Source organism: Erpetoichthys calabaricus, chromosome 14 (genome assembly GCF_900747795.2).
Source record: "Erpetoichthys calabaricus chromosome 14, fErpCal1.3, whole genome shotgun sequence".
In the NCBI taxonomy this organism is placed as follows: Eukaryota; Metazoa; Chordata; class Cladistia; order Polypteriformes; family Polypteridae; genus Erpetoichthys; species Erpetoichthys calabaricus.
In genome coordinates this window covers 25,117,540-25,178,487 of record NC_041407.2, presented here as the reverse complement: position 1 = coordinate 25,178,487, position 60,948 = coordinate 25,117,540, and the positions used below count along the sequence as shown (strand labels likewise).

General features: G+C 43.6%; 1 protein-coding gene across 1 annotated transcript; it reads left to right on the top strand.

Annotated features, from left to right (window-relative positions):
* Positions 1 to 16,930: 16,930 nt before the first annotated feature.
* Positions 16,931 to 43,221, top strand: cacng5b (calcium channel, voltage-dependent, gamma subunit 5b). The gene is made up of 6 exons (XM_028819636.2): positions 16,931 to 17,481; positions 35,307 to 35,542; positions 36,486 to 36,572; positions 37,250 to 37,390; positions 38,592 to 38,737; positions 41,624 to 43,221. The coding sequence occupies exons 1-6, from the start codon at positions 17,375 to 17,377 to the stop codon at positions 41,879 to 41,881; spliced, it is 975 nt and encodes a 324-aa protein (XP_028675469.1). The 5' UTR covers positions 16,931 to 17,374; the 3' UTR covers positions 41,882 to 43,221.
* Positions 43,222 to 60,948: the final 17,727 nt, after the last annotated feature.

Here is a 60,948-nt window from a genome sequence, read left to right as displayed (position 1 = left end):
TCTAGTCTTTTTTAAAAAAGAAATTTATTTGAAAATAACCAAAAACAGCAAAAATGACCCAAACAGGAAAAGAGACAAAAGGTTTGCCTAAAGAGACCAAACACAGCCAACAAATCTTAACCACAATTTGTAGCAACCATAATACCAGGAGAGAATCAAAAAATCCAGAAACCAGAAAATCAGTACTCACCAAACGACAATCAATGACCCACTCTTCAAGCTCAAATATAAAGGCAGAGGGCGGTCCTTCAGTGGTGACATCACTGTGACCACGCCCCTTGGGGTTCCACCCATAAAAGATCAGGAATATGAGAGAACAATACAAAATATATAGAAACTAAATAATAAGAAAAATATGAGCAAAATGTAAATAATTGATGAAACTACATAACAATAATACATCAGAAATAATAAACGTGACAAAAGAAATGAAAATAAACATCAGCCAGGGAGCACACCCTCTCTCAAGGGCCATTCAAAATATTTTAGACCCAACAGCTCTTTCCACTTATCAACATGTCCATTCATTAATGAGAAGCGTCCAAGGATTCCCTGATATCTGTGCCCGTACAATGAGGGAGGTGCCTCCACAGGACAGTAACAACCATGGGGTTGGCACAGGTCTCCCTAGAATGTGACAAACAGTGCCAAGAAAGATGGACATGTACCAAGCCTGCTAGGGTTTGGCATCAAGATTGTCTCCTTTGAATAAACTCCATACAGCACATGGCCAAGCAGGACACTCTTAGGTGGCATATGGGAAGAAACTGGTCCTGGCACACCTGCTTCTATAAACACAATTATCCCCTTTCTGCCTGGGCCATTGTGTGCCAGCCAAACCACAGGATATGTACAGATATAGTGTGGCTCCCTAATCAAGCACTGGAATCCTGCAGTGCCACTCAATAGGTCCTTTGTTTCTGTACCCTAATGCCACACAGAAGTATCCCAATGTGCCCGTCAGAGACTGACATCTTCGTTTTATGCTGCAGAGATATAATTTGCCAGCCAAATGAAGTACATACCGTATATGGTAGAAACATATTGCAGAGTCCTAAAATGAAAGGCCATTTTACTTTCTATAAAAGAGCTATAATATGCCAGCCTATTTAAAAGGGCATTGTAGTGCCATACAATACAATTCTGGAGTGCCAAACTAATCAAGAAACTAATATTCAAGCTAACCCCAAGAGATATGTGCCAGCAAAGCTCAACAAAAGGTGTCCCGCTGCCTTACAGTACAGTTCTGATGTGCCAGTTTAATTTCTTTTTAGTTTATACAGTGAATACTGTATATAAATTTCCTTACCCAGCTGATTCAAGCCCATGTATTCTAATGCCAAATAGAGTCCTGTTGTGCCAGCCTAATCGCAGACTGGTATTTTAGTTTGATATTCCAAGTTATTTCCAGCCAGCCTAATCAAGCATATCTATGCTAGTGCCATATACAGAAAAGCCCTAATGTGCCATCTTTAACGCAATCTGGTATTTTCTCTATTTCCATGAGTGACATTTTGGCCCTCCTAATCAAGTATGTGTAACCTCAATCAAATATTGGTATATTTAGGATTCATGCAGCACAAATATTCTTAGGAAGACTAAAAAAGCACATCTGTCCCAGTGCCAAACAACAGAGCTGCATGTGCCATTCTAACTGTAGACTGCATTGGACGTCTTCTACAAGACGAATTTTATCTGCCAGTCTAATACAAACATGCCTACTCTAGTGCCAAAAAGAAGATTCCTGATGTGGTAGACTAATCATAAACTGGTAGTTTGGCTGTCTATTTATATGCCAGTCATACAGTAAGATGATGTGCCAGCCTGATTGCAGACTGTGTTTGACTTTATGCAAAACAGATAAACCCGAGGAAGCCTAAATGAGAACAATGTTGTGCCAACTGAGTCACACACAGGTATTTTCATTTGCTACAACAGAAGTGTTAGGTGGCAGTCTAATGAAATAGACATGTGCTCATCTAAGGCTGAGAATATATTCCTAACAGATATGCTACATGCCAGGCCAATCGAACCAATATACCCCCTCATCGTACAGAAGAGTCTCAATGTGCCCGCCTAATCACAGACAGACATTTTAGCTTACTACCAAACAGGCACCATGTGCCAGGCAAATCGGGCACACATGTCTGCTCCTGTCATACTGTCAAGTCCTCATATGCCCCTCAATCACAGATTTGTTAGTTTAATGCATATCTGATATCATGCCAAGCAACAATGTTTAGGTATGCCAGCCTCGTTTAATACATACCACACTGGTGCCATTTCTGGGAAGTCCAAGACACACGCAGCAGTGCCAGACCTAATTTCACACATGTATCGGAAAGCTCTGGTGTGACATTTGACTAAATGGTTCAGAAAGAACCTTCCAACAATTTCTAAATGATCTGATGAGCATTTCTGAGCTACTTCAATGCCAAAATATCACACCACTAAATAATTCTGAGCAGTAAAGATAAGCTGTGTAATCGGTGCTGGCAAGCCTGGCACTTTCTGGCTTGTAGTGTGTTACCGATTATTTGCATATTACTTGGGTAATGTGCAGAAATTGGCTATAAATGATTGTCACTGCTATTTACATATTTGGCTGATGCCTTTGTCCAAAGTGACTAGTTTCATTTCTTTTGTTTTTCTAAGTGGAGCAGAGGCAGGTGAAGTGACTTGCTCATGGTCACACAGTGACAATTTGAACCCGCAACCTTAAGGTTTGAAAGCCAAGGCCTTAACGGTACCCCCAGAACTGCAGTAAAGTTTCACATGGCACATGGGTAGCCTGACCAGGCGTCCCATTTTTTATTTTTCCTGGGCAGTCCCATTTTTATGCATCGCGTCTCTCCTGTCCCGAAATTTAACACAAATGTCCCGTTTTCAGCCGACCAATACGCGATGGCGGGCCACCACACAGATGTTCACGAGGAGTACGAATCTCAACGGAGGACAACCGGATCTTCGCTTTAAGGTACATTTCTAGAAGACGCACGAAGCTCCAAGGGGGTAAGAAGCCGATCTTTCATTTCATTTGCGCCCAACACACTCGCTGTGTCAATGAGTTGTGTCCCGTTTAGGTTCCATGAAAATCTGGTCAGCCTGTGCAGGGGAGTCAAAATGGTTGAAAGGGATGAAACACCACGCACCAGCTCCAAAGGGTATCCTGCAGCTCCTCGTGCCCTAATTATGGACAGGGTCCAGTCACCTTGAAATTGAAAAGCGGACCCGAAAATGGACGGATGGCTAAAATGATAACGTTATTTATTTTCAGAACTGGGTGCGTTTCGGTTTTAGGTGTTCATTGATTGAAAGAAATGTGACGTTTCCGCGGCAGAAGATGCACCTTCTGAGGTGTAACACTACAAAACGCATCCTAATCCAACCATCCTAAAAAGGCGGTGCGGCGTAATTTCTCCCACTATACCCCCAACCCCCTCCCCCCTCAACCATAAGAATTTAGTGAAACGAACAAAAGAAGCTTCTCTGGGCGTCTTCTGGCTGCTTGACAAAATAAGGGAGGACGAAAGGGGTCTTCTTGTTTCCCTGTAAGCTACGGAAGAGACAAGGCAGGGAGCTGTTCGCGGTACTGAAGGCGCCCCCCTTCTCCGCTCGTTCTGGGACACTTGGCAGCGCGCCAGAGCCCGTCACGTGCGCAGGCTCCACCACGTGACCGATGTGCATCCACCACCCGCTCCCGCTCCGCTTGTCGCTCAGTCCTCCCATCTTTCTCAGTTTCTCCGTCCGCGTGGGATCCCCCGACAGAGTTCAGGTGCACCGCGGCCGAAGCTCAGCTCCACTCTGCTCCCGTGAGTCATGCGATACGGAAAAGCAGGAAAGACGCTCTCGCACCGTGCGGACAACGGGCGCTGAAAACCTACACCCGCCGTCCTAAGGAGAGTAAGTGGACATTCAAATGGAGGCGCGACGAAACTTGTTTTGAAGGGAACTGTTCGCGTAATCGGACTAGCCGGCATGACCTGAATTATGTGTGTTTCTGTGTCGTTTGCAGTGAGATGCATCCGAACGCGTGACAGATAGTGCGTGTTTGTGTGTGATGTGGGTGGGCGGTTTGTATTACTAACGCAGGTCGTGGCGAAATACTGTGCTGTCAAAATAACGGCATATGGGTGATGGTGCCCCACTTTGTGAACGCCTAGCTGACTACTTTATACATTTTTATGCAACGTGATTCGTCTTATGGTGCCTGTTTCCACTTTTATTAGTGCAAAAGGAGATTGAAGGCAATTCTCTCTATATATAATAAATAATATATAAATAAATAAAAACACGGATCCGCACCTGCAAGTGGCGTGCTTGGAATTGGCTACCGTGCCCCGTCTTTAGATTATGGCGTGAGCGGAGTTGTGCGGTGCCAGAAGGAACAGCCACCGATCTCATTTACCTCAGAAGATAGCAGACTAGGGATTTAGGATGGCTGGGATGAACGACCCACCGAGTCATGTATACCCCCAGTTTCCCCCGATTGAGCGGACCAAACCGTGTTAAAGGTGTGTTGTGCATCCGCGCGGGTGTGTGGGTGGTAGACACAAATTGACAGCACGGAAATTCGTTTTTATCCCGGACACATTTCGACTCTTCCTCGGTGTGCTTTTGTCGATAACGACGTGAGCATTTGATAGAAAGGGATGCGCTGGACGATCGCGCAACTCGGCTGTCAATAATTCAACATGCCTACTGACAGGAGTGGGTAGAGTACTCCCCGTGAGCGGTTTGCTGGAGAATCGCGCAAAAGGGAAAAAGAAAGATCGCAACATTTTCACGGAAGCTCCACGTTGGCGGTCGGGTCATTTAAGATGTGGCTGAGCGTCGGAAATAATTGCACATGTCTAAACTATTCAAAATTCTGCTTCCTTAATGGCATTTTAAGGTTCTTTACCTGGTTTGTTTGGTTTGGGAAGGGTTAATTTCTTCTCAAGTTGGCTGTTTGTGCTTTGAAAAACTAATATGTAGAAAAAAATGAAATCTTTAATGTATGTATGGTGGGCTACCTAGCAGGACACTAACAAATTAAGAAGCCCTGGACTTAGCCTGTGTGATTGTGTGCGGGAATAGTCCTTTTAAAATCAGGGCCCACTGACATTTCACAAATATATATATTCATGGTTATTTATTGAATGGATCCTGGTACTATCTAAATAAATAAATGCTTCTTTCTGGAAATGTAGACAGATCTTTTGGGAACCAAAATGGTTTCCCTGTGGCATCGCTGTGAGCCCCTTAATTTTTTAAGAGTGTAGTGTGTGAGTCTTTGTGATCAGATTCCATCTGATGCCGATCCTCTGAAAGACGGTGTCCCATCCAGGACTGGTTCCCATCTTGCACCTAGCACTGCTGAGATATGTGAGACCGTGAACTGGCTAATAAACAAAGAAGAAGATGATTTCTTGATGATGTACAGCATAGTGAGCCACTTATGTTATCCATCCATCTTCTAAATCTGCTTTGTCCTAAACAGGCTTGTTGTTTACAGTAATGCCAAAGATTATTACAGTTTGCCCCATACGCTCTTGAAAAAAATGGATTCCTTAAAGACTGTTTACTGGGTTATGTGGTTCTTCTTTGCATATGATGTTGGTTCTTCAGGTTCCACATTATGGGGACAAAAACAGAAATGTTCATCGGGTAGTATAGGCGACCTAACAGGATACTAACAACAAGAAAATCTGAATTTAGCCTGTGTGAGGTAGCAAAAGTCCTTTTTTAAAAATTTACAAAGGAGCCTATATCTGAATAAACTAAGGTTCTTTCTGAAACATTCACATAGATAGTTCCCCTATGAAGAACCATGGTACCTTCACTTTTAGGAGTCACTCTCAAAAATGCTTGTTCTTTAATGGCACTATATGGTTCTTTACTGGGTTGTGTGGTTCCACAAATTGCTTGCGCAATTTCATTCTGGGTAGCGTTCTCTGCATATGAAGTTGGATCTTTGTGCTTTGAAACACAAAAAGTACCACAAGATCAATCATCCTGACATGCAGTGGGCGCTCAAGTCCCAAGATGAAGAAACCTGAAATCTTGAATGTATTGGTAGGCTGCCTAGCAAGACAATAACAGATTAAGAAAGCCTAACCTTAGCTGGTGTTTTTGTGTGCAGCGAGAGTCCTTTTAAAATCAGGACCCCATTGGGATTTACCATCTATTCATTATTCTTTACAGTATGCAGTCTATTAATGATCTAAAATAAAGGTTCTTTCTGGAACCGTCCCATGGATGGGTCTTCTGGTTTGGTTCCCCCATGGCATCACTTCATTTTTACGAGTCAATCTGAACTGGTTCTTTAATGGCATTTCATGACTCTTTACTGGGTTGTGTGGTTCCTTGTTGAACCAGTGCTTGACAAAGCACCATTTCAGGGTTCTTTGTTTTTTTGTGCTTTGAAAAACTTCCTAATACTGTATGTAGAAGAAATCTGAACTTTTGAATGTATGGTAAGCTACTTAGCAGATCACTTAACAAATTTAAGAAAATCTGAGTTTAGCCTGTGTTATTGTGGGCACCAAGAGTCCTTTAAAATCCTGGTCCCTTGGTATTTCACAAATCTGTTACCATCTATGGTTATTTATAGTATGAAGCCTGTTACAGATCGAAATAAAGAAAGGTTCTTTCTGGAACCTCCATGTGGATGAGTCTTTTGGGAACTAAAAATGGTCCTGTCATCTTCATTTATAGAGAGGGATGAAATATTGCATTCTTATTATCTACCCATTTTCTGAACTCACTTTAACCCAAACAGATTTGGGACCATCAGACTGGAGGACCAGGCCTGAGCAGGTTGCCAGTTTATCCCAGGACAAAACCACACAGTGGACCAGTTTTTGAATCTCCATCTGAAGGCGCAAACCTTTAGCTTGGATTCAAACTAAAACCCCAGACTAAAGACACATGAACAAGTAGAGAAAGTTGAAAGTCCACGCTGGCAGAGCCCATGCCAGTCTGCATCTGTGTGTTCAGAGCTTCGTAGCATTGACCTCTGCGCTGTGCTCATATTCTTGTTATTGTCGGGATGTGGAAAGGTATCTAAAGCAGGTGGGTGGTCTATTATTTATCGCAACGTCTGTTGCTTGCTTCCTCAGCAGAACTCTGCGTCAGTTATGTGAATCACTCTAGCAATCCTTTGAATTTGAAATAATTGCGCCTGCACAATGGAATCCTCGCGCTTATCATACGAAGCGATTTTCACTGGAGCTGTCTGGGCGCTCTTTAAATGTCTCTTTGCATGTAAGCGGATCCACCAAAGGGAAAAAAAATCACAAATTTACTTTCTTTAGCCCTGCAGCCGGAATTATTGAACCAGGGACCACCCCCGCTTAATCTTCGTTATTTATTTATCTGGTGTGTACAATGCTATATACTGTATACGCTGCCGTTCTTTATTATATTCTGTAAGTGCCTTGAGCATGGGAAAGGCGCTATATAAATAAAATGTATTATTATTATTATTATTGTCAGTTGCCCAGCGCCTGATGCCATTCTGCGCACACCACTGTTCAGGCGGCGCACGCGCCTCTCTTTCTGTGTTTCTCCTCATCATATGACCAACACAACCGAGACAGCATTGCTTTTTTTATCCATTTGCACAGCTGCTAAAGCAGTAGCCGTCGACGATGTGTGGCTGCAACGACAGGACTTACAATATAATTTGCACGCTCTAATAATTTAGGAAAATGGATGTCCCGTGCGCTCAGTGAAAGAGAGGGGCGTGTGTTTTCCATACTAGAAGCACCACATGGCGAGTGTGTAATGAATGGCGTGCCCTGCCTCCGGGCTTTGAGAATTAAAGTACCACGAGATCAATCATCCCGACATGCGGTGGGCGCTCAAGTCCCAAGATGAAATACTTGAAAGAGTATCGACTTGAGGTTTTTGCTCAGGGCTCGGGGATTACTTGCCAAGTGCTATACCTCAGATGCGGGGAGGTGGATGAATTCTTAGCGAGGGAGAGCGATGGGACAGGTGACGCTTGAGTGAAATTTAGTGTCCAGCACCAGCCCTTCTGATTTGCAAGATCCAGGGCTGGTCCTCATCGTGCGCCTTCTACTGCCTTGGACCCCCAAACTCTTAAAAATAAAGGCTCAAAGCAGATCTTCAGAACGATGCTGTGTTGAAGTCTGGGCCTGGAGGGCCGCAGTGGCTGCAGGTTTTCATTCTGACCCTTTTTCCTAATCAGTGATCAGTTTTCACTGCTAATTAACTTCTTTTCTCTTCATAGCCCTGATTATAAGGATTCAGTCCCCTGAATTTATTCCTTTCTTCATTAAATGGCACCCGAAATGAAATGAAATGTGAAACCAGCTAACAGATGACCAGCTAAACCAATTTCACTCCAACCAGTCTCTTAATGAGCAGCTGATTCTTGCTGCTAATTAAACTCGTTATTTAATTCCATGGCCTGTTGCTGCTCTCATTCTGACACAGCAGACATTTCCAAAACTGTTGATTTTCCTGTTTTTTCTAAGAACACCGTCAAGATGTTTTGGCGACTTGAGCAATCAACCTTACTGAGACCTTCACCTTTCTTTATTTTCAGATATTGTGTGATGGGCACAGGTGAGCTGGTCATGTGGCACCTTGTTTTGAGTCTCATTATGTCGGGCTGCTAAATTAAGGAACAAGAAACAACTAAAGGGGCTGAGTCAAGTTATTTAAAACTAAGGCAAAAAAGGTTAATTAGCAGCAAAAACTAATGAAGAAGATGGTTAGAATGAAAACCTGCAGCCACTGCGGCCCTCCAGGACCAGAGTTCGACACCTGTGCCATAGAAGAACCATTTTAGGTTTGCAAAAGAGCCATCAAGATTCACAGAATTTTGATCTTTAACATGTTCCATGAATAGGTGATTTGTGAAATACCAGTGGGTTCCCGATTTTTCAAAGGACTCTCGCTGCCTACACTAACACAGGAGGAGTTCCCGGCTTTCTTCATCTGTTGTACCTTTCTAGGTAGCACAGTCAAGATTTCCACCTTTTCAAAGTCCAATCAACCTCACACAAGAACCCTTTCCCAAACTTTGATCAACTGGGAACCCCACAACCCGGTAACGTGACATTTTATTTTTGTTTAAGAGCGCAGACCCTCAACCGGACAGTCTGCTTAGAAAAATGGATGGAAGCTCGCTTGACTGCACCCACCACCGCTTTTCCGTCATTTTGACACAGGAGTCTTGTCAGAACGACACCTTTTCTTAAACCCCAGAATTAAACACTGAAATATTTTTAAATCGATGACATTTCTTTAACAGCTCTGAACTGGATGTTCTCGAGAAAGTCTCACGCTGGTTAGGTGTGAACGTTAATACAAAAGGTGGTGGACGACTGGCATTTCAAGGCTTTGTAATGGCGTTCTAAAAAAAGGCCGCTATATAAAATAAGGATTAGTTGATGTTTTACTGGGTGATCTGTACTCCACTGTGGAGGTTGTCACGTTACATTATACGTCAGTGATAACACCTGGTGCCATTATGGTCAAGATTAAGATTATCTGATTCAAGTCCAGTAAACCAAGTGACAATAACCTGCAATCCAGCGGAGCTACAGGGGTCTGCAGCTGGACCCATCTCGATTTGTTAACTGATTGAGTAAGCAAATGACGGTGCAAATGACCCCTTGAATGGAATTGGGATTTTTAAAAAAAATGTTTATTATTTCTTTATTGTATTTGTAATTATTATAAACTAGACAAAGAGCCCGTTTCGAAGTATAAGCACCACAAACCTGATATAGGTGTATTGAATGAATGCATAATTGAATCAGAATGCGTAATTAGGCCTCGAGCTGTAGTCGAAATCGCCTTTCAGGCCTCTAGAGCTTTAATCGGAGTCGGCCGTAAATCCGCCGCCTGCCGCGATGTTGGGGTTGGATGTTGGTTGAAGTCGCCTTTCTCTTTGAATTTTCGCGGCCGTAAATCCGCCGCCTGCCGCAATGTCGGTCTCGTAAGGTTTTTCAGGCAGCTGCGCAGAAGGCGACTGCGCATTCGGCTTCGGACGGATGTGAGTGAGTGAGTGAGTGAGGAGACTGGCAAATTATGTATTACGATAAAGCATAAAAAAAGAGTCGGGATAAAAAAATATGTTTATACTGTAGGGCGGCACACTGACCGGATGGTGATGCAGTTGTCTAATGCAAGTCAGTGTTTGAATTGCAATTCCATGTGTGGCATTGCGGTGGCACGTTCTGCAGTGTGGCGTGGTGATTAAAGCTTTACACTTCATACCCTGAGGTTGTGGGTTCAAATCGCACTGTTGACACTGTGTGACCCTGAGCAAGTCTCGTCACCTGCCTGTGCTCAGGTTGCAGGATGTATCCAGTTGTATCCAAGGATAAAGTGGTCGGCTAGATGATAGTAACATTCCACTGCCCCAAAGACGTGCGTACGTGAGCTCGATTTGTCCATTCCCAAATCCCCGAGCTGTATGCACACACTCTTCCGCTGCTTCACTTCCGGCTGATATCAAAACGGACGAGCTATGGCACTGTTCACCCGATTGCTTCAAGATGTGCCCAGGCGATGTAAGTCAGATTATTTAAACACTGTCCCAAAAGAAGAAGGGCTTTAAACTATATGTTTCAAGCTACATCCACAATTACCAAGGTAAAATCCGGGTATATTAAAACTTGTGTCTGTTACGAACTTGCAAGGGAAAAATATGTGATTACATTAGGCTTCTTTAAAAAAAAAAAACAGGATTTCAATAATTAGTCATTAAACTTTATTCAGGGTTAGGTGAATATGCAACGGCGTTGGGCAAGTTAGATTAGCCAGGGATGAGTCACCAAAATAATGAGGTGGCATTACATTATCGGTAGCAGGAGCGCCTATAAAAATGGCAGCCCTGCACAGTTGCACCCGCTTTTCCAACTTGGCAAAAGGCAAGCAGGATAGCGAACCACCTAACAGAGCCATATAAAGAGCAGAAAATCGATCCAGTATGGAGCTCGTCGCCGATGCTACAAAACATAACACGAGTCTGCTGGACTTTTTACCTTGTCTCTGTCTGGGCCAGCAAAATGGTGAAGACCAAACTGCTGCTTCATTGTAAGGGTCTCCAATTGTTTCCTCAGCTAGAGGATCTCCTCTTTGAGAAACATGTTTTCATCAAGCCCTAGAAGGACAACTGCTGGATCCGGAACTGAAGCATAGTCAGGGTTCTTGAAGATTTGATCATCCTCCTCCTCCTCGCATGCTGTGTCATCCTCCGTCGGTCGTTTTCTCCTCTCCCAACCTCCTGGGGCATCATGTATAAATGGAGAGTATGCACAAAAATGTTGCTTTAAGCCTATAAAACCTAAACTTGGCGTAAAGCCACGCACATTTTCACACTTGCTCCAACCCTGGCGTATACAAGTTCTGCGCTCGGTTTTGCAAACTGGCGGCACCCAGCGTCAAAGCAGTGCTACTGTTCCTGTGTAGTTTCCCTTTCTTTTTTAGATCCACATCCCTGGTGTGGCTTTATAAATACACTGAAACTAACTGCATATTGTTTATTAATTTAATGCATCTGATTGTAATTAACCTGTAACAATTTAATGGTCCACAGAATGGTCAAACTATTCTAAATACCATAACTGCTTTAGCGTTGTTACTCACACTGCACCTTCTTCTTCTTCTTTCAGCTGCTCCTGTTAGGTGTTGGCACAGCGGATCATCTTTTTCCATATTACTCTCACTGCACCACTCAGAGTATTTATATCACTTTTATATTACTGTATCTGAATGTGAATCACAGCTGTACAGCAGCTGATCAGAAAGAGAATTATCGGTATACAGCATCAAGCACACACTGCCTCTGCCATGCTGTCTATTAAACTGCTCTCATATGACAAACGCTTCAAAGCCTTCCCTGTACGGACCTCACGGTTCAGAAACAGTTTCATCCCAAGAACTCTAAATGCACTCAATCAGTCCATCAAGTGCTCCTAGTAGAACTGTTTACTTATAAGTACAATTACTTCACTGTAAACTTGTGATACAGTTATAATATTGCACAACCTGAGCCACTTTATAAAGCGCGTATTTACATATTGATGACAATATCATTTTATAGATGAAATGCAGTAAAATATGTTTATTATATTATACAGATAAAACTTTAACTTCATTTGAATAATCTATATTGTTAATAATTAAACATGTGAGGACACGGTGCTGCAGCACTAGTGAGGAGCTGGTTCTCCGTTCACAGATTATTCCTGCCTCGCACTGTACTCTTGATGGTGCTGGCACGACACTGGAAGGATAGACAGATAGAATAATTAAATACGTACTATGAAGATATTTCAATGTTCCTTAAAAGTTTTGAAGAATCGGCGTTCTAAGCTTACAGATGGCTTAACGTCTAGTACAGAGCTGATTGTGTGGCGATTGGGTATTTGGAGAAAGAAAAGTAAGGACAGGAATTGGAAGTTAGTACGTTTGAAAGAGACAGTACTGCTACAATAAAGTATTTCATCGAAGGTTGTGCACGGTGCAGCAAACTTCTTGCGTGAGACAGGAACAATCACTGCGCCACCGTGTTCCCATGTTTAATAACATGCTTTAACTCCTATCATCATGAAAATTATATCATGTATACATCTCAGTATTTTAATTATTCAGAGAGCTGTAATATTACGAATGTAATGGATTCTGTGTCCTGTCGGAGAAAGAGAAAGCCCGTTTAAGAAGCACATAGTGATTCACACACATAGAGCACATAGAAGATCAAATACAAAACAAAGCATTTAACGTGCTACTTTAGTTACAATTGGATTGAGAAACTAGTAAATTAAACAACTTTAAGAAGATGTTTATGATGTTCTACTTTAATGACAAAATAAACTACGTGATTAAAGTGGAAATTTCGAGATTAAAGTTAACATTTCATGCTTTTTTCCCACTGTGTGCCTGTTTTTTTTTTCTCTGTACCCTATAAGCTTTCATGTGACACTCACACGGTGGGCTACGACTTGCCTTTTCACGACAACTTTGATATGTGACTTCTTTTTTATTTCGGCACTGTGCGACTTTGTGAACTTGAGCTTTCGAGTTTCTCCGACACTGTCACTCAATCAACTTCCTTTTGTTGATTATACCACTGTTTAAAGCAATAAGTAGTAAATTTTTCCTTTGCCTCCACTTGGTATTCGCTGAAATCCTTCTATTTCCCCCCATGCTTTTGGCATTGTATTTTCACAGAACGCTGAACTTAAGGGCTATTTATATTGATTTGCATATTCAAAGAGGCGTAATTCTGGGAGGAGTTGGGGCGGGACAGCAGGCGCGTGCACATTCGTTACTTTTCACACTTTTCTTTATGGAGTGGAAAAACGTGGAAGTTGGTGAACACACAGATTTATGCAACTGGAATTTTTTGTGCGTACGTACATTTCCGCTTTTGTCCTTAAGCCATGTTTTAGTGTGAATTCTACACACACCGTTATAAATGAGGCCCCTGGTCTTGAAAGTGGAACGAAGAAATTGTTTCACTCAAACAACACAGGAACCTCTCCCTTCTTCGACTTGCTCACGAAAATCCTCTCTTTTAAAAATGCTGGCTTCAAACTTAGGTATGGGGACTAACCGTAAAGTTCTACGATCCATTTAGTTTGGGTTTCCGCATCGGAGGGAAATGTATGAAAACTAAGTACCTTGTTGTACTTAATGGAGGCCTGTCATAAAGGTACACAACAATGTTCAGCTGTAGAGCTATCTGTACACTGAAACCTAAAGTTCCATTTCTCGTACATTCTCGCCACTAAACAAAAATCACGACTGCAGTATGGACAACGGAAGTAACTGAGCCCGCCGAGATTTCACTGGAAGTACGTCAGCACTACATGTGCCTATAGCCAATTGAATTAAGCAGCTACCATAATATGTTAATATTGAGACATCCCAGCCATTTACATTTTACATCGATTTGCTTAGCAGACGCTTTTATCCAAAACGACTCCTAGAACAGGTCAACATAATCGAATAATCATCAGTCTGGGAGAGCTGTTCTGGATCAACTTCAACAGGACAAAGTTACAGAATTGACCATCACAAGTGCAACGCTTTAAACCAACGCCAAAATAGCTCGTCGTTAAAGAGCCCGTCAAAGCTCTCATCCGTTAGACAGATATTCACGGAGCAGGAGTCTTCAGATGCTTTTTAAACATACCGATCACTATCACCTTCGCGTTTGGTTGCATTGATGAAAGTGTTAAGTGCGTATTATTAACAAAAAATGTGTATTTATATAGTGGAAACCGCCACTGGCTTCACTGACTCAGTACCGTGATTCCAGACAGCGATTAGCGTTAACACAAGGAGGGGCTGCGCTGCGCTGCGCTGCGCATAGAGCGCTATATTAAATTCAAATTGAGTGAGTGATGAAGGAGCGTGTACTGTACCTGATCTGATTGATTAAGACGCGCTTCTTGTTAACTTGTAGCGTACTTGCTGTCATGCAATCTTTAATATCATTAAAGTTTAACTAAAATAAAAGATTGACAGATGGAGAATTTGAACTGTGGAGGTCTCAGAAGGGATTTGAACCTATAGTGTTCTGGGTGTACACTCTTAAAAATAAAGGTGCTAGAGCAGTTCTTTAGGGCGATGCCGTACAGGATCTGTTTTTGGTTCTCAAAAGACCCATGTACGTGAAGATTCCAGAAAGAATCTTGATTTATTTAGATCCGTTACACACATGTTCAATACAGTAAATAAGCATGAATAGATGGTAACAGATTTGTGAAATTCTAACGGGGTCCTGATTTTAAAAGGACTCATGCTGCCTACAGTAACACAGGCTAAGTTTTGGTTTTCTTAATATGTTATTGTCCTGCTTGGTAGCCTTCCATACGCTAAAGATTTCAGGTTTTTTTTTTTTTTTTTTTACACATTTGGACGTTTTTCAAAGCACAAAGGACCAACTTCATATGCAAAGAACCCTCACCTAAATTAAATGGTGCTTGTTCAAACAATAGTTCTAAGAGGAACAACATAAAAAGAACCATAAAATGCCGAAAAAAACGATTGTTTTTAAGAGTGTAGCGCAGTGCTTCTCCTGTACACTGTGCCTAAACAGAGATGGGGGCTGACAGAGGGGCACAGCGAGCTGTTTTGAAGCGCGTATGCGTTGCTAGGATCTGCAGGTATCAGGGTCGCGCCCACTCTGTGATTGCAGCGGATGGACTTACACGCAAGGGGTCGACCTTAAAGTTTCACGCGCGTATTTGGGCTATATCGTATACGATAGAGAAAAAGATCAGGGGCTTACCGATATTGTTCATGCCTAGGATAGACTAAAATAGCAGGGGCTTAAGACTCTGAAGTAACCCGCTCCACTGATTTCGGCAATCCCCCTTTAAAAAAGAGCGATCCTTCCGCTGAAAAGTGAGACTATTTATGAGCTCCCATGCAACGCCCCCCATTTGCACCCATACGCTATATCCATCCTTCCATTCATTTCCTGCCGCATCTCTGGGTCAGGGTGGCGGGGGCAGTATAGTCTAGGCAACAATGTGTGTATGTACAGTATGGAATTATTATTCAAACTCCCAGCTACTTACGCAGTGTGATCCTGAGCAAGTCACTTCACCTGTCTGTGCTTCAATTAGAAAAATAAAAGAATAGGACCAATTGTATCTCAGATGTTATAATTCGCATTGGATTAAGACGTCAGCGAAATAATAATGAATTACACACACACACACACACATATATATATATATCTTTTTATATATATTTATATATATATATATGTATATATATATATATATATATTAGGGCGGCACGGTGGCGCAGTGGGTAGCGCTGCTGCCTCGCAGTTGGGAGATCTGGGGACCTGGGTTCGATTCCCGGGTCCACCCTGCGTGGAGTTTGCATGTTCTCCCCGTGTCTGCGTGGGTTTCCTCCGGGCGCTCCGGTTTCCTCCCACAGTCCAAAGACATGCAGGTTAGGTGGATTGGCGATTCTAAATTGGCCCTAGTGTGTGTTTGGTGTGTGGGTGTGTTTGTGTGTGTCCTGCGGTGGGTTGGCACCCTGCCCAGGATTGGTTCCTGCCTTGTGCCCTGTGTTGGCTGGGATTGGCTCCAGCAGACCCCTGTGACCCTGTGTTCGGATTCAGCGGGTTGGAAAATGGATGGATGGATGGATATATATATTAAGACGTGTATTATATATATATTAATATTATATATATTATATATTATTATATATATATATTAAGACGTCAGCGAAATAATAATGAATTACACACACACATATCTATCTATCTATCTATCTATCTATCTATCTATCTATCTATCTATATATATATATATGGTTTATTGAGCTACAGGAAGATTTTTTATGCCTTACTAATCGATCATGTTTGCGATTTAGTCTCATTGGGGAATACTCTTATAAAATCCAAGGAAACTATTCTGGAACTTTATGTTCAGATGCGAAACAAAGCACGGTGTTCTTTCATCGGTGTAGCCAGTTGTCGTCGGGGATGGACCACCGTTTCAAAAAAAAAAAAAACGACGGTTGTCGTGCCGTTATATGAGGAAATCCACATATTACCTTATATTGTGAGATTTAATATTGCCTGTGAATTACCACTGCTGTTAGCTATTAAGACGAAATTCCCACACTAGGTGGGCGAAAGGCAAAGCGGAAGGTGATAGTAACATCCTGGCCAATGTGATTGGAGATCCGGCGCCTCAGGCAACTTCATGAATTCATTATTCATTGTCTTTCTTTCTTTTTTTATTTACGTCTTTCTCGCCGACATTCCTTGTTTGCGGTCAGACTCCCCGGACCCTCCTCATTCTCTTGATCTATCTATCACACCTAATCCGCACTTCCCTTGCTGCTTTCTTCGCCCCCCACCTCACCGATACTCCGTCTACACCCCCCACCCCCCCCCCCCCCCCCCCCCCTTAGTCTGCCTCTGCTGCTCCTCGCGCCTCGGACAGTCAGTCACCTTAAGCGTGGGGTCGCTCAATTACACCAGCGGCCACGCAGACGTGGGTGTCGCGAGCACATTTTATTTCTTTCCGAGTCTTTTACTAGAAGCGCTAGGAGACGGCGAGACGTGTGTGACAGAGGCTTCTCGTGGGGATCAAACGCTGCGCTGCTGAGAAGTATAAGCAGCTAAGAGCCGCCGGTCGACCGCCACCGAAGGAGGAGGATGATGATGAGGAGGACGAGGCGGTGAAGCGCGTTCCGCTAAATCCCACCTGCCCAGGGTCTTCACTGTCTGGAGTTGCTTGGACTTGGCGCCTCGCTGCTCACCTGTAGGAATCTCTTGTGACGTCCAGAGCAGCCCCCCGGGGGCGCCGGCGCACCCACTGCGGCTGCACACTCTTTCTTCTCCGGCCACTTCGTGCGCTTCCACATGCAGACGTGCGGCTGCCTGTCCTTCTCCATGGAGCACGAGAGTTCAGCGCCAGACCATGACCCGCAGCGCATCAAGACGCAGCTCCGCGTCGACTACCGGACAAGGTACGCCCTGCCATTGCTGTCGCGACCCTCTCCACAGCCACAGGTTGTCCGCTCTCCTCCGGTCTGTGGGGAATTGTAACGGTATAGTGGAGGCAGACTCTCCCGATTAAACGCGTTGCCTGTTTTAAACGAGAAGACTTCTCTAGTGGGACGGGTGGTCCTTTAAACCGCACAGATCTTTTACATTTATTTTTTTTAATTCTTTTTGATTTTGAACAACATTAGCAGAATTTCAACAATCAAGCATCTTTTAAGAGAAATACCCAGTAGGCATCGTTTGCGGCACTGCCACCCTTATGCAGGATAGGAAGATTCCCGCCGAGGAGAGCTCGAAGTTCTTCAACCTTTAGGTGTCCTTTAGATGAATCCGTGGTGGTCCGGCCGGCATATAAACGAGCTGAAGCAGAAGGTGTCATCTGTGATTCCTTGTGGATCGTCCCCTACACCTCGCGTATGGCTGTTAAGCTAATACCGGTTTAGCTACAGTGAGTGCGCAAGGCGCTATATTCTCCCTTATTGTCTTTAAAACGATCTGTTCGCGGTGGAACGTGAATCTGCTTTTAGGTTATGACAGAGCTTGCGCTGCTACAAATTTAGTGTTTCTTTGTTCCTTTTGTCATTACTCAAGATGTCACCATACCAGCTCATGATTTTTAGAAATTTATCGAAATTATTCATTTATAGCATAATTATGAAATGTTCCGTATTTAATTTACAGATTTTTTTTTTTATTTCCTTACTTTGAAACGTGTACCGCACATTCCTGAAGCTTTAATTTCACGCAAACTTTGTAAAAGTACAGCGCCGTCCTAAAAGATTCGAGGCTGAAGAACGACACCAGTGTGTCCCTAATTGTCGCACAGTCATCTGAGGGGTTAATCTGAAGCGCACTGCCGTCATTCTGCACATCGCCGTAAACGGAGCTCCAGATGTTCTTTACTAAAGCCACCTCGCGTTCCCCCGATCTCAGTTGCTTTTCAGAATTTTTTGGACGCCCCGACCACCCTTGCAGCTGCACCTCATTGCCACAGCGCGGTCTTCAATAGGCTATTCTTAGCCGCGCCATAGAGCAGCGTTGCCTCCTAGCAACGGCGTGATTCAGCCGCACTGAATTCAGGCTTCTCACAATAGGTGTTTTATCATTACAAAATATAAAGAAGTAAAAAGAAGCCGTATTGCTTGAGATATGTTATATAAAAGTGGTGGTGGTGGGGGGGATTCAAAGAACAGGTAGTAACTGCACCATCAAGATGTCTTCACTGCCAGGAAGTCAGTCAGCCCCCTTACCTTCTGAGGCAGATCTGCCGTTAGTACTTCCAGTCAGGTCATGCTGACACATTTTTTTGGAGGAGACGTGACCAGCTTCTCAATAAAATGACTATTCTGTGAATGAAGACCCTCTGTCGTTGAGCTGGCACATGCAGCAGCAGCGGCAGCAGCTGCTGTCATTAACATTTTCCACCCGCATTTGCATCTAAACAGCAGCTCATTTAGCTTTGTCACACTCGCATCTATTGGGAGAAATCAACAGCGGATCGAACGGAAGCCAAGGTCACCGAGACCTGCTGGGGAGAGCAAGCAAGTTGTCGTCTGGGTTTCATGGATCTTCACTCGGCAGCAGTCAATAAGAGGTTAGAGGCTCATTTTCCAGGCCATATATCCGTTCAGGCAGGACTATTGGACTGACCTGATGAGACAATTGGCTATGTAACCGTGGTGGATATGGGAAAAAACATCAACTTGACATCCCCCTCAACTTATGTTCTTATCAAAACATACACATTAATTGTGCAGATGATGAACCTGAAGTTTTGATCTGCACTTTACACCATTGGTCTCTGGTGCTGTCAGATCTCCACTGGAGTCTGACGGGTCTCAGAATTTGTTCTTTTATAGCTTCCAGCACCCATACCACCTGAACTTCAGAACACGTAATCCACCTGAAGCTAAGGTTGTATGGACTTCCATCCATCCATCCATTTTCCAACCAGCTGAATCCGAACACAGGGTCACAGGGGTCTGCTGGAGCCAATCTCAGCCAACACAGGGCACAAGGCAGGAGCCAATCCCGGGCAGGGTGCCAACCCACCGCAGGACACACACAAACACACCCACACACCAAGCACACACTAGGGCCAATTTAGAATTGCCAATCCACCTAACCAGCATGTCTTAGGACTGTGGGAGGAAACCAGAGCGCCCGGAGGAAACCCACGCAGACACGGGGAGAACATGCAAACTCCACGCAGGGAGGACCCGGGAAGCAAACCCAAGTCCCCAGGTCTCCCAACTGCGAGGCAGCAGCGCTACCCACTGCACCACCATGCCGCCTTGTATGGACTTGCAGTGTGTTAATATTGAATTGCAATGAAGATGATCTGCCATGGTTTCATGTCACAAGGAAGAACTTGTACACAGAGATAGACAGAGATCAATAATCAGCTGGATGCCAACCCCCAATCTGCCCTTGCATTCCACCCACTCCCTCTACTACCCACATGACATTCCCAACTGCCAGCATAGCACCCACACCACCTGAACTTCAGAACTCATAATCCACCTGAAGCTAAGGATGTACGGACTTGCCGCGTTTTAATCTTGAATTATAATAAAGATGACTTTCCTGATTTCATGTCACTAGCAAGAACTCCATTGGAGGTATTAACTTGTACACAGTGATGACCAGAGATCAATAATTGGTGCTGGACCTTGGTCTGAATTATCTATCCATCCATCCATCCTCTTCCGCTTATCCGAGATCAGGTCCAAATTAGCCTACCACAATTGGCTGGACACCAACCCATCCTTGCATTCCACTCACTCCCACTACCACCCATGTGCCATTCGCCAACTGCCAGTAGCCGCACCACCTGAACTTCAGGTCATCCAGCATCATGCGCATCACAGTGGGGTTAATGATTACCCAGGGCCCACTGGGTGTGGAGGTCCTCGATGCCTGGAATGAAAATGACATGTGGCAGACATGAATTGAGAGGAAGGGCCCAGCGTTCTGTGCTACACCCCTGTCCAGCATGTTTGAGCCCATCTAGTATTTGGACGGGAGACCATCTACAGTAGGAATGGCTTGGGTTTCTGCTGCATGAGGTGCTGGTGACGCCACCAGGGGACGTTAACCCTGTGGTCTGTGTGTAGATCCCCATGCCAGAGTGCAGTGACAGTGACACCATGCTGTAACAACTGGCTCCATCCTTCAGATGAGACGTAAAACCGAGGTGCAGACTCTGTCTGGTCATAGGAGATCCTTCATAAATTGCCCATCATAGCCTTGACCATACTGGCCCCCTAATCATCCCTTGTCCCTTATTAGCTAACTACCCCTCTCACTTACTAATGTATGGTGAGCATACTGGTAAAAGAATGGCTGCCGTTGCATCATCCAGGTGGTTGAAGTGGCCCCCCACTGTCCATGCAAAGCGCTTTGAGGGGGTTACTAAAGCTCTGTATACATGCTATTAATGAATTCTCCTTCATTATGTCTCCCCTTGTTGGATCTCATTGAGTACAGCTTTACCTCATGCAGCCAGATCTTGACAAAACTCCGCATCCCGCTTGTTAAGTCCATGGACTGTGATTCCTTATCCCCATGGAGACTGCTTATGTCACAATTCTGTGTTTTGCGTCTTTTGCCCATGGAATCTGATTTACGCTGATTTATTGGCTTGCATTTTGACCAAACTGGCTTTGATTCTCTCAGATTGGTTCACGTCTCTTGTATCTTAGTGTCCTAAAGCTTTACCAAACTCAGATTTTATCAGAGTGTTTGGTAGGTTCACCTCACTGGGAGCTGATTATGTCAGAATGTGTTGTCCAACTGAGCCTAAAGCTGTTAGATCTTGTTGTGTAGTATTGTGGATGCAGAGTCTCACTGCTTTCTTGGTCACCCATTCTATCAAATGTCAGCGTCTTGCTTCATTACCTGTTTGGTTTGTTTCTGTTACATCTTGTTTTTTTTTTGGTTTTTAATTCATGGATTCTGATTCCACAATTTTTGGAATTTTTGTGAAAGCCTGATTAAGTCAGATTTCAGTGTCCTGCACCTTTACCCCTGAAGCTGGTGATGGCATATCTTAGTACCCTGTACATTTATCCAATAGATTTGGATTGAATCAGATCTCACCATTCTGTAGGCTTGTCTCATAGGAGGCTGACCTGATCAGATGTCACTGTTCTGCAGAGTTTGCTCCTGGTCGATCTTCCATAATAATTCTATCGAGTCAGATCTCAGTGCTCATTAGATTTACTTCTTTGAACATTGGCTGTCCCACTGCTTAACCCAGTCAGATGTTACTATCCTGTAGCCTTATATGTTCAGTGAGACCCACCTCCTTAACTCTTTGAGGGCTGAATATTTTTTCCAAAAAACTAAATTTTCTGAAAATCACACAAAGCAACGGTTTCACACATAAATCAACATAAAACGTCTGTTGCTATGTGCTGTGGTTGCTGTTGGCGCATGTTTGGCATCTCTGGAGGCAGTGGCTGTGCGGAGGCACCTCGATGGCCTGTAGGAATGCACGGTGGGCTGGCTGCCTTAGCACAACTGGTGGGAGGCCTCTTTGTTTGTACCTCTTGTCATCATAAGTGGTGGTCCTCCCAGGCGAACGCAGCTACACAAACGTGTTCAACACCACGAAAAACTGGGGACCAATCGGCTGATGCTGGTACCTCCCGTTCGTATTCGATGTCCATCTCCTGATCACTTGCATCAAACTCCAAGTTTTACCAGTCAGAGTCCGATTCAGCGATAATATGTAAAATGTCCATGGCATATTTAGTCTTTCTCCAGATGTCGATGCCATTTTAGAGGTTGTTTGCTCTTCGGTACTCACGCATGGAATCGCGGTTAAATCAACAAAGCTACTTAATTTTCCTTCTAGCAAAGAGAGTCATACTTAAAGGTAAGGGTGAGTTTTGTTGCAGTTTACAGCTGATTACCATCCTCTACCCCTGAATTTCGACAAAAGTCGACATCAGACCTGAAAGAGTTAAAGATTGATCCTGTTGTACTTCAGTGTTCTGCATCTTTATACTGTAAAGGACACATAATACATTCATATCTTTGGGTCCAGCATCTTTACCAAACAAAACATGAACTTGTCAGACATGTGTATTCAGTAGATTTGCATCATTGGAGCTCAGATCTATAGAGTTTATTTGCCCTGCAGCTTTAACCATGGAGCCTAACTCTGTTAAATCTTAGTGTCCTGCTGATTTACCTTATGGATTCTGATTCTGTTTGATATCAGTGTTTTGCAGGTTTACACGCCTAGAGCCTGATTCTGTTGCATTGTAATGTCTTGCATCTTACCTACATTATTACAACTTGGCGTCCCAAAACTTTACTCACAGTCCCAACTCTGCCAGATCTGAAAATCCCTAGATTTTGTTTGGTCTCAGTGTTCAGGAGATTTACCTTAGCAGGAACTGACTCTGTCAAATTTCATTGTTCTGCAGTTTTCCCCATGGAGTGTAACAATGTCTGGTCCTGAGAATTAGCATGCAGATTGTAACCTTGTCAGTGTTAAATAAATCTAATTACTAGGAGATGTTCGTCTGTTATTTTTTAGAGTCTTTACCCATATGGCCTGACCCTGTCAGATCTCAGTGTCCTGTAATCTTTATCTTTTGTTTCTGATTTTACAGAACTCAGTGTCTGTTTGGTTTATCGGCTCTGTGACTGCCTGTGTCATATTTTATTCTTCGGCTACTTTAGCCAGGGAGCCTAACCCTGCTAGATTTCAGTGTTTTGAGACTTAACATACAATTCTGACAAACCTTGGTGCTCAGCAGATCTGCCTGCTTAGAGTCCCTTTTCTGATATGGTATTTTAGTATTGTTACCCATGCAGGCTAACCCTGTTAGATCTAAGCGTTCTGTAAACTGAATCCTTTGAATTCAGATTCTACAGAATGTTTGTGTTTATCTAATTTGAGACTGACTGTCTTACATTTGGCTGTTCTACAATTTTACCCATCAAGCCTATCCCTGGTAGATTTAACTGTCCAAAGGTATAACATGCAGGTTGTAATTCTGTCAGACCTCTGTGTTAAATTGATATGTTTACTTAGAGACCTTTTCTGGTAAGTTTCACATTCTTTAGTCGTGCTGCCTAACCTGTTAGATCTTGGGGAGCTGAAATCTAACCCTTGTCAAATGTCACTGGAGACTGACTTTATTTTATTTTGTGGTTTTTCAGGTTTGCCTGTCTAGCCCAGGGGTGGGCAGATTCAGTCCTGGAGGGCCGCAGTGGTTGCAGGTTTTTGTTCCAACCCAGTTGCTTAATTAAAAACCAATCCTTGTCAATTATTTAATTGCATGGCTTGCTAGTGCTTTAAATCTGCCATGTCAGGTCATTCTCATATCCTAGATTTATTTTCCTTTCTAAGGATATCATCCAAATGATTTGAAGTCTAAAACAGATGAGTAATTCTCAGTGCTTCACTTTTTTCTCTTCACTTTCTTTCCAAGTATTTAATTAAACCAAATAGTGCGTGATAAATACACACAGGTGTAAATGAAAACAAGCTAAATGGAGAAATGCTGGTCTCTTTTGTCATTTGCATGGTATTGCTAATTAGGAGCAATTAAAAACCAAGAATACAGCTGTTTAAGACTAAAATAAGCAATAAGGGTTCAAAATCTTAACGAGCGAGACAACTAAAGTGAAGCTGAAGTGTTACTTGAGCAATAAGGGCTTCTTATTAAGCAATTGGGTTGGAGCAAAAACCTGCAGCCACTGCGGCCCTCCAGGACTGAATCTGCCCACCCCTGGTCTAGCCTAACCTCATCAGATCATACTGTCCTGTGAAATACATTGCAGATTCTAATTGTGTCACTACTCAATTGATCTGCCTACTTAGACCCTTTTTGACTATATTTTAGTGTTTGTATCTAGACAGCCCTAGTAGTCCTGTCAATTGAAGTGTCCCATAGCTTTATTCTGTGGTTTCAAATTCTGTTTGACATAGTGTTCATTTGCTTTGCCTAATTGCAGACTGTCTGTGATATACTGTATTGCTTTGCATGTTTACTCATTGAGCCTAACCGTGTCAGATCTTAGTATCTTGAGACTTTACGTGCAAATTGTAATTCTGTCAGGTGGTGGTGCTCAAAAGATCTGACTACTTAGAGGCCATTCTCTGTGATATGGTATTTCAGCAGTTTTAACCATGCAGGCTAACCCTGTCAGATTTGAGTCTCCAGTTATCTTTATCTTTGGAATTCAAATTTCACAGCATTTTGTGTTTATCTCATTTGACCTGATTGTGTCATATTTAATTGTTCTACAGTTTTACCCATCAAACCCAACCCAGCTAGATGTCAGGGTAACGAGGCTTAACATACAGACTGTAATTCTGTTGGATCTTCATGCTTAGTATATTTACCTATTTAAAGATCTTTTATATTATACAGTATTTTAAAATCTTTCAGTTCTATTTTAGTGTCTTTAGCCATGCAGGCTAACTCTGTCAGATCTCCAAGTGTCCTGTAATCCATATTTTTTGGATTCAGATTTTATAGAATTTAGTGTTTGTTTGATTTATCATCTTTTGAAACTGAGAGTGTCATACTTAAGTTTACCCAAGGAGACTAACCCTGCTAGATCCCACTGTCTTGAAATTTCACTTACAAATTGTAATTCTGTCAGACTTTGATGCTCAATAGATCATCCTACTTAGAGGTCCTTCTTGGTTATATGGTATTTTAGTATTGTAAACCATGCAGGCTAACCCTGTTAGATCTCAGTGTCCTTTTATCCTTCTTGTTTAGATTTAGATTTTGCAGAATTTTGTTCTTATCTAATTTAATGCTGACTGTGTCATATTTTATTGTTGTACAAGATTACGCATGGAACCTAACCCTGTTATTCAAACACATCAGAGATTTAACATACAAACTGTAAATCTGTCAGATTGGTGTTAAATTGTGAATTTCCCCTTGGGATTAATAAAATATCTATCTATCCCCCCACCTCGCACCCTCCACAATGCTGGAAAAAATACTGCTCAATTTCGAGGAATTAAACACTATTTCCGCATTATATAAAATCTTATTAGAGTCCCTACCTTTCAAAGATCCAAGAGGACATTGGGAAGAAGATCTCTTAATCAATATATCAGAAAAGGAGTGGAAGGTAGCAAAGCAGAGAATTCACTTGAGTTCTATATGTGCAAAGCTCATCTGTCTCGCTTAAAACTGTCTAAAATGTTTCCAGGCCAGGATCCAACCTGCGAACGCTGCAACCAAGCTCCTGCCTCACTGGGTCACATGTTCTGGGCCTGCACCAAACTTACATCATTTTGGATAAAAATTTTTAAGTGCCTTTCAGACAGCCTTGGGGTCACAATCCCTCCTAACCCATTAACAGCTGTGTTCGGTGTTCTTCCAGATGGACTTGAATTGGAGAAGAATAAGCAAACGGTGATTGCATTCACTACACTTTTGGCACGCAGACTTATTTTGTTAAATTGGAAGAATCCTAATTCTCCTCTTATAAGTCAGTGGGAAACCGATGTTTTATATTATTTGAAATTGGAAAAAATCAAATTCTCAGTTAGAGGATCTGTACAGAATTTTTTAAAACCTGCCAGGATCTCATCAGTAATATTTTAGTATAAGAGAAATAACTATTACTGCATTTAATTCCCTTCTCCATCTCTTATTTACATATATATTTACTTCTCCCTTTCTTTTGTTTAATGTTGCCTTATTAAAAAGCCCTAAGCAATTTTCCTTTAGCAAAGCTCTCCTTCTCAGGGGTGGGGTTTGATTAGTCTTCAATTTTGTTGGGTTATAAATTGATCTGTTTGTATGGAATGATTACAATGAAAATTAATAAAATAAAAATATAAAAAAATCTATCTATCTATCTATCTATCTATCTATCTATCTATCTATCTATCTATCTATCTATCTATCTATCTATCTATCTATCTATCTATCTATCTATCTATCTTAAATTGATCAGCCTACTTACAGACCCTTTACTATTACTGTTATATAACATTTTAATATTGCTACTCATGCAAGCTACCCCTGTAAGATATAAGTGTCCTGTAATCTTTATCTGTGGGATTCAGATTTTACAGAACTTTCTCATTTGAGACGGACTGCGTCATATTTTATGGCTTCTCAAGATTACCCATGGAACCTAACCCTGTTAGTCAACCGCGTCAGAGATTCAACATACAAATTGTAAATCTGTCAGAGTGGTGTTAAATTGATCAGCCCACTTAGAGGCCCCTTACTGTTATATAGAATTTTGGTATTGTTAACCATGCAAGCTACGTGTCCTCTAATCTTTACCTGTGGTATTCAGATTTTACAGAACTGTCTTATTTGAGACTGACTGCGTCATATTTTATTGTTCTACAATTGTATCCATTAAGCCTAACCCTGCCAGATGTCAGGATCACAAGGTTTAACTTAGAGATTGAACTTCTGTCAGACTTTGATGCTCAATAGATCTACCTTCTTAAAGATGTTCCCTGTTATACAATATTCTAATACATTTTCGTTCTGTTTTGTATCTTGTAGCCATGCAGGCTAACCCTGTCAGATTTCCAGTGTCCTGTAATCCTTATCTTTTGAATTCTGATTTTACAGAATTTACTGTTTATTTGGTTTGTTTACTTTGAGATGGACTGTGTTATATTTTATTTTTCTACAATTTTACCCATCTAGCGTAAACCTGCTGATGTCAGTGCTCTGAGGTTCAGCATGCAGACTGCAATTCAGACTGCAATTCTATCGGCTCTTCAAGCTAAACAGATCTCTTTTACCTAACGGTCTTTTCTAATAAACGCTTTTTTAATAACCTTTAGTTCTATTTTAGTGTTTTTATCAATGTGGGCTAACCTTGTCAGATCTCCAGTGTCCTATAATCCTTACCTTTTGGATTCAGATTTTATCAAACGTATTGCTTGTTTGATTTATCTGCTTTGAGACTGACTGTGTCATATTTTATTGTACAATTTCACCCATAAAGTCTAACCCTGCTTGTAGATTCCGGTTGATCATTATGCTTTAGCTGCCTGGAGGTTTTCCCTATTACATGGTGTTGTATTGTGTTTTACTTGTTTTAATGGGTTTACCCTTTGGATTTGGATTCCTCCTTTGTATTTTGTCCTTGAGCCTTAGTGTATGGATTCTGACATTGAAATCTGATTTAACCGTGCCATATTGCAGTGTCTATGAGGCGTAATCTTTCCATGTCTCATCACATCTCAGTGTTCTGGTATATCTTGCTTGCCTAGTTTTGCTATTTGAGATTCAGATTAGACTTCAGTGTAAACCAAAATGCTGAACCCGAGGGGTCAGCACACAAGTTGGTGCACTAAGGAACATTAGCCTCCCATGCCTCTTTTGGAAGATGTCGGGTACACATGAAACTTGACGTCTACTTAGCTCTGGCATATTTGTCAAAGACAAGAAGATGACCTTTCTCTTCCCGGGGCGCTGGCATCCAGACATGTAGGTCACAGCCGTGATACGCTGCAATCCACCAAGGCCGTGCACACCAAAGCATGAGGAATTCCCGTCCACTGGCAGCCAAATGTATGTCCACGACTGAAGTGACGACTTTAGAGACCAGGAGATAAAATGATATGAGGCATGGCTTTCCAGGCATGAGGTGCTTTGAATATCTGGGGACCATCTAAGGAAGATGTGACTAAAGTCTAATTTCTCCTTAAATATCCCTTTTATGTTAACTGTCAGTAGGCACTAACAAAGGACCAGAACACAAAGCATTACTACAGATGTCTAGTCACAATTCAATGAGAACCCCCCCAAAAAAACAGAAACCAACTCCACATTTCACTTGTGTGCAACAGCAGATGGGACAAACCCAATGAAACACGCCCAATAAATCACACACAATTTATCAGGGTTGTTTTACAGGGCAAAATGTCCACTGCAGTTGAGAGCCACAGGTTCTGAGGGACACTTCAAAGTAAAGTGAGGCAACACTTAGGGGAGTCTTTCAAAATCCATTCATGGAGTTGATTAAAGAAGATTGGAGGGTGGCTTTGAAGAATGCATACTGAGGTGTGCTGCAGGGTGCAAATTCAGACCACGTGACATAACTGATGATGTTTGTAGCTGCTAAGTGTCCCATTTAAGGGTGAGCCTTGAAGTCACCACTACTGACCCATGAAGAATGGCTAAACATGGCCTGCAGAGACCATCTGAGACTGTCCAAGATAAGCTGCAGTGAGATGGCACTCACGTGGTCATTTTCATGGAGGAGATAAGACTGGGCATAGAAGGTTTCCAAAGTTGCTGTTCTGTTCTAATGATCTACCTGGAGCTAGTAGGTGTGACTGGGAGAGCCTTCAGATACAATGGGACCTTATTTCATGAAGACCCCCAATTAATTGGTGGTAATAAACAAACTGATCCTTCAGACCTCATCAAATTCCCTTAAAGGTCATCTTCATGGAGAAGATGACAGTGGATATCACAAGCCCTCCAAGTTACCACGTGGAGCAGGTAAATGCAAATGGATCCTGTCTGTGCTGGTATCTTCAAAGCTCATTTGATTCTGTTTGAGGTCGACTTCATGAAGGAGAGAAGACTGAACGCATGAAGCTTTCCAAGCTGCTGCTCTGATGATTCACCTGGAGTGAGTAGTTGTAAACAAGAGAGCCTTTTGATGGCGACTCCCATATAAATAGTGGTAGTGAACAATGAACCCTTCAAAACTCATTTGATCTTTGTGAAGAACATAAGACTGGACATAAGGCATCTTCCATTGTAACAATCTGTCCAGAGATGGTAGACATGGACAGGAGAACCTTCAGAAATAACAGAACCAATTTCGTGATGACCCTCATATCAATGGTGGTATTTAACAATAGGAGTCCTCAAACCTGAGGTCCTCTTCATTGAGGAAATAAAACTAGTTGTCGAAGCTGTTGTTCTGATGATCTGTCTTGACCTGGCACATGTGGCCAGGAAAGCCTTCAGATACAAGTAGACCCATTTTATAATTACCCCCCCCCCCCCCCCCCATATCAATGGTGCTAGTGAACAAGTGGAGGCTTCAAGCATCATTTAATTCTGTTTGACGCCACCTTCATGGAGGAGATGAGACTAGACAGAAGAAGCCATCTAAGTCAGTGTTGTGATGACTTATATTGAGCTAGCTGACTGATGTGGATGGCGAGCCTTCATTTGTGTTCTTATCCTGTCTGTCAGAGCCTCCATAAAGTGAAGTATCAAATCTCATTTCATTTCCCTTCCATCTAGGAGATAGGGCAGGACACAAGAATCTCTCCAAGCTGCTGTTCTGATGATCTGCCTGCAGCTAGTAGGTGTGGACAAGACAGCCTTTTGAAGGCAACCCCATCAATGGATCCTTCAAAGCTCATTTCATTCTATTTGAGGTCATCTTCATGAAGAAGATAAGACTAAACATAGGAAGCCTTCCAAGTTACCATTGTGATGATCTGCTTGGAGCTGGTAGCCATTGACAGCTGACCCTTCAGGGACAATATAGCTCTTTTTAGGCTGAGCCCCAAATATCTGGTGGTAGTGAATAAGTGGACCCTTCAAAGTTCATTTCATTCAATTTGAGATCATCTTCTTGGAGAAGACAACAGAGGACATCACAAACCTTTCAAGTTCTCTCATGGGGCTAGTAGGTGTGGATGGGTTCCTTTTACATGAGATACAACCTTAACTTTGGTGATCTTCTTCAAAGCACATGATGCCACATCAGTTGAATCCCATTCAACATAAACGATCAACCATGGGAAGGTTTCAGCACTGATCTGCCCCAGCTTGTGCTGACCACTCCAAAAAGTGGCTAGGAGTAGGCATAAGAGGCCTTTAGAGACCATTTTAAACATCACAAAACAGGATATTGTAGGTTTTAAAGTCAATCCTGAAGATCAGCAGTTTGCTTGCATGCCCCTCCAGATGTGAGCCACCATGATGTCCACGTAAGTCCAGTCTTCTCTGACCATTCATTCTCATTGTTAGTGTATACTGTAAATCCAGCTGGGGAGAGAATTGGAGGTCTTCGCATGCGAATTTCACAGCTGCCACAGTTAGTAACAAGCTGTTAGTTCAAGTGGCATATCCGGTGTGACAGATAGAGAATCTTCTGGAAGCTCATGACACACAGCACTGAGTGCTGCCAAGTGGACGGTCATCAGGTTGAAGGATCGAAGGAGGCAGTCGGCCTCACAACCTGGGTGAGTCACTTGTCTCCTTCTGACAGCAGCAAGGACCAAAGGGAAGGTGTGTGTCACTTGGCTGTGACCCCTCGGAGGAGCCGTGGTGATAGTCCAGGTGGTAGAGTTGACCACCTGAATGGCTGATTAGCACCCCAGCTGGTCTCCATTTTGAGTCTGAGGTTACCGAATAGTCACCAGGATGAAGCACATTCTAAAACTTGACCTAATGGTTGCATGTCATTCAAGCATTTGGTCTAGGGGTTACTCAGAGGTGTAACATGCTAATACTGCATCTAGTGGTCACTAATCAGTGGGATGGACTACAGGAGGACAAGTTACTGAACAACAGGACAACAAAAGTGACATTCAAAATGACAGGACCCTCAGGTACTGGACCTGGTGGTCATGCTACTGAGAAAGACTATAGGCATTGAAATGGAGTTGGTGGACAGTGCCCATAATATAATGCTATTATAGTTCTGGACTAGGCAGCCATGGAAATGTGAGGACACACCAGTGCTGGACGCAGTAAGAAGGACAACAGGGCACCACTACAGTGGGCAGACATAGCTGGTCATTCACCTTTGACCTGCACCTGACGATTAATGATTTGTAATTTTATGAGTGTACTTACTGGTCACTACACTGGGAGAAAAGTCACTGAATACTGTAGTGCTGGATTTGGTGGTCATTTCATTCTGATAAAGGCTATAGCATAAAAGACTACGAGGACTAAGTGGTCACGCTGCTGTGAGGAATGTTTAAGCACACTGCAGCCCTAAAACTAGTGGTCAGTCAGCTGTCAAAAAGGTTACAAGTCACTTAAGTAGTGGACTTAGTGGTCAGTGAATTATGAGAAGAGCTATAGGATGCTGGACATGCTGGCCACCTATCTCCGTGTTGCTAAATGACATGGTACTAAACCGAGTGGCAAATTATCTGTAATAAAGGTTGCTGGACATCCTAGTACTGGACTTAGTGGTCATTCATTGGGGAGGAACCTTATCAGGCAGCTTAAAATAGGACCTTGAAGAAAGTAAGCTGTTAGAAAGTGTAGAGCTCTGGACTGGAGGTCATTGCATGATTGAATTTCAATGTCCCCGTGATAACAATGACCCTGTAATCATTCTATAAAACAGTGACAGAGGTTATAGGACACTCTGCTACTCGATTGTCAATCCATCCATCCATTAGCAAGTCCACTGGTCACAGAAGGCCATTGCCTTTCCTGGCAGCATCAGGCACAAGGCAGGATGCAACTTCAGATCCATCACAGAGCACTCATACCCACACACCCCTATATAACCTGACAAAGAAACCAGGAGAACATGCAGACTCCAAGCAGACAGGCTTGAATCCAGATCTTTGGGGGCCTTGAGGTATCTGCTGCAACACTGTGGCGCTGTACCATGAAACTCCTTTTCCGAAGCAACTGGGGACTACTCGCGTGATGTGTGAAGAACTTCTGAACTCCCAGGAGACGGTGGCTTGAGATTAAAGATGAAGACATCGGGAGGGCATCTTGTCGCTTCGCAAACGATTTCTGCTGATGAAAGCCGTGCTTCCTCAGACACATTTTAATAAGCGCCAGTGTTGCTAACAGGGCGGCATTACCAAGCAAAACGTAAAGCGGCAACGGGCCGATCCGGCACTTTCTAGCTTTAATCACTCAGTCAATTTGTTTCCATTTGCAAGAGCCCTTAAATAATTCATGGCAGTTGAGCTTAGCCGGCGTCTTAAACAGCACGGAGCCGTTTGTGAGGCCGTTGTGAATATGCATGAAGTCTTCAAAGGCGCCGCATTATTTCTGTCACCTGCTTGTACAGTTCCGTGAATTTCAGGTGAAAACAGCTAAAGGGGTGACATTGTCCTGCTGAGGTCTGCGGCCACACTAACAGTATGAGGGGTCCTTAGGGACAAACTGACGGGTAGCAGGGCAGACTTAGTGGAGGGGATGCTGTGGCTGCCCACTCTGACACTCGCAGGCAGCCTGGATGTTGCGGACCCTCGGGAGAGTCCAGAAGGAGAAACTCAAGCCATCTCCATCTCTGTTGTGTGTGGTGTGACTCACAGCTCTTTACTGGCTTGGCATTTCCTTCTAAGTGGGCTTTAATGCGCTGAGTTATTATTTCACTTTCAGAGGAACTGTAATTTGCAGTACTAATAGAGCCATGGCTGCGTTTTTCATTTATTTTATTTTTTTTGTATCCTGCCGCACTTTAACAGAGGAGTCATTCACGCTGCCTTCCACATGGAGACCATGCAGTCAGAGTGACGCAAGCGCCGACTTCCTCCTCCTCCTTGTCCTCCTCCTCCTCTGTGCCGGGGAGGGTGGCGTAAATGAACTGAGAGAGTACAAAGAATACAAACACTTGAACATTCGGGCTGTACGGCCCCTTGTGAGCACAGCAGGGGTCTGGGCTATGATTCAGGGACCCTGTGAGCAATTCATTATGGAGAGATGGGCTAAAGTTAGGGAGAGGAGTTATGACTCCTAGTGCACTTTACTGGACATGAAGCCCACTTTAATATATCCTGGTAGACACTAGATTAATAAAATTTGGAAGAATCCCTGGAAGGAAGTATTGAAGGACTGATATTATAATAGAAGGAGAGTGGAGGACACTCTCTTAAGACTACCCCCAAAATAGTCCTTGGCAGTGTCAAGATGGTGAAAATGGGTCTTAAACCAGACCTCCACTCGCCCTGTCCAGGACTCAAAAGCATGCTTCACCCTAGGCGGCCTGACCCCAAACTTAACAGACAACCGTTCATGGAGTTGATTAAAGAGCAATTGGGGGACATCTTTGAAGAATCCAGACTGTGTGCTCCAGGGTGTATAGTCAGACCACTGGACATAAGCTACACAATTTGGGGTCACCCTGATGTAGCTACTACTGTAAGGTGCAACAGGGATCCCTGTGTCAATGGGTGCAGTGAATGAATGGAGCCTTCATCTTTATAGAAGAGATAAGACATAAGGCATACAATGTTGTCCAAGCTGCTGTTCTGATGATCTGTCCTGAGCTAGCAGTTGCGGATGGGAGAACCTTCAGATACAATACGACTCTTTTCATGGTGACACCCATGAAAATGTTGGTAGTGAACCCTTCAGACCTCTACTTGAATTCAGATAACAGTGGACATCACAAGCCTTTCAAGTTACCATGTAGGGCTGATAGGTGTGGATGGGGACAACCTCATATGAGATATGAGTCTGTCTTTGTTAGGAGTCCATAAAATGGAGCCTTCAAAGCTCATTTGATTCTGTTTGAGGTCAACTTCATGGAAAAGATTAGACTGGGCACAAGAAGCCTTTTAAGCTACCACCGTGATGGCCTACATGGAGGTTGTAGTGGATGGGGATCCTTCACATGAGCTATTATCCTCTTTGTGGTAGCCTCCATAAAAATGGAGTCTTCAAAGCTCATTTGATTCTGTTTAGACGTCATCTTGATGGAAGAAATGAGACTGGACACAAGAAGCTGTCCAAGCTGCTGTTTTGATGATCTGCCTGGAGTTAGCAGGTGTAAAGAGGAGAGCCTTTTCATGATGACCCCCTTATGAATAATGGTAGTAAACAATGGAGCATTCACAGCTCAGTTGATTTCATTTGATGTTCATCTTCATGAAGAAGATAAGACTTTGATATAAGAAGTTTTCTAAGGTACCATTGTGATGATCTTCCTGGAGTTGATAGATGTTAACAGGCGAGCCTTCGGATACAACAGGACCCATCTGGATATGATCCTCCACCAATGGTGGCAGTTAACAAATGTAGCCTGGAGACGTCAATCAATTCTGCTTGAGGTCATCTTTATGGAAGAGATAAGACAAAAGGCATAGAAAGTTGTCCAACTTGCTGTTCTGATGATCTGTCTGAAGCTGGCAAATATGGACAGGAGAGTCTTCATGTATTATTAGAACTGTTTTGTAATTACTCCCATATCGATGGTGCTAGTGAACGAGTGGACCCTTCAGTCAGTCATCATCCAAGCCGCTATATCCTAACACAGTGTCATGGGAGGTCTGCTGGAGCCAATCCCAGCCAACACAGGGAGCAAGGCAGGAACAAATTCCTGGGCAGGGCGCCAGCCCACCGTAGGGCGTGGACCCTTCAATATCATTTAAGTTTGTTTGAAGTCACCTTCATGGAGAAACCTCTATGGAGCTGGTAAGTGTGGTGCAGGATGAAAAATATCTCAACCAGTACTCACCTGGTCTGAAACCCAAAAGCAGGCTTCACCCCAGGCAGTCTGACCCCAAACACAAAAGGCAGGCTTCAAGGCCTTCTGGGTTTTATAGGGCTCAGACCGTAAGGGATGGGGTCAGTTGCCCTCACCTGGTGTCTTCTCAGCACTGTGGAGGCAGAAGTAGATGATATAGTTAGAGGCAGCATCCACTCTTGTCCTAGAATGGTATTCCATACCTTTGATGAGCCAGGAAGGTGATGCTCTGATGAGTATGTGTGATGATATATTAAAAATTCTATTTTTGGCATGTGGCCTAACCAATCCAATACTCCATGCAGGGGCACTGTTAAAGAAAAATGACATAAAGACCAGCAGATCCTGTTGTCTGACTCTTTCCTTATTGCTCTCTTATTTCTCTTCTGTTCAGTTCTTTCTTCTGGCGACCCCCAACTTCAATGCTGAGCGCCATGAGTGCCTGTGGCAGAAAAGCGCTCACTTTGTTGAGCAGCATCTTCGCAGTGTGTGGTCTCGGACTTTTGGGCGTCGCGGTCAGCACGGACTACTGGCTCTACCTGGAAGAAGGCATCATCCTGCCCCAGAACCAGAGCACAGAGATTAAGATGTCTCTGCACTCAGGCCTCTGGAGGGTCTGCTTCCTGGCAGGTGAGGATCCGTTTTGTACACTTGAGTGCCTTTCCCAGTACAGTATGGGCTCATGCAGTGCCAAGGGGGCATCCCCAGTGCTAGACTTTCCCAGAAGTAGACTCTCCCTATACAAGATTTTTCCAACAGTATTCTCATATCAGGACCATTCTAGGGATGTTACCAGTTTAAGACTCTCATCAGTACCCGACTGCCAGTCCTTTCCTCTGATATATCAAAAATCGGATCCTTATGTACCCTTGTAATATGTGAACTGGGACCGTATTGCTTTTGGCCCCTTTACACTGGGAGTGGGCTTCTAAAGAGAGATCCTGCTGATGGCAATCCAGGAGTGTGCCAGTGTCTCTTCTTACAGAGGACCTTCACTTTGACCTTCCCTGCACAGGACTGTCCTGGGACTGGTCCATAACAGTGGTGTCCCCAAATACGGGACCCACCCTTTGCTTCCTTACTGGCATTCCCACTAAAGGATCTTCCCTTTGGTGTTTCTAATATTGCTTCCTAATCATGGTATTCCAGTTCAGAACCTGCTTGGTACTTCTCCAATTTAGGACCCTCCTCCCCACTGGCATTTCCACTTTGACCTTATAAGTTATAGATAGAAGGTCTATATTATCCTCATCATGAGTCATTGTCATTGCCGTACCCCAAGATACATGACTTTTCCACTTCCTCCATAGTTCAGGACCCTCAATTTTTTGTTCCCAGTACAGGTTCCAAATACCAGTGTCCCAGTATTGGTTCCTAATACTCCAGCGACTTCCCACTACCTCTTCAGTTTAGGAAGGTCCCATTGACATTCCCAGTAAAGATCTCTCACTTTGGTGGCCCAGGACACAACCCACACTATACTGTATGTCTCCAGTTTAGGATTCTCCCGCATGTCCCAGTACAGGATCCCCATTCAACACTGCCCATCTAAGTATGCTTGACTCTTCCCCAGGTGAGGAGCGTGGACGTTGCTTCACCATTGAGTATGTGATGCCCATGAGTGTGCAGATGACATCTGAATCGACCATCAGTGTCCTCAGTGAGTGTTTCTCAGTTCTGTTCTCATCTTGGGTGGGTCATCTCACTTGGGCACTTCCACAGTTGGTGGTACTGTACTTTTTCTTGTAATATGTTGGTGTGACAGTTCCATGATGAGTTACTGAGTCATTCCCCCATACACAAGCACGAAGCTCACATGGAGTGGTGGCTCTGAGGCTAAGGATCTGCGCTGGTATCCCGAAGGTTGCCGGTTCGAATCCCCGTCAGTGCCAAAAGAGATCCTACTCTGCTGGGCCCTTGAGCAAGGCCCTTAACCTGTAATTGCTCCAGGGGGCGCTGTACAATGACTGACCCTGTGCTCTGACCCCAAGGGGTATGCGAAAAAAACTAACAAACACTGTTGTAAGTCACTCTGGATAAGAGCGTCTGCTAAATAATGTAAATGTAAATGTAAATAAAAAGTGATTTCATTCCAAACTCATTCACTGCCCAAGCTGGAGGCACTGAACCTTCTAATGAACCTACTAATTCCACAAACTGGCACACCTCTCAAGTCAATCAAAGCTACATTTCATGAAAACTCCAGTCATAATACTCCTGAATACATCACAAGACCAAAAGACACCCCAGACCGGGCAGGAGTCATACAATGGCACTGCCACAGCCTAGCAGATTATCTCATGCAACTAACCTCAGCTATGCTCCCATCTTTTGCAGAAATGATCCGCTCTGCGACTCCTTTCCCCCTCGTCAGCCTCTTCTTCATGTTCATTGGGTTTGTGCTCAACAACATCGGCCACATTCGCCCTCATAGGACAATCCTGGCTTTTGTTTCGGGAATCTTCTTCATCTTGTCAGGTGAGCCTCTCAGGGTATCATTTTCACCTTTTTGTTTGTGGGCATGACTGGCATCTCTAACGTTGGCAGTCACTTGGGTTACTTGTGTCATCAGGCCAGAGATTCTTTTTCTTCATGTTCTTGGGGTCTTTTAAAATGTCATATGACTTTGACTTAATAGTGCCTTCTGTCTAGCCACTTTACCATAAACACCTGATTGATGGAGTGCCTCTGAGATGGTCATCCTTCCAACAGATTCTCCCATCTCAGCACATCACTTCTAAAAATCTGTTCGAGTGACCATTGGGTTCTCGGTTACCTCACTCAGTTGGGTCAGAACAGCCAACTCTAGAAAGAGTCCTGGCTAACCTTCTTCACAATAATTGAAACCACTGTGCTCTTGGGGGCACTCAGAGTTTTAGAAATGGTTTTGTCCCCTTTGCCCTGGTCAATGTCTCACCACAATTTGATCGTGGAGGTCTACAGAGAGTTCCTTGGACTTCATAGCTTAGTTTTTGCAGTGTGAGGTGCGTGCCTTCCTAAATGATGTCCAGTCAATTCAGTTTGCCACAGGTGGACTCCAAACAAGTTCTAGAAACATCTCAAGGTCAATCAAAGCAAATAGGATACACAATCTGAAAAGGGTCTGAAAACTTCAAGGAATGAGAGTTTTCAGTTTTTGATTTTTAATTAATTTGCAAACCTTTCTGAAAACATATTTTTACTTTGTTATTATGCGTTATTGAGTGTAGATTGATGGGCAAATATGGAAAATGTATTCATCCACCTTAATAAAAGGATAAGAGTCTGTGCATCTGTCTGTGTGTCCGTCCTGTTGCCATGTCTCTGTCCTTCCAAATGATGGCGCATCACAAACATTTTAAGTAATAAAATGCATTGCATTTAACATTCCAATAGATGGTGCCCCACAAGCAAGAACACTGCATTTCCACATCCCATTACAAATGGCGTATAACAGAGACATATGCATTGCATGGTGCACTGAAAACATTAATGCTGAGGCCTTCATTGATTACTGAGATTTCAACCTGTCTTAGATGGGTAGCACAGCTACTTTAAAATGTAATCAGAAACACAATACAGTGTGCAGAAAGTGAGACCACTGTATATGTTGTGCATTCTGATGGGAAGTCCACACATGGTGACCTCATCTCCGTGCCTTGATTGTCCACTCACCTCGTCTTTCTTTGTCTCCCTTCAGGCCTGTCGCTGGTGGTCGGGCTGGTTCTGTACATATCGAGCATCAACGACGAGATGCTGAACAGAACCAAAGACAACGAAGCCTACTTCAGCTACAAGTACGGCTGGTCCTTTGCCTTTGCAGCGATCTCCTTCTTACTCACAGAGGTAATCTCCTTTAGTATGCGGTGGGCCACACTGGGTGGGCTGGGATCTCAAGGGGGCGTCGCCTGAATGTTAGTCCCTTCACCCACAGGGCCCCTCTGGGAGTCAGCCTATTGATTTCAGTACCCCAACAGAAGGGGAGCCACTGAGCTGGGAGTTGACCTTGGAGCCCCCATGCTTTTCATATCTAGAAGTCTCCAGATTTCAGCCCTTCTGTCCAGCCCAGCACTGAGCCATTTAGGTACTGCTGTGGCAGTCAAAGGCTTTGTGCTGGGAAATCACCACTGGAATTCTTTGTCACTGTGCTGGGAATTGATCTACTGATGGCACTTTTATGGGAATGAACCACTAACTTCGGTACCTTTACCCATTTGAATACACTGGGAGTACATGACTGAACGTTTGACATGAGTAGTATACTGGTTTTAACCTCCATTCCCACTTAGCCACTTTGGGAGGGAACTGGGATTTGAACTGGAGGGCCTAACAATTCCAGTTCAGTTTACCCACCGAGCCACTGTGGAAGTCAGCCTATTGATTTCAGTCCTTGATCCCTGGGTTTTGCCACTGAACTGGGAATAAGGGTCGTTGCTAGCTTTAGCACTAATACCCCCTTCTGGAAAAGTAGGGGGGGGGGTTCCCCCTTGGAATTTTCATGTAGTGGAAGAGCAAGGGGGGAGAGTCTCTTAAAGATCAGGGGGGGATCACCCGAAATCCCTCCCCAGTAAAGCCACTGATTACCTTCTTGCCCACCCTTTTAATGAAGTTAGTAGCCTACTGGTTTTAGTCTTTTTTACCCAACTGGGCCATTTTGCATCACTGAGCTGGGATTCTGAATTGCCCAACACTCACTGAGCCATTAGGGGAGTGAAGTACTAAGTTGGGAATCGAGGAGGAGGTCTACTGATGTCAATACCCCTTCATGCAATGGGATGCACGGTGAAGAAGTCATTGAAATGGGATTTGAAATTTGTAGGCCACTGGTTTTAGGTTGTGTTCCTAAAGAGCCTCTCTGGGATTGGGGCACTGAGCTGGGATTTGAGCTTACTGAGTTCAGTCGCTTTACCCACTGGGCCAGTTTGGCGAGCCAGTTGGTCTACATCCATAATCCGCTGGCATATATCTGAGATTTTAACTGGCAGTCCTGCTGATTTCAGTCTGCCCCTTCACTGTGTGCCACTGAGCTGGAATTTGAGCTACCGATTGCAATCCCAATACTCACTGAGCCATTTTGAGAGCGAACTACTAATTTGGGAATTGAAGCGGAGGTCTGCTGATTTCAGTACCCCTTTCTTTACAAACTTGAATAAGCAAAATGAATAAGCCACTGAACTGGGATTTGAAATTAGCAGCCCACTGTGTTTAGCCTCCATTCCCACTAAGCTACCTTGGTGGTGCATATGACACTGAGCTGGGATTTGAACCTGATGATCTCAGTCCATTTAACCAATGGGCCACATGGGCAGTGACCCGAGTGGTTCCAGTGCTTTATTCGATGAGCTGGGATTTCAAACTACTAATTTAAGTACCTGCTTGGTCACCACTAAATGGAGGCCTACTGCTTCCAGTTACTTATCCACCGAGCCACATTATTAAGTGAGTTCCTGAGTACGGGGTGTGAACCGGGAGCCTACTGATTTCAGTGTTCGCTTGCCCACCCTCTGAATGAAATTAGTAGCCCACTGGTTTTAGTGGTCTTACCCCATGGGCCCCTGTGAGTCACTGAGTTGGGATTGTGATTTACCCAGCACTCACTGGGAGTGAACTGGAGTCCTTCTGATTTTAGTCCCGCTATCCACTGAGCCACTGACTAATATGCCAATACTTACTGAGCCATTTTGGGAGTGAACCACTAGCTTGGGAATTAAACTGGTCTCACTGCTGATTTCAGTGCCCCTTTAAACACTAGAATACCCCGTGACTAAGCCATTGAACTGGGATTTGCAACTAGCAGCTCGCTGTTTTTAGCCCCCATTTCTACTGGGCAACACTGGTGTGTATGTATTGGGGGTTAACTGAGCCTGGATTTGAACATGGAGCCTATTAACTTCAGTCCTCTTAACCACTGAGCCCATCTGGGTGTCAACCTATTGTTTCAACTGCTCAGGTGGGATTTCAAACTGGGAGCCTACGCCCGTCCGTGCCCACTAGACCACCACTAACTCAGAAACTGAACTGGAGGCCTAGTGACTTCAGTTCCTTAGCCACTGACCACTATGAGTTACTGAGCTGGGATTTTGAACTGGGGGCCAGTAAGTTTCTAAACTTAGACTAGCCCCCCCCAAAATTAAGCCAGCATCACTTCAGAACAGGTCATCCCCCTGAAGCTAAGCATGTTCAGGCCTGGCTAGTACTTAGATGGGAGACCATCTAGGAAAAGCTTGAGTTGCTGCTGGTGTGGCCATCAGGGGACATTCATCCTGTGGTCCGTGTGGATCCCAGTACTCCAGTAGAGTGATGGGGACACTGTGCTTTAAATATGGCGCCATCATTCTGATGAGATGTAAACCAAGGTCCTGACTGGCTCTTATCATAAAAGATCCCTGGGCTCCTTTTGAGAAGGTAAGAGTGTCTCCCCAATGTCCTGACTAAATTGCACACCACGCCCTGGTCAACCCCATCTCTAACTGCCTAACTATCTCTCTCTCACCCCTTCACCCCCTAATGTGTGGTGAGCGAACTGGCACAAGAATGGCCACCGGCGCATCATCCAGGTGGATGTTTTACATTGGTGGTGGTTGAAGTGGCCCCCCACTGTCTATGTAAGGCGCTATATAACTGACATTAATTATTATTAAACCCTTGACTTCTCTGTCCTTTCTCCTCTCCTTTCTCCTTGTCTCTATGCCTGCCTCACTTTAAATTTGCTTCCATTACTCTCATTCCCAGAGCGCAGGGGTGATGTCCGTCTACCTGTTTATGAAGCGCTACACAGCGGAGGAGATCTACAGACCCCACCCAGCCTTCTACCGGCCGCGGCTCAGCAACTGTTCTGACTACTCTGGTCAGTTCCTTCACCCAGAGGCCTGGCTCAGGGGCCGCAGCCCCTCGGACATCTCCAGCGACGCTTCCCTGCAGATGAACTCCAACTATCCGGCTCTGCTGAAGTGTCCCGAATACGACCAGATGTCATCGTCCCCGTGCTGAGGGGTTGGGTGTCCTATAATGAGCTCCCCCTTCCCTGTCTGCCAATGGGTTGCATTTTTTTTATCCATATTTCAAACTGGGTAAAATAGAGAGGGCAGCTTTCACGGCCCTCAAGGCTTTCCGCTTCCTGCAGTCCCCCGTAGTCTGTGCGTTGCCATCATTTGTCCGCCTGCCCTGTGTACGGGTTCAGGGTCTCGTCTGGTGTCTGAGGTTATAGAAGGAGAGAGCACCTTCAACTTTTGTCTGTCCCACAGTTTCTTAGAGCCCTCACTGCCATTCCAATCAAAGCTCGGCACCCTGCCCTGCAGTCCTGGTGTCCTACCTGCCCCCAAAATCTGGGCAAACCTGGCTGCTTGAGGGGCGCAGTGCCCAGGCAAGAGCCGAGCTGACCTTGTGTCAAAGCACTTGAATGTATTTGTGCATCCACTGAGTGGAGTCGTGTGTGTGTGTGTGTGTCTGTGTGTGCCAATCACTTCTGAAGTGTGTGTGACTTTAAAGAATGCGTGTGACTTGTGTGCTTGCATTTGACAATTTTCATGCAACTGTACTTGTGTGTGTCCTTTTGTGTGGGCATCAGCATTGACGGTGTGATCACACGTATGGTGGTTGTATAGCTGTGTGCATGGGTGGGCCCCAAAGTTACCAAGCCTTGTGTGCCATGATTGATAGCCACCCAACCCTTCCTGGGTCTCTGCTCTTTCAGCAGGCTGTCACACTACAGGACTTTTCTACATTTGTTAAAGTTGTGTTCCAGGCCTGTTACCTTCAAGCCACAGTGAAGAACCCACCATTGGTGGGCACCACATTTAAGCACAAATTGGACCAGCAGAAAGCATTCCCAGTCTCCAAAAGTCCGGCACGTCTGACTCTGCCATCCAGCACATAAGAGCGGGCACCGTCTAACTCATGGGCGGTTGAGGGCCTAGCTCTTTGTAATGTAGTTAACATTTCAGCACTCATCATTTGTATGGAACCAAATGCAATATAATAACTGACGTCTGGGGAGACATCTCCTCCTCCTTCTCTGCCAATGTGAGTTAAAAACCATGCCAGTCTCATTTCACACATGCCTCACCGGACTGTTGGCTGGCACAGTCAAGCTGCTGAATTGACTTTTCACTGAATGTAAAATTCCTGCCGAAATGACGTCTGTCTTTGCAGCCACCTCCCCTTAATCCTCCAGTCCCCCAATCTATTAAGGAGATCACATGTTCAGGTCCACTGCGGGACAGTCAGAGGCGGCACGAGAGCTCGCATGTGCATAGTCTGCTTACTGTAACCATCTTTACAAATCGCCAGTGTGTTCAGAGATTAGTAAAGCAAAATAATGATGACCAGTGGCCTGCTGTGTCTGTTCCTCTTTGTTTAACCAAAAAGATGTTGGGCAAGGGGAGGGACCGCCTGGTACATCCAACCTTGCTCTAGGACGGGTCAAGGCAGTGGGAGTGGAGCCATCTACTGTACACCAGGTAGAGTACTAAATACACAACACACTCCACATGCAGGCTTTCTACTGGCCAATGCACTCTGTCCAGTACAAGGTTTATAGGGTCTTTATTGTCACTTGTACAGAATGGTGAAAGGCTTATGTCCATAAGGCATAAAAAATGTCAGGTTGTGTCATAAAAACTGTTAAGAGATGTTATGTTCACACTATTTCATGCTATACTTTGACCTAATCTGGAGTACTGTGTGCAGTTCAGGGCACCAAGCTAGAAGAAAGACATAGCAGCACGTGAAGCAGCGCGGAGGAGAGCAACCAAGTGCATCATGGAACTGAAGGACATGTCTAACTGTGACAGACTCAGAGAACTGATTTAGTCTCAAGCAGGAAAGACTGCATGGGGACCTAATCCAGGTCTTCAAAATCCACAGAATTCTTTCAGCTTAACGGTGAGTCAAGTTACTCGAGGACGCAGGTGGAAATGAATAAGAAGTGTGTTTAGGACTGAAGCCAACAAGCACTTCTTTACACTGTAACAGTCCCCCCATAAGCTCAAGGCAGGACATGCCACACTGTCAGTTACATGTTAACTGAAATTCCTTTTGTAACAGTGGACCTAGGTTGTTCTGACATTCTCCTCCCAAAGGTCCTTCTGCTCACATAAAGAGAGAAAACAAAAAGTCAACAAGTGCATTGCAATATGCAAAGAACAAAAAAAGGTACTTTAACCGATCGTCTAGGAACAGCCTCCCCAAATAACACGCAAATTCATTCACATACCTTTAAACATTGTATAGATTCTACTAAGAGCACAGATTGTAAAAAGTTACAGTTAGCCGCCACCTCAGTCAGCTTATCCCACCGCTGGGTTATCCCACATAAATACACCTAAAAACATTCAATACAAGCATCAACTACGAAGGACATAATTATTGATAACCTGATATTATATATATATATATGTACAGTATATGGGAATCGCCATCAAAAGGCTCTCTTGTTTACACCTACTCGCTCCAGGTGGATCATCAGAGCAGCAGCTTGGGAAGCTTCTTGTGTTCAGTCTTCTCTCCTTCATGAAGGTGACCTCAAACAGAATCAAATGAGCTTTGAAGACTCCAACACAGGCAGGTTCATATCTCATGTAAACTTCTCCCCATTTGCACTTACCTGCTCCATGTGGTAACCTGGAGCGCTTGTGATATCCACTGTCATCTTCTCCATGAAGACGACCTTTAAGGGAATTTGATGAGGTCTGAAGGCTCAGTTCGTTCATTACCACCAATAATTGGGGGTTGTCATGATATGGGGTCCCGTTGTATCTGAAGGCTCTCCCAGTCACACCTACTAGCACCAGGTAGATCATTAGAACAGGAGCTTTAGAAACCTTTGATGTCCAGTCTTATCTCCTCCATGAAGATGATCTTTGAAGGCTCATCCTATGCTGTGTGTATATATATATATACACATAAATATACACAAAAAACTCTCACTACAAACTTATACATGAAACATGCACCCAATCAGATAAACCCACATACACACACACTGGCCACTTCATTAGGAACACCTCTTCAACTGTTGTTAACACAAATATCTAATCAGCCAATCACATGGCAGCATCTTAGTACATTTTGGCCTGTAGACATTGATGAGACGACCCGCTGAAGTTCAAAATGAGCACCAGAATGGAGACAAAAGGGGACTGAAGTGACTTTGAACGTGGTGTGGTTGTTGGTGCCAGATGGGCTGAAACTGTTGATCTACTGTTGACTGTTGACTAAACCTATGGCTCTAGGTCTATGACACTTACTTGGTCGTCTAGATTGGATTTGAAGCTTTGATTTTGTCATGTGTACAGATAAGCTCTTATTAGTAGAGTTTGTCGTGACATGAAAGTTTCAAGAAGTTGGATGTGCCATAATGAAACATCATCTGGTGCTATAGAGCACTTGGCCAGTAATACACCAGGGGGTTCTTGCATTTTATGGGTTTTTCAACATTATATGCCCTCACCCTGGTGACCCAGTAGACCCTCAACTTGTCCAGCCTCCCACGGATCATCTCCATTGATCCAGAGCAACACAGCCGCCATGTTTTTGTGGATGGCCATCGTCATCCCCTCTTCCGTGATGCCAAGTACAGCAAACTGACTGCCCTGTAAAGCATCATCCTCCCACCTCCATCAACAGGCGTCCACCTTTGTCTATGGCAGTCACTAACCAAATACTATGCTCTCTTTCATTTGGACTACTCCATGTGAACTTAGGGGGCCAGAATGACCAGAGTGTGGGGGGTAGTTTAGCCGATTTCATCAGAGTACACCTTGATCTTTTAGAAAGATGCCCCAGGGATCTTTTATGACCACAGAAAGTTAGGACTTCAGTTTAACGTCTCATCCGAAGGACGGCACCAGTGGTTACAGAACAGGGTCCCTGACACTGCCCGGAGCCACAAACCACGACGTGAGCTCCCCCTGCTGGCCTCACCAACCTCTCGCCCAGCAGCGACCCAAGCCATTCCTAGATGGTCTCCCATCCAAATACTGGTCGGACCCTAACATGTTTAGCTTCAGATGGATGGCCTGTTCTGAAGTTCAGGTGGTGTGGCTGCTGGCAGTTGGGAATGTCACATGGGTAGTAGTGGCAGTGGGTGAAATGCAAAGATTGATTGATGTCCAGCCAATTGTGGTGGGCGAATTTGGACAAAGTCCAGCACCAGTTATTGATCTCTGTGTACAAGTAACACCTCCTTTGGAGTTCTTGCTGGTGACATGAAACCAGGCAGGTCATCTCCGTTGTGATTTCTGTGGATACGCAACACAGAACAGCACTGGGTTCTAAATGGCAATTATGACTTGTTTTCATATTCAGCGTGAGAGTGGACTCTTAAAAATGAAGGGGCCAGAGCAGTGCTTCAAACTGATACCACAGGGGTTCCAGAAGGAACCTGCATTTACTTAGCTCTGAATCGGATTTCTTAAATACCTGTGGACAGATGATTTTTAAAACACTGCTGAGTTGCTGATTTTGAAAGGACTGTTGCAACATACAATAACGCAGGACATGTGCAGGTGTTTTTTTTTTTTACTATTCCAGTAGGCAGCCAACTATACTCTACATGGAATATTTCTGTTTTGTCCACACATTAAGAACCTTTTTTAAAGCCCACAGCACCAATTTAATATACAAAGAATCCTCTACAGGATGAAATGGTTCTTCGTCAATCAATGGAGCTACGAGGAACCAGACCACCCTGTATAAAGCCATTAAGGAACCTTTACTATTAAGGGTGTGTGTGTGTGCGCGCGTCATTTTCTGGCATCCCACCTGCCAAAGTGGCCTCCTCACACAAACAGTGGATTCAGTAGCCTCTGGAAATGAAGAGAAGGAAACGCAAACATCAGCACGTTTGGGGAACGGAACGCCGCAGCGCCTCTGGTTGTCTCCCGTGTTCTGGTGAATTGGCGCCCTCTAGTGGACAGTATGCGCTATTAGTCCTAAATCTGCCAATTTATAGACACCGTCGGTACAATCCGGCCAGAGATGAACACACACACACACACTAATGTTGTTTATTTATTTAATTATTTTTTTAATAGCAATAACTGAGCTATCCGTTCTGTTACCGTACGGAACTGTATGCTGGAGCAACTTTGTGAATAAGAGGCAAGTAGTATTTCCTCTTGGGGAAAAATAACTTTGGCTATTGCCTCATAAATATTTCATTACAAACAAAGAAAGAGAAAATTATTGTAAAATTATACACAATATTTACCAAGGAAAGTACTCTTCAGAAAATCCAAAAATATGCGGATGTCATTTGTTCCTTTTATAGAATGCAACTAAAAGCGGCACCCCATCTCTTTTGGCGTTTACTGTACAATACAAAGCAGTGGCAAGATATCTCCAAGATTATTATTGGTAAAATGTATAGAGACTTTGTTTTACTGCGGTGGGCTGGCGCCCTGCCCAGGGTTTGTTTCCTGCCTTGTGCCCTGTGTTGGCTGGGATTGGCTCCAGCAGACCCCGTAACCCTGTAGTTAGCGGGTTGGATAATGGATGGATGGAAGGTTACTTTGTTTTATTACAACATAAGTATTGGAAAGCAGGCATGTATTGCTAACCTAATATTAATACCAGCCACATATTATGTCCACTCTTAAAAATGCTGGTTCTTTAAAGGCACTTTATGGTTCTTTACAGGGTTGTGTGGTTTCTCATAGAGCCACTGCTTGACAAAGCATCATTTTATTCTGTGTAGGGTTCTCTGCTTATGAAGTTGATTCTTTGTGCTTTGAAAAACGTCCTAATATGTAGAAAAAAACAGAATTGTTTAATAAGCTACTTAGCAAAACACTAAGAAATTTAAGAAAACCTAAACTTAGCCTGTGTTATTGTAGGCAGCTCAAGTCCTTTTCCACGAGCCAGTGGTATTTCACAAATCCGTTATACCATCTATTTATGCCCATTTACTGTATGGGGCCTGTTGTGGATCTCAATAAATAAAAGTTCTCTCTGAAACCTTCATGTGGATGAGTCTTTTGGAACTCCTATGTTATCGCTCTGAAGAGCCACTCTGGCACCTTTAGTTTTAAGCGTACAATTAACTGACCAACACGGAGGCAACACTGCAACGGTACATTTTGCATACATTGCTAAAGATTTAATTCTAAGTACTGTACAAGCATCTCTCAGGTGGGCTTACATTAAAGCTCCACTGTTGTTCACCTCATCAATGACTTGATGATTGTGTTCTTCACGTTCGTTCTAATTGCATTTTTGCCATCGAGACATTTCTCTAGAATCGCTCCCGTATTTCTCACAAGTATTAAAGTATAATGAACTTTTATTTATTTTGATATGTAACAGGCTCTAACTGTATATAATAAATAATCAACAGACAGTAACTGATTTGTGAAATACCATCAGGTCCTGATTTTCAAAGGACTCTCACTGCATGCACAGGCTGACTTCAGGTAATTCTGTTAGTGTCCTCCAGTCTACAATACGAAAGGTTTCTCTGTTTTTCTACAAATTAAGAAGTTTTTCAAAGCACTAAGAACTACTTGTACAGGTGCAGGTCATAAAATTAGAATATCAGACAAAGTTGATTTATTTCAGTAATTCCATTTAAAAAGTGAAACTTGTATATTAGATTCATTCATTACACACAGACTGATGTATTTCAAATGTTTATTTCTTTTAATGTTGATGATTATAACTAACAACTAATGAAAGTCCCAAATTCAGTATCTCGGAAAATTAGAATATTGTGAAAAGGTTCAATATTGAAGACACCTGGTGCCACACTCTAATCCGCTAATTAACTCCAAACACCTGCAGAAGCCTTTAAATGGTCTCTCAGTCTAGTTCTGTAGGCTACACCATCATGGGGAAGACTGCTGACTTGACAGTTGTCCAAAAGACGACCATTGACACCTTGCACAAGGAGGGCAAGACACAAAAGGTCATTGCTAAAGAGGCTGGCTGTTCACAGAGCTCTGTGTCCAAGCACATTAATAGAGAGGCGAAGGGAAGGACAAGATGTGGTAGAAAAAAGTGTACAAGCAATAGGGATAACCGCACCCTGGAGAGGATTGTGAAACAAAACCCATTCAAAAATGTGGGGGAGATTCACAAAGAGTGGACTGCAGCTGGAGTCAGTGCTTCAAGAACCACCACGCACAGATGTGTGTAAGACATGGGTTTCAGCTGTCGCATTCCTTGTGTCAAGCGTCTCGCCTGGGCTAAAGACAAAAAAGACTGGACTGCTGCTGAGTGGTCCAAAGTTATGTTCTCTGATGAAAGTAAATTTTGCATTTCCTTTGGAAATCAAGGTCCCAGAGTCTGGAGGAAGAGAGGAGAGGCACAGAATCCACGTTGTGTGAGGTTCAGAGTAAAGTTCCCACAGTCAGTGATGGTTTGGGGTGCCAAGTCATCTGCTGGTGTTGGTCCATTGTGTTTTCTGAGGTCCAAGGTCAACGCAGCCGTCTACCAGGAAGTTTTAGAGCACTTCATGCTTCCTGCTGCTGACGAACTTTATGGAGATGCAGATTTCATTTTCCAACAGGACCTGGCACCTGCACACAGTGCCAAAGCTACCAGTACCTGGTTTAAGGACCGTGGTATCCCTGTTCTTGATTGGCCAGCAAACTCACCTGACCTTAACCCCATAGAAAATCTATGGAGTATTGTGAAGAGGAAGATGCAATACGCCAGACCCAACAATTCAGAAGAGCTGAAGGCCACTATCAGAGCAACATGGGCTCTCATAACACCTGAGCAGTGCCACAGACTGATCGACTCCATGCCACGCCGCATTGCTGCAGTAATCCAGGCCAAAGGAGCCCCAACTAAATATTGAGTGCTGTACATGCTCATACTTTTCATGTTCATACCTTTCAGTTGGCCAACATTTCTAAAAATCCTTTTTTTGCATTGGTCTTAATTGATATTCTAATTTTCCGAGATACTGAATTTGGGACTTTCATTAGTTGTCAGTTATAATCATCAACATTAAAAGAAATAAACATTTGAAATACATCAGTCTGTGTGTAATGAATGAATCTAATATACAAGTTTCACTTTTTGAATGGAATTACTGAAATAAATCAACTTTGTCATGATATTCTAATTTTATGACCAGCACCTGTATATGCGGAATCCCAACATGAAATGGTGCTTTGTCAAGCAATGGTTCAAAGAGGAACCACGCAACCCAGTAATGAACTATAAAGTGCCGTTAAACAACCAGCTTTTGTTTTTTATTATTGTATTGGTTTTATTGAAATCACGCAACACTCCATACAAATAAATCAATTATTACAAAAATAAGATCGAAAACAAATCAACCCCCACACCTAACAACCAGCATTTTTAAGTGTACTTTGCCACGTGTTCCTCTTATGCTAAGCCAATTTAACTATTATCATCATCATCATCATCAACAACATATGTTGTAACTTTTATTTGTTTGTTCCCTCTTCCCAGCATTAATGATGGCAGGCGCCCACCCACATCACATTGTACTGTAGCGACCCAGAAGTACGCGACAGATCCGAACCCACGCTATTAAAAATAACGGTTCTAAAATGGCACTTTAAGGGTCGTGTGGTATTGATAACTGTTGCTTGACAAAGAATATTAGCGGTCAATTTAGCATCGTCAATCCACCTTAAACTGCATGTCTTTGGACTGTGGGAAGAAACTCTTGCAAATACGGAGAGAACATGCAAACTCTGTGCAGAAAATTGGTAGGAGACTTGATCGCTATTTATTCTTTCTCAAAATAGATAGCTTAAGAGTCATATTCTCTTTATTTTTAACAGACAGACATACAGATAGATAGATAGATAGATAGATAGATAGATAGATAGATAGATAGATAGATAGATAGATAGATAGATAGATAGCACTGTATCTGTCTTAAGGAGGAAATTTTGCTTTCATGGAAGCCCCATAAATAAATCCATACGCTTATTAACAAACCAGAACAGGCATATCGTGCTCTGATAGGTAACAAGTATAATCTGAAACTCTGATATCGCACACCCTGTGTCTCTCCTTCTTTTTCGCTACTCACAATCTCAGATGCCGTCGCTGTGGTTTTGTAACACATGTCGCTCTGATTGCCATACTGACTTTTCAAAGTTTAAGCGACTCCTCAGCTTTGACGTTACACACTGCGGTTGCCTCACAACACCTAGCGGTCGACGTGCTGCCCCGACGTAACGTGACGTAACGTAACATTCTCCGACCTGCTTGATCCAGTTCGGCCTGTCTTTCTCGGCAGTATCGAGTGCAGGACAGGGGCCGGTTTACTGCACTCACCGTCACACGGGCGTCTTTGAAGAATGAGAGGAAAATCGGATTACCCGGAAACGCAAAAAATACAAATAAAAATTGTAATAGTATTAATAGCAAATACATTCAAAGTCATCAAAGACAGAGCGAACAAGGCCAACCCACGTCTTCCATCCATTATCCAACCCGCTGAGTCCGAACACAGGGTCACGGGGGTCTGCTGGAGCCAATCCCAGCCAACACAGGGCACAAGGCAGGAACCAATCCCGGGCAGGGTGCCAACCCACGTCTTCCGCCAGTCTTAAATAATTATCGGCTCTCGGAAGGTCTTTTTTTCCTTCATCACATCCATTAAACTCCTCAGAAGAATGAAAATACGTGTTATAAAGTAAAGTGTAATTCCAAATAAACTGTACGTGAGTGTACGTTGCCTTTTAAGCGATATCTTGAAGTGCAGCCTGCATTTAGAGGGGTGCTAGGAGTTTCACAGATGAGTTGGGTGGCCACATCGATTCTAAGCTCTGTTGTCGTCATTTTCCTGCTCATTATGACCTTCTGGATGCGCCTCTGTCATCTTCGATGAAACTTTCCTCATATCCACAGTATGTGTGTATGTTTTTGAGACTAAACTAGAAAAGCCTGGAGTTCCACAAACAAATGCTCTGGTCGGAAGTTGCTTCAGTTCAGGTTTTTCAGCGTTGAGCTCGTACGTTCCACCAGAGGGCGCTCCCCGGCAGTGTATGGAGTTCCTGTGCTCAGTGGCTCCCCTGAATTGATTGAAGAAGAACGCAGCCTTTGGGCACTTCAGCTGCTCTTCGCTTTTTTATGTCAAGTTGAGTCAAGTGGGCTTTACTGTCATACCATCTACACACACACAGCTTGATTCAGTGTACAGTGGCATGAAATAATGTTTCCCAGTGCTACAATGCACAGATTGGACAATAAATGTTACAATATAACAATAGAGAGGGTTGGGTAATTTTTCATAAGGAGATGTAGAACAAGGAACAAGATCTGTGCAAATAAACAACATATTGAAAAACAGCAACCAGTGATGATAGGAGATGGACAATGGACAACGAATGCAGAACAGGACGGTAAATGGATAAGATCCCCAGAGGAAAGTTTTGTGGGGAGGGGAAAAATTTTCTGAACCACACAATTAAGTAATGTTAATTGAGACCAATAGAATTAATAAAAAAAAGTAACTTAAACAGAACATTTGTTTGATATTAAACGGAAATATTATAACCCCAAATGGCATTTTTTAACAATAATTATTTCAGTTAGTGATTTTGTATTCCAATAAACAGGCAAAGTCTAAGATGGTGAAGGTGAACAGAGAAGACTATAATATGCATGGCTCGATCCACCATCACGGTGACACGAGTTCATTTCCCTGGGGCTCTGCTCACAAAGAAGCCTTGGCAAATGCGAGAGATTCAAAAAATGGCTAAAAACAGGAAAAGTCCATGTCTTCACCACCAGTATGGATGGCCACAGCAATCCCCTGTGATTATAAACCTGTCCAATCAGGCATCAATAAAAATATTTAAAACAAAAAAAGTCTTGGCTTGGCATGATTAGAGCAGGGGTCTCATAAATTTTCTCTTATGTGACCAATCATGTAACGTGTTACTGAACCACAAAAGGGAAGATGGGCAGTCATTAAAAACACGCGTCCAGAGGGGTAAGGAAAAGAAAAGTGAAAAAGAGATAGAAACAAGAGACCCTCTTGTGCTGAAATATGATACCAGACATTTAAAAAGAAAATGAAATAATAACCTGAATAAGCAATTTGAACTCACAGCAGATAACTGTATTTGAGACCTTACAGACAGTCAAGCTGTATGGTGCCACTGCTTCTAGCAGCTTTAGCATCAACGTGCTGTCCAGTTCTGCAGGGAGTCGCCCACAGACATCAAACAACCAGCAAACAAAGCATCTGCAGGAGAAAAGGTGAACCAAATAAAGCCAGAACCACACAAAGGGCCCTTACCAGTCTTTTACTTTAGTTGGCACCAAACCTACGCTCTGAACCCTAAAGGTCATGCAACAAGACAATTTCCACTCAAGAGATCAACAAAGTATATCAAATCAAAATCAAATAAAACATTCAGTTACATATCATCTTCTTAATCACAAAGTGTGACAAGCCTTTTAATATGTTTATTTGATGTTCGGTAACTGCAACATCAGAACTCAAGTTCAGTTCCCACCAATGTGATGGTGCACTCATCAGTTTGTTACATTTATTGTGAAGGAAGGTGAAGTTGAGCCCATATAAAGGTTGGGACATTTTTGTCTGCTTTAATTCTCATACCTGATGTACAAGGGGGCTGCGCCCCCTGCTCGCTTCGCTCGCCTACCCCCGGTGTTGGGTAACCCGAAATACATCGATGAATGTATGAGATATGTTTGTAGCTCCGTTAGTCGAGCTGTTTGGTTTTGGAGCCGACACAGTTTTGCTTCCGCGGTTTCAAACATGCGTTGTAGGCGCCGACGTCTATCGTTTTTGTCCATGCGGGCTCGTGTATGTAGCTCCGTTAGTGGAGCTGTATAGTTTTGGAGCCGTGATCGTGACTCCATTAGTTCTCTGTTGGTTACCGTTAGTAATATGAATAATTGCACTTACTGTTAATACAGAGTGGTTTCTGTGGTTGTACTGTTAATAATGCATCACTGTAATGTGATTCACTTATGCTGTATAGTTTGGACGTGTGAGGATGACATACGTTCAATACGGAGCATTCATTTATTCTTATTACAGTTTGGACGTGTGAGGATGACGTACGTTTAAAACGGAACGTTCATTTATTCTTATTATGTGTTGTAGCCGCCTTCGGCTTTCGTACTAACTCGCGCCTTCCGTACTATTATGCTGTGTATGGTGGACCTTTGTGGACTCCGTACTTTTTCCCGTTTCACTCTGGGGCGGGGGGTTGAATCCTCTTTTTTGTGTGGCTGTGTCGTTACCTATGGGCGCGTTGCTTATTTACATTAGTTGAGCTCCTTTGTTTTTGAGCCGTGACGCGTTGTAGGCGCTTATTTACGTTAGTTGAGCTAATATTATACCTCCGGTGCCGTGTGTGTGTTTCATGTGGTAGTCGTTGTAGGCGCATGCGCCCTCCGTACTATCTCGGCTTTGACTATGCTGTGTTTTGTGGACGTTTGGGGATGCCGTACTCTATCCGGTTTGATTGTGGGGCAGGACGCCGAAGCCTGTTGTGTTTGTTTTGTCTGTGAGCACTCATATTATTGTATTACTGTAATGTGATTCACATATGCTGTGGAGTCCGTATCTCTGGAGCGTCTGTACCATCTCGGGGGTCTGCCTGCGGTATGTTAGACGCGCGTTGTAGGCGCCCGCACCTTCTGTACAATGTCGGGTTTGACTATGCTGTGTAGTGTGGACGGTTAGGGTTCCGTATTGTCTGTGCTCGTTGCTTTATTTCATATTTCCGTTAGTTGAGCTGTCGGTGCCTGCGCACTATGTCTCCTGCGTCCATGGGCATGCCATGTACCTGCGTCCATATCCGGTTTATTCTCGGTTACTAATATGGATTATTTGCATTTGTGAAGTTCATAATCTGTGAGTATTAGTATACACTGTATCAGTGATGAAGATCATCACTGGCTGCAGCTCGAAGCGGGGTGCCACCATCAAGAGAGACATGGAGAGAGCAAACCAGATGAACAACTTCTTTAAAAGGTTTGACCACCCTAGCCCACTCTCACCTCAAAGTACTGCACCCTCCACCCATCCTTCTGCTGATACCAGCATAGGAGAGAGTTTCCCCCACCCACAATTACAGCAGCCCAGGTAAGCAGAGAGCTGAGGAGACTTCGTGCCAGCAAAGCAGCGGGTCCAGATGGAGTATCGCCACGACTGCTGAAGGCCCGTGCATTGGAGCTGGGGAGTCCTCTATAGCACAACTTCAACCTGAGCCTGGAACAGGGGAGAGTCCCGAGGCTTTGGAAAACATCTTGCATCACCCCAATCCCAAAGGTATCACGTCCTAGTGAGCTGAACGACCTCCGGCCTGTCGCTCTGACGTCACATGTGATGAAGACCATGGAGCGGCTGCTGCTTCACCACCTGAGGCCGCAGGTCCGCCACACCCTCGACCCTCTGCAGTTCGCATAGCAGGAGAAGGTGGGAGCGGAGGATACCATCATTTACATGCTACACCGATCCCTCTCCTACTTGGACAGAGGCAGTGGTGCTGTAAGAATTATGTTTTTGGACTTCTCTAGCGCCTTCAACACCATCCAACCTCTGCTCCTTAGGGACAAGCTGACAGAGATGGGAGTAGATTCATACCTGGTAGCATGGATCGTGGACTATCTTACAGACAGACCTCAGTATGTGCGTCTCGGGAACTGCAGGTCTGACATTGTGGTCAGCAACACAGGAGTGCCGCAGGGGACTGTACTTTCTCTGGTCCTTTTCAGCCTATATACATCGGACTTCCAATACAACTCAGAGTCCTGCCACGTGCAAAAGTTCACTGACGACACTGCTATCGTGGGCTGCATCAGGAGTGGGCAGGAGGAGGAGTATAGGGACCTAATCAAGGACTTTGTTAAATGGTGCGACTCAAACAACCTACAACTGAACACCAGCAAAACCAAGGAGCTGGTGGTGGATTTTAGGAGGACCAGGCCCCTCATGGACCCCGTGATAATTAGAGGTGACTGTGTACAGAGGGTGCAGACCTATAAATATCTGGGAGTGCAGCTGGAGGATAAATTGGACTGGACTGCCAATACTGATGCTCTGTGTAAGAAAGGACAGAACCGACTATACTTCCTTAGAAGGCTGGCGTACTTCAACATCTGCAATAAGATGCTGCAGATGTTCTATCAGACGGTTGTGGCGAGAGCCCTCTTCTACGCGGTGGTGTGCTGGGGAGGCAGCATAAAGAAGAAGGACGCTTCACGCCTGGACAAACTGGTGAGGAAGGCAGGCTCTATTGTAGGCACGGAGCTGGACAGTTTGACATCCGTGGCAGAGCGACGGGCACTGAGCAGACTCCTGTCAATCATGGATAATCCACTGCATCCACTGAACAGTGTCATCTCCAGACAGAAGAGCAGCTTCAGCGACAGACTGCTGTCAATGTCCTGCTCCACTGACAGACTGAGGAGATCGTTCCTCACCCACACTATGCGACTCTTCAATTCCACCCAGGGGGGTAAACGTCAATATTATACAAAGTTATTGTCTGTCTGTTATACCTGCATTTTTATCACTCTTTAATTTAATATTGTTCTTTATCAGTATACTGCTGCTAGAGTATGTGAATTTCCCCTTGGGATTAATAAAGTATCTATGTATCTATCTATCTATCTATCTATCTATCTATGAAACCGAATTTCCCCATAAGAAATAATGGAAACTCAGATGATCCGTTCCACAACCCAAAAATATACATATAAAAATGATTAATACAAAATATAAAATAAAAATACATAAAACAAATTAATGGGCACTTTACCTTTGAAACGAATTGTGGCTGGTGTGAGGGAGACGAGAGAGAGGAGAAAGAGAAGAGGAGGAGGAGATTTATTGTGTAGGACGACTTTCACTCTAACTGACGGAATCAATGCCGTCTGTTGGCTCACTGGAATCTTTTTCTTTTTTTGGCGACTTTCCAATGACAATTGCTTTTGCCTTCTTTTGAGGATTTCTCAGAAATGTCACATTGCATTGTCATTAAGCAGATTCATCGCTCGCGCACAAAATAAAAAAATGCTCTACGCACACACACGAGGTCACAATGCTATAGTAAACAGTATGCGCTCGTACGAAAGTCGACTATATGAGTAAGGTACGCAGACTGAGAATGAGCATGGGAGATGATTACCCACAATCCCACGGAGAGAGAAGAACTGTCGGCTCAGCTGTGATCACGTGACACTCGGCACATATACAAGTGTATATGTATTACTCGTATTGCAAGACCTCATTCGTTTATCAAGTTAAAATTAATTAAAAAATTTTCCTCATCTTGCAAAACACTCGCAGACCAAGTTACTCGCAATCCAATGTTTTACTCTTCTAGGAGAATGATTGATGTAATAAACAAAATGTACAAGGAAATTATTAAGAGATCACCAGATGTCCTGTAAACAATAAGACTGGACAGTTGTCAAATTGAGATTTCAAGGGTAATAGCTGAACTTAAATGATATAAGAAGAACAAGAGTGTAATAGAATAAACTTTTATTTCAATGAGTTATTTGGGCATAAGCCAATGAACCAATACGAATATATGCATTAATCAGCACTGTTATGTAAATTCAGTGGTTTATAAAACGGCCCTCTGCCCTTACCCTTTAGACCATTCTGTAACAGACTGCTGTGATGAGTGCTCCCTCTTCGGCATTTGCTGAGGAGTAAACTAAAGACACAGTGGACAAGTCTCCTCCTGCCTGATTACTGACTCAAAGAGGTTTTATCAGATTTGTCCTAGTACAGGGTAAGTTTCTTTCTTTATGTGAGTTTGGAGTCTTAATCCTGCTTCAACAGATGTAGTTGTGTGAAGTTATTAATAATGATGACAGTTGATCCTTAAGCTCAAGAATATTAGTAAGGTGAACACAACCTGTGCACCCTATAGTCACGCTTCCATTCTACCCGGATTAACTTTGAGGAAGCTCAGTGCCTTCAGAAACCACTTATTGACCAGATTAATAAAATGTCCACACACGCCGAAACACCTGCATTACACTCCACTAGGGATTTCTACATAATATGAAGCATCCAAAACACTATTACTTAATATAAAGCATCCATAACTTGAATTGCCTACCGTATATACTCACGGATAAGTTTGGACTTGATTTTACTGTATAATTTCTGGTATTTTATAATGTTGGTCGTATAAGTCAAATGCAGAAAACTCACGCTATTGGTCCAAGAGATTATGATATGCTAACGCCCACCTGAGAGAGTGACCACGGAGCACACTGCCTTTTTTTTCTATGTGGGTGCGGTAATGCGCTGTATTCGCGTCTCCTCCTAACCCCTCTCTCTCTATTGTACCTACGTGACCACACGGGAATACCCAAACTATTCCGAAGCGACGTTTACACTGATTTGTGTTTTTTGTATCCCACACCCTCATACACCTTTATCGTAAGAGCATCCCTTATCTACGATGGAGCATTCGATCAGAAGAAAATATGAAGCTGGTTTTTAAATTAAACATTGTTGAAGTGGTGAAAGAAATTGGTAACTGTGCTGCTGCAACAAACTTCGATGTGTCTGAGAAACTGGATGCAAGACTGGAGGAGGCAAGAAGATTTAAAAAAAAAAAAAAATTAAGTGTTGTATTTTTGAACGGGTGTATAAGTCGAGGTCTGATTTTATGATCGATTTTTCGGGTTTCAAGACCCGACTTATACATGAGTATATACGGTACTTGTTTAACACTTCCTAAATTCAATAGTGTGTTTGTTTAGTTGCAGTATAAAAGTAAACAACACTTTCATTCACCTTCAACAACTACGACAATTTATTTATTGTACAGTATAACTCAAAATCACACAAGGAATCCCTCAATGGGCTTTAACAAGTCCAGTTTTTTTTGACAGCCCCCCAGCCTTATTTCATAAGAAGACAAAAAATAAACTCCCAAAAAACCTTGTAGGAAAAAAATAAACAAAGTAGGCTACATTTGCTGCTACACTGTAATAGATATGCACCATGATATAAATGAACAGTTAAAACACATAATGAATGGATATAATGCTCAGCAAAACTTCTTTTTAGGAATGGTTACTTACCAACTGAAAAACTGTAGTGCAATTGGGTGGCAAGAGGAAGGGATGATGGAGTAACAGTTACATTCTTCTTGACCCAGGAGCAGAGCTACCATCAGGGCGTTCTGGGTGCACATCCACAAGGGCCCTTTTCATGTTGCGCCAAGGAGTTAAGTTCGACGAAAACACCAAGGGGGGCCACCCCCCTACAGCCCCAATTGAGGGAAAGATCTGTTGTCTATGAGCCAGAATCAGAAAGGAGGACCAAGCCATTCCTAAAATCCCAAATCGCTCGATGAAACGATCAAGTGTCCACTCACAGAAACCAACAGGGAGAGTGTCCGGGTGCTGATATGAATTATTAAAAGTAAGATCAACTCTCTATTAAGGAGCTCAACTCTTTAAGTCACCCAGGGGCCAGTGGAGGTCTTAATCCAGCTTTTCTCGTCCACTGTCTTTGTAAGCATTTCTCTTGTAACCCTGGGGAAAAAACAATACAGAAAAATCAAAAGCACATCACTTTTAAATGGTGAGAGCACAAAACTCAATCCTGAGGAACACTCTTCATCTTTTCTGGATGAGTGGGCAAGTTAAACTTCACATTGGCGTGAACAGGCTTTAATTTTTTTTATGCCTTTCCAGAATAGGAAGGGTTCGATGTGGATAGTGAATTTTGGATGCAAATATAACAGAATAACTTCTGAAAGTGCGATTACAAACAGCGAAGGACTGGTGTATAGTTAAGTAGCGTGACACACGTGGCAGCTTGCACTGTCATTATCCACCAGACCAGGTGTTGGTGCTGTCGGTTAACACTCTATCTCTTTATTCCCCTGAAGTCCTAAATGTAATCCCACCTGAAGATCTATTGTTTCCAGCTCCTCTGGACACACCCCTTCCTGTCACAAACGATATAACTGCCATCTTTTCATTAGTATTCAGTTCCTTCCTGAGCTCCATCTGTAAAGACAGTATATTTTGGTTTTCTTTGCTTGGTTTTCAAGTATACAGGGATTACCATGTTTCCATTCCCCCAACCCTTCACGGTGGTTTCTTGTGTTTTCTTCACAGTAGTAAATGCCCACAATGCAAAGTAAAAGTTGAAAAGTCAATATAACAAATTGTTTTTCCATGGTAGTTTCAGTCCAAATCACAAATACAGCAAAACTGAAAAGAATATCACTTGGCTTTCACACTTGCATCGTCCTCACCTAAGGATTCCCATGCCAGGAGTGACACTGTGTTCAGGCCTAACTGCCTGTGAGAAGAAGCTGTTGTTCAGTCTGGCCATGCTGGTCCATAGACTCTGATACCTTCTGCTGAATGGAAGCAGGAAAAAGAGATTGTTGCTCTCCTCCACAATGATGGAGGCTCTGCGGGTGTAATGCTTTGTGAACATTTCCATGATGCAACTCCCTACGATGGTTTCCACAGTGTGCACTATCCATCGTATGGACTTGTGATCGGATGCATTATAGTTCCCATACCACCCAGTGATGGAACTGGTCAGGATGCTTTCAGAGGTGCTCCTATAGAATGTGGTGAGGATATGGTGTGGAAGGCTGATGCAGAAAGTGGACTCGATATTTTGCTTTGTTGGTCAAGAAGGAGGTACTGATGGATCATGTCAGGTCCTCCAGCAGATACACACCAACGAGAGAAATTGTTGTCCTCGATCATTCTAACTCTAAGTGCCACTGCTACCATATCTTATTTTGCGTGGTAATGCCCGGTTTCTATTACACACTACATCCAGCATGAGCGCACTTGTATTTGTTGCCAGGGAGAAGCCCACCTCATCCCAAATGTGGCCCCCCAACACATGTATATGTAGTGCTATACACTATGAAGACTCTTTCAGACACAACTCTCATCTAGTACACACACACACACATCCCCCACTGTAGCCATGAAATACACATATGCTAAAACACACACACAGTGCCACCCTTGCCACACACACATTCAGTATGCCCCCACACACATGCCGGCACTGTCACTCACACACGGTGGATAAGGGAAGAAACAGAAAAAGAAGGCTGTCAGCT

What these genes read in the sequence shown, in the direction of transcription:
- cacng5b (XM_028819636.2), top strand. Translation starts at nt 17,375, where the DNA reads ATGCAGACGTGCGGCTGCCTGTCCTTCTCCATGGAGCACGAGAGTTCA. An exon ending in GAGGGTCTGCTTCCTGGCAG is followed by an intron (nt 35,543 to 36,485) that starts GTGAGGATCCGT and finishes ACTCTTCCCCAG; the next exon opens with GTGAGGAGCGTGGACGTTGC. An exon ending in AATCTTCTTCATCTTGTCAG is followed by an intron (nt 37,391 to 38,591) that starts GTGAGCCTCTCA and finishes GTCTCCCTTCAG; the next exon opens with GCCTGTCGCTGGTGGTCGGG.